The sequence below is a fragment of the Lactuca sativa genome, chromosome 5, assembly GCF_002870075.4.
Source record: "Lactuca sativa cultivar Salinas chromosome 5, Lsat_Salinas_v11, whole genome shotgun sequence".
NCBI classification, from domain to species: Eukaryota; Viridiplantae; Streptophyta; class Magnoliopsida; order Asterales; family Asteraceae; genus Lactuca; species Lactuca sativa.
Window position 1 is genome coordinate 269,887,376 of NC_056627.2, and position 72,089 is coordinate 269,959,464.

Consider the following 72,089-nt stretch of genomic DNA (forward strand, 5'->3'; position numbering starts at 1 on the left):
GCTGGTCTGCGTGGGAACTGATCACCTACTACTGCTGCTGCTGCTCCGGAAACCCTCCGGCTGCAATTCCCACAATATACTCAATCAAACACTGCTCACTGACCTTTGGGTAAAATGACCATTTTACCCCTGACCTTGCCCTAAGTCAAAGTCAGAGTCAACTTTCAGTTGACCTCGACTCGCCGAGTTGGCTTTCCGACTCGCCGAGTCCCTACGTAAACGACTGCCCTGAATCCCGATCCTACCCGTCGAGTTAGGCGACGACTCGACGGGTTCGCCTTCATGACCAATATTCAAGTCCTTCATCCTACTCGCCGAGTTGTATGAACAACTCGTCGAGTCCATCTTCATCCGAAGAACACTCATGCTAAGACTCGCCGAGTTGTATGAACAACTCGTCGAGTCTGTTCTTGATCTAAGGAGATTGCCTTGAACTCGCCGAGTCAGGGCATTGACTCGCCGAGTACCTCCATAGATGGGTTAAGCTTCCGACTCACTGAGTCACACCCTGTGACTCACTGCTCACTCGACACTACGGAAAGGGGACAAACTCGAAGACTCGCGAGCAGACTCGCCGAGTCACATGAACGACTCGCCGAGTCGTTGCCATGCACTCCTAAAATATACCGATTTGCTCGATTCCAGTCCATGCCATTCATAGATCTGGACTTCTAGGACACGAATCACACGTAAAGTTTCCAACTTTACGTGTGGATATTCACCAATATGGATTTTAGGGCTCAAAATGTCTCAAAAGGGTAGATCTAGGGCTAACAAGCAACATGGAGCCAAAAAGCTAACAGATCTGAGCTCCTGGAGCTCAATCTTGCCTAGATCCAAAGGCCAAACGCCTTATTACAACATACAATGCACATACAAGCTTGGGGATTAGATCAAGAAGGACCCAAATGAAGTTTTAAGCATAGAATCAAGGGGAAAACGGGTTATACCTCAAAGGAACTGCTGTAAGAACACAAATAATGCTTGGATGGCTTCCCTTCTTCTGGATCTACTTCCTTCCTCTTTCAAAGCCTTCAAAAACACACCCACTAACCTCAAACTCTCAAAGAATAGCTTAGAACGAGAGATACAGGGCTTTAAGGGTCAATGGGGGCCGGCTTGGGGCTGATAAGTCCTTTAAATAGGGTGCAAACCCCTGAAACTTAGGGTTTCATCCAACAGCTGTGACTCGCCGAGTCCAGGATATGGACTCGCCGAGTCACCAACTTAAACGTGTCCCGGGTCCCGCATCCACTCGGCAAGTCGGACCTCTGACTCGCCGAGTCCAAGGCTAAAAGAAAGGAAATACTCGAATAACATTTACCTACCAGGAATCGGGTGCCTCCTCCAAACCCACCTCCACATACCTTCTTGAAACCGATCACTCAACAAGCAATTTGGTTGTGTTTCAAGTTTGAACAATCAATTAAATCTCTAAGCAAAAGTTTGGTTTCCTACCCACACTTCCGTCCATAAACAAATTGAGTTACCCCTACCCAGACGTTTTTCCAAGGTAGTAAAAGGAATCACGCCATTCTCATGAAGCTTTCGAATAGAGCCAACAATTTTTTCCCAAACACCATTTGTAAAGGAGCCAATATTGACACTACCAACCCCCTTGTCTCCATAAATGGCCTTGATAAGTCTAACCCAATATGTATTTGCTTCTCGCACAAACATCCAACGCCATTTTTGTAGCAAAGCATAATTAAAAGCTAACAGACTACCAATTCCGAGTCCACCCATATCCAGACTAGCGAGAGCAAGATCTCACTTAGTCCAAGCCATCTACCAACTTGCACTATCAGTACCCAAAAAAATGACTTCTCAATTTCTCCAAGATATTCAAAACCCCCTCCGGTACCTTATAAATCGACATATAATATATACTTCTACTGCTAAGAAATGACTTTATCAATGAGTCTACCACCAACAGACAAAAATCTAGCCTTCCAATTTGACAACCGTGATGTAATTTTATCAATAATTGAAGACCAACTACTTTTCCTACCTATATTAGATCTGATGGGAAAACCTAAATATGTGAATGGAAGTTTTCCTAGATTAAACCCACTGAACTTGCAACATCTTGAATATCCGACCAATCGACCCTCACACCATAAATATTTGATTTATGCATGTTCAATTTCAACCCTGACACCAAGTAAAATTCATTTAAAACTCGAGATATGTTAACTACTTCTGAACAATCTCACTCTGTTACAAAAACAACATCATCTGCAAATAGAAGATGAGAAAGATGGAACTCGTGTTGACCAACAATATACCACAGACCATTTGAGAATTGACGACATCTTCCACGGCTATATGAATCCCTTCCATAACTAAGATAAAAAGGAACGGTGATAATGAGTCTCCCTGTCTTAGACCCCGATATAAGGAAAACTCAGTTGTAGGACTTTCGTTTACCAAAACTGACGCTCGAACCGAACATAAACACGAACGAATCCACCCTCTCCACTTCTAGCCGAATCTGAAAGACTCCATGACCTAATCCAGATAGTTTCAACATAGCGAATCATATGCCTTTCCAAAGTCAGTTTTAAAAATCATCAATTTTTTTTCTTTTTTCTTATACCATTTAACAATCTCGCTTAATAAGAGGTTCATCGCGTATTTGTTGACCTTTTATAAATGCAGTCTACTCCTGACTAATTACGTCCCCCACCACTTTAGCTAAACGCAACGCCAAAATTTTTGCAGTTATCTTATATTGTACCCCTATTAACGATATTGGTCAAAAATCTTTAAAAAATAACGGGTTTTGTACTTTTGGAATCAACGTTATAAATGATGTGTTGCATCCCTTAAGCATTATCCTCGTGTTGAAGAACTCTTGCACATATTTTACAATGTCATATGCCAAATACGACCAATAACGTTTGATGAATTCAAATTTGAAGTCTTTGTCTTCTAATTTCTAGTGGGTTGTGTGTTTGAATTTATAGTGTGGTGTTTCTGAATTTCTAGTGATCTTGGGATGTTTTTAATTTCTATGTTTTTTTTTTGAAGTTCTATGATTTTTTAATGGAATTTAAGTTTTTATTAAAAAAAAATATGTTTGCAATATTTATTTTCTCAATTAATTAAAAAATATATATTTAGCATGACAAGTGTGGCAACCCACGTCACGCAAATGACAAGTTTTGATTAAAGTGTGGCAAAAATGACGTGATATCTACGTGGACCATGGGAAGTATGACAGCACATTCACTATCCTTAAGATATGAGTTTAATTTATTTGTTAGCTTGTTGAATTGATGGATAATCGTGCCCCTATTGCTACGAAATTGTCGGGTTCTCGATTTGGTGCTTAGCTCTTCTAGATGTCTCTCTTTCTCATATGTTGTAACTTTTTTGGTTTTGGAATTTTCCCCATATGTGCGGTAATGTTTTCCTCATTTTAGTATGTTTGGCTTTTAAATGTGTCGTCTCTTTAGATCATTGAATTTTGCTATTTTTGATGATTCAGCCCTTGAGTCTAACCCGCACATAGAGGTGTACTTAGATTATATCGTCATTTTGAAGTGATATATAGTATGATTTTTGTCATAAAAACCCTCATTTTTACACAAAATAGTCGGTTATGTCCTAAGTACATTATTCATTTTTACACAAAATAGTCGGTTATGTCCTAAGTGCATTATTTGGTTCGATAAAACCCTAACATACCAGAAAATTTGTTCAATTTTGCCACCTAACCGGTTATAGCAGGTAACCAAGCTTTTGGAAGGTTGACAGGGCGCTGACTAGGCAGCGTCCATGCAGCTTCGAAAAAAATAAATGGCAAAGACAAAATGAAGGCGGAGTTTCAAACCCTAGACTCTAACCATCAAAGGCAGCCACTTTTCCGCTAAACTAGGAATGTTATGTTTGAAAACTCTTCTGAAACATTTGATTTAATATCTAACATGTAGGTTATTAATATTATTAATACTATTAATAATATTATTAATAATAATAATAATATTATTATTATTATTATTATTATTATTATTATTATTAATATTGTTATTATTATTATTATTACTATTATTACAAAGGTACTTATTTATTTGAAATCTTATTTACACCTTTAAAATCGTATATATTTATACATATAAATTTTTTATCTATGTATTTACACACACTCACACACACATATATATATATATATATATATATATATATATATATATATATATATATATATATATATATACTTTTTCGATACATATAAAATATATTTATATGTTTAAAATCATGTTATATCATAAAAATGTATCATTTTATGTAATTATATATTTTTAAAATGTAATTATACATTTTAAAAACGTATTTATATATAAAATAATGTTTTATACATATAAAGATGTTTTTATGTATTTATATATACAATCGATGTATAAAGACGTATTTAGTAGGTATATATTTAAAAGTGCATGTATAAATTCATTAAATAATAATAATAATAATAATAAAACATGTTATATATTAAAAATAATATTATACAACTAATTACATTTTTATATCTATCAAATATACGAATTTATAATAATAATAATAATAATACAAAGTGTTAGATATTAAATATAATATTATACAATTAATTACGTTTTTATATCTACCAAATATAATAATAATAATAATAATAATAATAACAACAACTGGATTTGAGATATTAAGTATATACTTTCAGGATAAATTCAAACATGCGTTGTTGGTTTAGTGGTTGAGTTTTGGCTTTGTGTGGAAGTGACCTAGGATTGAAACTTGCAGGCTTACATTTCACGCTCACTGCTTTAGTTTTTTCACTTTATTAAACCATCGCTAATGCGGCACTTTATTAAACCATTGCTGACGTGGCTAGCCCACATCAGCTTCGACTCAGCAAAATCGCCCCATTAGCAAACGGTTGAACGGCCATCCTTTGTAAAATCCGGCTAGGGGTAAAACGGAACCAATTTTCTGGTAAGTTAGGGTTTTAACGTAAAAAAAAAAACGGACTTGAGACATAACCCAGTGTTTTGCTTACAATTGAAGGTTTTAAACCATATTAAAAAGGGATAACTTCGAGTAAATTACACGAATGGTCCCTATGGTTTAGTATAAATCATACGTTTGGTCTTTAATTTATTTTTTTAAACTTGCAGAGTCTTTAAGGTATGCTTTTGTTTTGTAGTTAGTCCATGTTTGGGTAAAAAAACTATTTTGTCCTTAATGATTTTTTAATTAATTCTATTTATAATATAATAACTTATATAATTAATCTACTCAAAAAATTATTTAACATATTATTTTATTACTCATAACACCACCATCCACCAACGTCACCTCCACAATCACCACCAAACCAGTCTTTCACCGCCTGGGACTCTTGTTGGCGAACATTGTCGGTAACCAATCTCCTCCTTTATCCCTCATAACACCACCATCCACCAACGTCACCTCCACAATCACCACCAGACCAGTCTTTCACCGCCGGGGACTCTTGTTGGTGAACATTGTCGGCAACCAATCTCCTCCTTTATCCCCCCCCCCCCCCCCCCCCAATTTTTTTTTTTTTAAACCGGATAAAATCTAAAAGTCTCATATTTGTTCAAATCCATTTTTAAAACCTAAAACGAAAATTCAATCATGTTTTCTTTCCTGAAAATCAATCTAAAACCTAAATGTATTTGATCAAATCCAATTCTGAAACTTGATTTAGGCACATATCAGAACCTGAACTTGGTGTTATTTCCCCCAACAAACTATACATCACCTCCCCCCCCCCCCCCCCCCCCCCCCCTAAAAAAAAACAAATCTGGCAACCATTACAAAATTGATAAAAAACTAATGTTGTCTTGGTTCTAGATACGATCTACAAGAGGAAACCCAAGATACATCCCCAACTTTTTTGATTTCATGCTTCGGAGACGGTGTCGCAGATCTATCAAATTGATTCAAGAGGAAGACCATAGACATTGAGATGGAGAGGATGAACCTTCATTCGAGATATGTGGGTAAGAAATGATTGTTGACGGTGGTGAGCATGAAGACGGTCGCCGGCGGTAGAGTGTATGATGGCGCCGGCTAGGGTAAAAGGGGTTGGTTCGAGAATCTACTTCATGGTTCGAGATAGAGGAAGATGCCAATTGCTCGAGTTTCTCTTGTCTCGTCTGGTTCGAGAGCCTGCTTCACCTCCGCTTCTCTGGCAATGTTGTCAGTATGCTTCAAGATTTTGTGGGGTGAGCCGATGGGAAAAAATCAAGTAGAATCGAGCCATGGTTAACGGTGGTGAGGGCATCAACGATCTAGTGACGAAGGTCGTCGGTTGGCCAGTAAAAGGGGGCGACGATGGTCCGGTAAAGGAGGTCGATGATGGGCCGATAAAGGAGGTTGATGGCCTGGTGATTTAGGGTTTACTATGTTAGAGAAGAGAGATATACTCCCTCCGTCCCATAATTATTGTCCACTTTTGATTTTTGAAGTCTTTATTTATCAACTTTGACCTTAAATATTTTTATTTGTGTTATGTATTACTTGATGAAACTTATAATAATGAAAAGACATTTAAAACACAATTCATTCATATATTTTGCATCAAGTATTATTCAACAAAAACAAAAATATTTAAGATTAAAGTTAAAGAATAAAGACCTCAAAAGTCAAAAGTAAACAATAAATATTGGACGGAGGTAGTGGTATATATGAGTTACCGTAGTTGGGATATTGGAGGCTTTATTTATTTATTCTATTTAAAAATGATAAATAAATAACAAAGATCAAAAAGAAATTCATAAAGGCAAAATAATCTTTTCAAATTAAAAAATAAAGTTAGGGACCAAACACAATGGTTATCTAACAATTATGCCCTTAGAAGGTTGATTTCTTTAATCGGGTGCTTCTACAATTCTAAAAGTGGTTTGGTGCTGCTACAAAATTTGTGGTTCCCAATTTTGAGATTATATTAGAAATGGTTGAAGGCAGTGACATTTTTGTTTTCTAACTTTAATATTATATTTACATTTAAGATGATGAAATTAGGAATAGTATGTTTTTCACATTTGAATGTATCTAATTTTCTTTTCATGTTTCAGAGTTCATACCACACGTTAGGCAACAATTAGCATATCTAGAACTTGGAAAATAGTTTTTCACATTCATGTTTGCATGTTTTAATTATATGGATATGAATTTGTTTGGAAAAAAAGAACACTGGTTGCATTATTGTTTTATAAAATTATTTTAAATACAAATTTAATACAAGTATTGCGGGCATTATTAAATTTTTTCGTCCATGGCATTAAACCCCAATGGACTGGTCTTGTAGCAATGGTTTGTCAACAACCAAGGGTTGCTCCATTTGTTTGGTAATGATTCTTAAATGGATTATTTCATTCGTGATAGTTGATTCTTGTATTCTATATTTTTCAAGGATTAAGTATAGTGATATATCGTTTTCGGTAGTATTTTTGTTCGAGCTTGACATCTATAGAAATAATTCGCTTATTAGCATGTGAATATTAATCATTTTCCAATAAAAAATTTAACATTTTAATCAACATTTTGGAAAACGTTTTTTTTATTAAACTAAGATTAATATTTCACTTTATGAATACCTCATAATGTGTGTAAAAAACATAAACAATAATGCACTTTTTTTGTCACACACTAACAAACTCACACATAAACATAAACACCCAATCACATGTAAGCACACATAATGTTTTAAAAAGTCGTTTAGAACCGGTCGGTCGAACTGGCTCGACAGGAACCGGTGAAGGAAGTGGTTCAACTATCACTTGTTTTATGTTTATTTCTAAATCGAAACGAATTGACCGGTTTTTACAAAAACTCAGTTGAACCAGTTAAACTGACTACAAACAAATGGAAAAGAACCATTTTTCATAATAAACTTTGGACAAAATTGTAACACCCGAAATCAGAAAGGTCAAAAAAGGAAAGGAAAAACCCTAAGTTAAAGAGGGTTGACTCGTCGAGTCCAGGGAAGAACTTGGCGAGTCGGAGCGGGATCCAAGTGTAAAGTAAGTGACCGACTCGGCGAGTCGACAAGTGGACTCGGCGAGTCTGGTATGGGTTGGGAAACCCTAATTCCGGCACTTGGTACCCTATTTAAGCATCTTATTCTCTTCCCTAAGGCTCATTTGCGGCCCCTATAGTCCATAACTCCAAACCCTAGCCACCAAAATCATTTTTCGAGCAAGATCTACCCTTGGTGAAGTAATTTGGAGCTTGGAAGAGAAGAGATTCATAGTGGTGCAAGAGGAGGCCTTGGATCCAGAGTTGGTGGAACTTTTTAGAGCATTTGGAGGTAATGAATCGTTATCCTTGGCTTTCTCCTTTCTAGATCCATCTTTCATGGAGTTTTAGGGTTTCTTTGAGAGTATGTGATGAGAAATTGGTGCATAAGCTAGATCTGGAATTGAAACTCCAGATCTGAGCTCTTTTTGGATCGAAAATGCAGAAAGCCATGTTAGTTGCTATGCGAAAGCCTTTCCCCATGAGTTGAGTTCCTCTCTAGCTTGGTTTTTGGTATTATGAGGCAAGAAGCACGTAAAGTTAGCAACTTTATGTTGCTAATGGACTCGAGGAACCCAGATCTATTGTTTGGAGCAAAGGAGAAGCTCTGTGACTCGAAATTATGGAAATGCACGTATGGACTCGGCGAGTCTGGGAGATGACTCGGCGAGTCAGGCTAGATATCAGACTTAAATCGCGTAGCAACTCGGCGAGTCACATGGGTAGACTCGGCGAGTTGGATGAAGATAGGCAGGAACTCAACGAGTTGGAAGAACAACTCGGCGAGTCTGTTGAAGATTGCCTTGAACTCAACGAGCTTGTTCTTGGACTCGGCGAGTCAAGTCGCGAAACCCCAAACCCTTCGAGTTAAGACTCGGATCAGTGAGTTGAGTGGGGACCCAGTGAGTTGGACAGGTCAGGACTTGGAAATCAGTAGACTCGGCGAGTCATGGTCTGACTCGGCGAGTCGAGTCGAGAAGGGAGGAGGTTTCTGAGCTCATGAACTCGGCGAGTCAGTAGGCTGACTCGGCGAGTAGGGTCAACCTAGAAGGATGACTGTGACCAGGACTTTGACTTTGACCAGAGTGGACTTAGTTGACTTTCGGAGGACAGTTAGACTAAGTGTCATATTGATATTGGTAGTTCGGAGAGCTAGAGGAGCAACGGCTCAGAGGGTTGTCGGTTGGTAGCTAGAGGGTTATCAGCAGAACTCCAGCAGTGCAGGTGAGTTTCCTTCCAGTAGGAACGGGTCTAAGGCCACAATGTCGGCCCTTTTAGTAGTAGTAGTTTCCGGACTTCGGTCTGATGCAGTATTTAGTATGTTTGATGCCTTTGTGGCCCATACAAGATTTATGTGTTATGTGTTCCGGGCTATGGCCCGATGTAGTATGCAGTATATGTGTTCATGCTAGTTGATGTGTTTATGCCATGATATGTTCAGTCAGTTCCGGACTCCGGCCCGATGCAGTTTTCGGACTTCGGTCCGATGCAATGGGCAAGGCCCAGTATGTGCTTTATATGTTTGTATGGTATGTGGTAGTTTGGGGGATCTCACTAAGCTTCGTGCTTACGGTTTTAGTTTTTGGTTTCAGGTACTCAGTTTTCAAAGGAGGAGCTCGGAGAGGTTGCAGTGCACACACCATAGTCAGTTAGCCTGAGATGTTTTACTCTGATAATAAGTTATGTTTGAAATTAATACTATGCAATTATGTTATGACTTATGATACAGTTTTTATAAATGTGGTTTTAGTAATGTTTTAAAAGAAAATTTTTAGTCATGAAAACTGGGTCGTTACAAAAATTACATAAATGATCCTTGTTATTGACACAATTGATCAACTTTGGTCCTTATGATAAATTTTGTACGTAGATGGTTCCTATGGTTTCAAAATCTTGCAACGATAGTCATTTTGGCTAACGATATTAACTTTTTCAGTTAAGTCTCTTGTGAAATGACCCATTTGTCTTTCATGCCAAAATGACCATTTATGTAATTTGTTCCAACCACATGGGCCATTTATGTAACTTTGTTTATTATTTATTATTTAATTTATTTATATTTCTATGATTTATATTTTCTTTTGACGTTTTGTTCGAATATATTCTTGATGTTTTTTATTTTATTTTTTCACTTGCATTTTTTGATACTTTGTTCGTATAATTTTTTTCTAACTTTTTTGACGTTTTATTCAAATACATTTATTAACATTTCTTTTGACTTTTTGTTTGAATAATTTCTTCTATATATATTTTTTGACGTTTTGTACAAATATATTTTTTTAAGATTTTTTTTTAATATTTTGTTTGTTTATATTTGTTAAAGATTTCATGGTCACTATATAATAATTATATAACTTAAGGTTATATAATTATTTTTTAATTCAAATATATAACTATATAACACATATAAGGTTGTATAATTATTATTTTTGTAAAGCTTTTTATAAACATTTTTTAAATATATAAAAAACTTTGTTAAATATGAATATGATTAATATAGACAGGCTAACCGGAACATATACACTAATCGGAAAAAAATGTGTAACATCTTGACATTGAGGTATTTTCATTTTGCACCCTAAGTATGAGAATTTATTTCATTTAAGACCTTGGAGGTGAATTAATTGCTAGATCGGACCCGAATGACATTTTTTTAATTTATGAGAGTTGGGCACGAATGTTGGGTGTTCCCTGGGAACGTTGAGCGTAGATTGATAGAGTGCAACCCCTAATTTTTTGGGTATGAAACCTATTTAATTATCCTTAAGTCCCAAACATATCTTCTTTCATCAGCCCCCAACCCACCTTCGTCCCCAAGCAAATCTAAATCCACTTTTAGAGTCTTCTTGAGCATTTTATGAGTGTTTTGGTGACTTTGAAGGAGATATGAAGAATAGAAGATCATCTTGGAGGAGTGGGGCTCTTTGGATCCAGAATAGCAACACCATTTGGCATTATTTGGAGGTAAAAAGCTTTTAACTTGATGAAGCTATGCTTAGATCTAGTTTAGGCATGAAGTTTGTGTTCCTTTGGTCCCATTAGTTTGGTATTTTGAGTATAAGCTACTCCAATCCATTTAAGTCGTCTTTTTAGATGTTTTGTGGTGTTTAGAAACATAAAAATGTGGTCTGGATCTTTATTTTCATTCCATGCAATAGTTACAAGGTCTTAATGGGTTACGTAGTTAGGGTTTTTGTGTTTGAGCACTTAATGGCTATACAATACCATAAAGTTGGAAACTTTATGGTTAAGGACTTTATTTAAAGGTTGGATCTGGATTATGGACAAAAGAGCTTAAGGATTAATCTCTTAATGGAAAGGAAATGACTTAGACGTGAACTATAGGCATTCCCTAGGAGTGTTGGGCGTTCATGGTCTACCAGCCCGTTTTTCTGTTCAAGACTGTGTACACTTAGCATACAAGCTGAGTACGTTGGGTGTACTTAACATTGTTGACCAAGTTTGACTTTTGAATTTTTGGGACTTTGACCAATTTTAACCAAAGGGTTTTTTTGGTATTTTGATATTAAGTTAAGTTGGGCCATTATTTGAATAATAGGTGATGGTTAGAGCTGATATTCGGAGTAAAGATTTATTCAGCTATTTGTTTAGACTGAGAGGTGAGTTTTCCTCACTGTACTTGTGGGTCGAAGACACCAATGTCAGCCCACTAGATTGTGTATCCTCATTTAGAGGATGTTAATATGTTATAGTGATTTGTAGATCGATATCCTGGTATATAGGATATAGTATGTTGTAGTGGTATGTGAATCTTCATGTTTCTTCCTATTTGTCTAATAACTGGTTACATGCTTATCTGTTGTTGGATATATGTTATATGTTATGTATATGTTGACATAGTATGGTTGGGTTGAGGTAGTATTACGGTAGCCAACATACCCAGGAGAGAGTTAGGCATAAGTTGTGGGTCGGAGGGCAAGCCAAAATTATACTATAGGATTGGGAGCAATCCATATATGAATTGTGGGCCCATTAGGCAAGTCAGACTCATACTGTGGGCTCAAGGGTAATCCAATCTCTTAGATGTAGACCCAATATATGTTGTTATTTGTTGTGTGTGACTGTGTGTTGGTACTTTAGGGGAACTCACTAAACTTTGGCTTATAGTTTCTGTTTATTGTTTTAGGTACTTTACAGGATCGTGGAAAAGCGAATGCGTGATTGTGCACATCTTCCCATTTTATGACATTGGATCTTGGGATACTCTGATTTTAAATAATATTTTTGAAACAATAGTTTTGTAAACACTTTATTTATGAAATATATTGTTTTTGAAAAGTCAAAATTTATCGTGATTTTTTGTATGTTACAAAATGTCTAAAAGAATTAAATAACTCGAAAATACTAAAGTTAACTCCACTGTGAAATGACATGTGCACTCTCGTCAAGACTACAAGACAGTCTTAGGTTAGCTTATGTGTACCTAATTTATATTAATCTTATTAACGTTTAACTAACTTTTTCACATTTTTTATTAAAAATGCTTATAAAAAGCTTTACAAAAATAATAATTATACAACCTTATATATGTTATATAGTTATATATTTGAATTATTACATAATACTTATAAAACTTTATCTATAGTAAAAGAACAAAAAAAGGAAAATATGATTATAAGTGAATTATGTTAGGAATTATGATTACAGTAACCATGAAATCTTTAATAAATACAAACAAACAAAATGTAGAAAAAAACATTAAAAAATATTATGACATCCATAAAATTCATAAAAATTTAAAACTTTCTCAAGCATCCAAAAACCATTATTAATTTCAAAATGTTTTCAAAATAGTTTGATATCAGAGTATCCCAGAAATCAAAACCATAAAATATGAGGAGGTGCACGATCAAGCCTTCGCCTTCCAGCGATCATCCGAAGTACCTGAAACAAAATCCAAAACTATAAGCCCGAAGCTTAGTGGGTTCCCCTAAAGTACCAACACTCAACAGATAACATAACAACATACATACTGAGCCATCAGCCTGACTAAACCGCCTCGCAGGGCCTACAACCTATCTGGACCGTTCCCGAGCCTTTGGCACGCCTGGACTACCTCGCAAGGCCTACAGCCTATCCGGACCGCTCTCGGATCTTAGCCCTGACTGGACCGCCTCGCAGGGGCTTCAGTCTATCTGGGCCGCCCTGGGTCTGTTGGCCTTCTGCACAAAGCAGGACCGCCTCAACCAAACCACATACACACATATGTTGACATACTCATAACACATAAACAATCAACGGACAAGCACAAATCATACAGACCACTAAGCATAACATCATCATATCTACCAGGATACCAATCTAACAAATCATAATAGCATAACAACATCCTATCTACTAGGATACCGATCTAACAGATCATAACTCCATACAAGCATACTATAACCATGATAACGATCCAAAGGGTCGACCTTGGTGCCTTCGACCCTTTAGTACAACGAGGAAAACTCACCTCACAATGTCGAACTGAACTGAAAAGGTCACCCTCCCGAATCACAGCTACGAACTCAACCCCCTACAACTACTATATGACCAATTCCATCAAGATTCCAAATTACCAAAATACCCTCAGAAGTCAAACTTGGTCAACCATGGTCAAAATGAAAGTCAACAGTCAAGGTCAATAGTCCATGTTGACCCAACTCGTCGAGTTCTCTCAGTGTTCAGAATATCGGGGAAAAACCCTAACTAAATCATCGAGCTGGCTATGCAACTCGTCGAGTTCCTTCAGACTTTTCATATTCGGTCCTTTCCAGTCGAATCCAAAGCCCCAAACTACAGATCCAATCCCCTAGGGTTGAGATACCACGTAAAGTTGCTAACTTTACGTCCATGCATAGAATCAAAGGGGTTAAATCACTCGTATGAAGCTTCATAAGGGGTTTAGGACATGGAGGATGGCCAAAGCGTGATAAAGCTTGAGTCTTTAGGCCTAAGGCGCCTAGAGGTGTCCAGATATGAAGTTACGACTTCAAATCATGCTCATCTTCCAAAAGTGGATCCAAAATGGGCCAAAAAGACACTAAACTTCCATAGGAGATGATCTAAGAAATGAAAATCCGGGGCAAAGACTTTTTACCTCCAAATGGTTGCTAACACAGTGTAAATGTCGGATCTACAACTTCTCCCTTCACTCCAACCTCTTCAAGCTCCAAGTTCGTTCACAGCCATACCAAAATCACTCTCAAAGGCCCTCCCCCCCACACACAAGAAGGTATAAGGCTCAAGCTAGGGTTTCTCTGAACAATAAGGTGGTGAGGGAGGTCGGTGAGGGGACTTAAGGTCCTTTAAATAGGGTGCAAACCCTAAAAATTAGGGTTTTCATGCACAACCTCAACTTGTCGAGTTGGGGTCCTCCAACTCGTCGAGTAGGTTCAATAATCCATGTGGCCTTATAAGTTTCTACACGACGAGTTGGGGCCTCCAACTCGTCGAGTAGGTCTTATGTGATGTACAAAATCCTTAAAATTTCATATCTAGGAGTCGGGATGTTACAAATATATTTGAATAAAAAGTCAAAAAATTAGAATAAATTTTTCAAACAAAAAGTCAAAAGAAATATAAATAAATGTATTCGAAAAAATGTCAAAAAATTAGAAAAATTTATACGAACAAAATATCAAAAAAAATGTAAGCAAAAAATATATAAAAAAACATTAAATAATATATTCGAACAAAATGTTAAAAAAATTCTAAATTTTAGTAATATAAATAAATTAAATAAAAATAATAATAAATAATATATGACATCACATAAATGGTCCTTATGGCTGGAACAAAGTACATAAATAGTTTCTATTGTAGTAAGGGCAAATGTGTCATTTCACAAAAGATTTACCTGAACTGTTAACATCGTTAGCCAAAATGACTGTCTTTGACAGATTTTGAAACCACAAGGACCATCTATGCACAAAATTTGTTACAAGGACCAGAGTTGGTCAATTGTGTCAACCACAAGAATCATTTATGTAATTTTGTCTAAACTTTGGGGATATTTTGGATTTCTTTAAATAAAAACATATTATGAAGTTTTTGATTCATTTGTATTCATCTAAAACTATATTTTTTTTCAATATTATATTTTTTTTTTGATTTATACGGATTGATGTAAAAACTTATTGCGATGTGCTATTTTAATTTATTCTGATTGATCTACAACTTGTTTCTGAGTATTTTTAATGTTTGAACTTGTGAACGTCAAATTCTTGATTTATGTATGTATGTATGTGTTGGAAAATAGAAAAAGAAAATATAAATTAAAGAAATTGGTTGAACCGATTGAACCAAAAATCTGTCATTATTCCGGTTCAACTACAAACTGGTTTTTAAAACATTGAGCACATACAATCAAAACATATAACCACAAATGCATATATAGTTATTGCATTGTCCCTTGAAAACCTCACGAAAAAATATAGTAAATTTGTAACACATAATTTATAGTAGGATTACTATGTTTGTAAAAATAAATATATTTTTATATGTCTTTACAACATATATACATGAACACAAATATATATATATATATATATATATATATATATATATATATATATATATGTGTGTGTGTGTGTGTGTGTGTATGTGTGTGTGTGTGTTCAAATGTTTCTCACATCTATTGTGTGCTAAAATGCAAAAATAGGAATTTAGTATTAATTATATGTATATTAAGTGATATCCATACTTATAATTCATTTTATGGAAACCAATTAAATTCGTCATTAATGTCAACAATAATATTCTATCAGAATAAATTCATATTTAGAAGATTGAGAGTGTATTCCAGCAGAATGAGAGTGTATTTTAGTAGAATACACTCTCGTTCTTCATATTCTATTCAACTTTATTGTATTTTAAGTGAGTGAGTCCTGAAACAAAATATGAACTCATATAAAAAAAACGTAGACGTGAATTCATTCTGAAAGAATGTTATTGCTGACATTAATGATGGATTTAATTGGTTTTCATAAAAAGAGAATTATAATTATGAATATTATTTAATATACATATAATTATGAAAATCATTTAGTATCTATATTTATTTAATTAAATAATTATTTAATTTACTAAATTCCTATTGGTGCATTCTAGCACACAATAAATGTAAGAAACAAAATAACCTCTCTCTCTCTCTCTCTCTCTCTATATATATATATATATATATATATATATATATATATATATATAATCTTACCGATCTCATTTATGTTTATTTTTTGTGTTATTGAACAAAATTACCATGATAAATCAAATTTTAGATTTTTTAAAAAAATAATTTTTGATTTTTTTTAGATAGAGATTTTTTAGTTTTTTTTTTTTTTCAGAAAACATTAATTTTTTAAAAAAATTGAAAAAAAAAGTAATTTTTCAAAAAAACTGTAATTTTTTCAAAAAAAAAAAAAACTGTAATTCCTAAAAAAAATGTTTTTTTTAAACTGCATTTATTTTCAAAAAAACTGCAATTTTTTCAAAAAACTACATTTTTTTTAAACTGCTTGTTTTTTTTCAATAGAACTGTATTTTTTTTATAAAAAAAAAAAAAACTGCATTTTTTTATAAAAAAAAAAAACTACATTTTTTTCAAAAAAAAAAAAAAAACTAAAATATTAAAAAAAAAAATCAAGGAAGCGAAGGCAGACCCTAAGGATGATAATTAGAAAATAGGCAATGGATATCGAGATTTAACTCATGTATGATAACCAAGTGTAGAACTTGGTTGATCATGTACCCAATCAAAAGATGGTGGGTAGTAAATGGATCTTCAAGATGAAGACCAACATGGATCAGAATGTACACATTTTCAAATCTAGGTTTGTTGCAAAAGGCTTTACTCAAATCCAAGGGGTTGACTATGATAAGACATTCTCACCGGTAGGTAAGATCAAATTGATTAGGATAATGCTTACTACTACCTTTTCTGATTACGAGGTATGAAAAATGGATGTTAAAACGGATTTCCTATACGGGAAGCTTACTGAGGACGTCTATTTGAGTCAACTACAAGGTTTTGAACATTCCAAATTTTCTAATAAGGTGTGTATGCTTGAGAAGTACATCTATGGACTAAAAAAAGCTTCTTGTAGTTGGAATCTTTGCCTCCATGAGAATGTCAAAGAGTTTCTATTCTCTAGAAGTGAAGATGAGACTTGCGTGTATGTCAAATCTAGTGAGAGTGTGATAACTTTTCTAGTTTGTATGGTCATGACATACTCCTTACAGGAAACGATATTCCAACTTTGCAAGTAGTAAAGTATTGGCTTGGAAAATGTTTTGTTATGAAAGATCTAGGAGAGGCGACATAGATTATTGGGATAAGGATTTAAATGGATATAAAGAAACGTCTAATTGAACTTAGCTAGAGTACATACTTGGATAAAATATTGAAAAGTTTCAATATGGGAATTCCAAGAAAGGGGATTTGACCATTCATCATACTGTTAAATTGAGTAAGTCTCAATGTCCCAGTAGTGATAAAGAAGTGGTTGATATGAGTCGAGTCCCATATGCTTCGAATATATGATCGATCATGTATTGTATGAAATATACTCAACCTTATGTGTTTTATGCCTTGAGTACGACAAGTGGATTTTAGGATAATCCTGGCAGAGACCATTAGACAGCAGTAAAGAATATTTTAAAGCATTTACAGAGAACAAAGAAATGCTCCTAGTTCTCAGTGGAAAAGATGAGCTAAAAGTGAGTGCTTATAGTGATTCTAGTTTTCAAATGGATAGAGACAACTTTTGCTCACAATCTGGATGAGTATTCCTATTGAATTGTGGATCGGTGACTAGGAAGAGTTCCAAGGAGAAAACAATAGCAAATTCTACTTGTGAGTCAGAGTACATCGCAACAAGTGAGGCGGCAAAGGAAGCAACATGGTTGAAGAATTTTATTAGTGATCTCGGAGTTGTTACATCAATCTAAGAACCCATATAATTTTTTTGCAACAATGAAGGTGCAGTTGATTTAACTAAAGAGCCAAAATATCATGAGAGGTCAAGGCATATTTTGAGAAAATACCATTATGCCCGACATAGAGTTGAAGATGGGAACCTTGTGGTGAATCGAGTATCAATAGAGGATAATCGGGATGATACTTTTACAATGGCATTAAGCAAGAATAAGCACATTGAACATGCTAGGAGCATAGGGTGAAGAGATATGTTAGTTTTAGTAGTTAGTTGGTAGTTTTAAACAATATAACAAAATAAATTGTAATTGTTTTTGGTGTTTAAATAATGGAGATTTATTTATGAGTATGTGTACTATCTTCTTTAATTATTTTCTCTTGTGGTTTGTTTTGCATGTTTACATCCTAAGCATTAACATATTCAAAAAAACACAATCAATCATACTTTTAAAGAGTAAGTAATGATTGAAGACTGTCATGGAGTATTAGTAGATTGTCTATAGTGAGGGGACATGACATGGGGACTGCTACTAAGATCATGAGTGCTTAAATAGGGATTTTATGTATTGGTTAAACCTACACTTAGAGATTAGTTCATGGATTAAATCATGAGTAATTCTAAGATGATGATATCTTATATTCTTCAAGCATAGATACATAAGTTATAGTTTGTGTGTTTGTTGTGCATAGGTATTACATAAACACATCTGCAACTTGATGTTATAAAATATAGTTCCATGTATAGCATGACAAGTAAAGTGTGACATCCCCAAGTTTTCAGAACCGAAAAAAATTCTTTATGCTTTAAAAATCATAATATCTCTTATTATGGAAATGCCCAGTACATTAAAACAATTTTAGTACAAAATATCGTCACAAAATAATAACACTATAGGTATGTTATAATCGATACACAACAAATTGTTGGGTATTCTACGCATCGAATACACTCTAAACTAGGTAGCAAAAAAATCAAAACTACGGTATGTAACGCCCGTAGATCCGGGCTAGTCAATTTAGAGGCAATAGGGTCGAAAATGACTTTTCGACAAAAGACTATTAAGAATAAATAATCTCAACCAAGTTTTAGTATATGTTACAAGGTTTCCGTACATATAAAGAGCGTCGAAATCCGAGTTATAACGAAGAAGTTATGACCCGTCGAAGTTTCGCGACGGAACCGACACGATACCAGGAGGCGTAAATAGTGAATTTATGATAGAGCGAGATTTAGCCTTAGCGATCTAAAAGAAATTCATAGTATATGTTAAGCCGATAGTGTGCATAAAAAGAACATCCAAATCTGATTTCGTATGAGGAAGTTATGATTTTTCTAAGATTTAGCATAGCAGTGCACAGCTCGAAATCTGAATTTTAGATCGGTCGATTTTTAGCGAAAATAATCTAAACGATAAATGAAGATATCGTTAATAGGAGTTAAACGATAAAAAGACAGTCGAAAACGGAGCTCGTATGAGAAAGATATGGACGAAGCTTAGTCCCTACTCTTTGAGCGTTGCGAATTCGATACAGTTTTGTAAATCTGAGATAGAATGCGAATTAGCCGACGGGATCTAAATGAAAGATGTAGTACTCATAAATACCAACGCTTGGATATAAAGAACGTCGATAATAGAGCTCGTATGCGAAAATTATGGACGAAGCTTAGTCCCTACTTTTCGAGCGCGGCGAATTCGATACAGTTTTGTAAATCCGAGATAGAATGAGAACTAGACAACGAGGTCTAAATGAAAGTTGAAGATCTCATTAATAGGAACTCAACGGTAAAAAGACAAACAAAAACGGAGCTCGTATGCAAAAGTTACGGACGAAGCTTGGAGACTACTTTACTATACAATTCCTATTAAATAAGAGATGAACTCTTCATAATTTCCTCACACCTTCAAACCTTTCTTTCTCTCTCTAACTTCTCTCTAACCTCCCTAAACCCCTCCCAAGTCTAGGGAACCTCCCTATCACGAGAAGAAAGCCCTGGAGCGCCTGACGGCTCCGAGAAGAAAAGCTTTCTGCTCGGAAACGCTGCTCCAGCGAAACCCGGTTTTTAATAAAAATCCGTTGTAAGTGAGTTACGCCTATACTATATTTAATATAGCTTTTATTTAATTATAGTAACATTATTAGGACCTTAAAATAATTATTTGGGCTATTATTGTGAGTTATATTGAGTGTTATTTAACGCTTATATAATAGTAATAGTAGCTAGACTATTAATTAGTCGCGATTAACGTTAAAACTAAACTCTAGTGATATTAATACTAGGTTTTGGTCAAGGAAAAAAAATTGTTTTGAGATAACGAAGTGTTGTTCAAGTACCGAGTCACCACCTAATCAAGTGAGTGAGTTACTTTCAGCTTACACATAGATATGGAGTATTTTATATAAATTACGTGCTATGTGTGCATATTATCTGAATACTTGCTATCTATGTTGAATGAACGTTTTATACATGTTTTCAATGATTTAAACTGTATATTATTTTATATCTACAAAATGTGTTGGGTAAAATATGGGTAGATGTAATAGTTGTTGTGTGACAAAATAAATAATGAGAGGCCTCGTTATAGATGTTATTGATGATCGAGTCATCTAGCGGAGTATAGATGACGACCACGGACTATTCTAGACAATCCAGTGGAACACTAGCAGACTCGCAACCTGTAGGTGTTTATTTGAACTGTGTGCTCACCAGATGTACTCTATCCCCCACATGGTTGCCTTAAGGCCATTTATTGCTGAGGAATCCCCTTAGCAGTAGTGTCCACCCCGATGGTAGTCCTTAGACTAGGTTCCTTGTGTTAGATGTTTTAGGGACGTAAAGTGAGGATAACGGGAACGGGTAATCGGGTTTGTTTGGTTTGATAAAGCTAATAACTTATTTATTGTGGGTTAAAAACCTTATGTGCTCACCAGGCTCCCAAGCTTGACCCACTTAGTTTCTTGTATTACAGGTAGTGGCGCATGAGCATAGATGTGATGTCTTGGGATGAGTGATTAATGGATATTAGGCCTGTAAATACGGAATAATGTAGTAAGGCCTATGCTGTATTGTTTATGCTTATGATCTGTATCGAACATGACATCCCGAGTCTTTTTAAATGAAATACATTTCTACGGAAATGCTTTTGATAAATCTTTATCATATTTTGTTTTGGGACAAATTCCGCAACACTTTTATTTAAAATATTACTCTGATTTTTAAACAAAGCATAAACAAAATCGGTCTTTTCTGACCGTGAAAATGAGGATGTCACACGATATACCTAAGTGTACATGCACCCTATGGATCTATGCTTTCATGCTAATAACATCTACCCTAGAAAACAAAACATAAAGAATAAAAATATACATTTTATGTAGCCCTTGATCTCCATGCTTGAAATCTTGATCCTCCATGAAGTTGCTTGGATGAGAGGACCCAAACCAGAATCCCTCTAATGGTATCACACCCAATGACACCAAAGAGTGGAATAAAAATAACTACGAGAAAGGTCAATTTCACAAACCTAAGAGGGTTAGAAATCTTCCCTAAGAGGGGGAGGAAAAAAAGTTGGCGAAACTTCAAGCCAAGGTGCAAGGAAGAATGAAATCCCTAAGTAAACCCATAAGTATTACGACTTGTAATCACTATATAATCTTATTTATAAATATATAACAATGATTATGATTTTAAATAAAAGTTACACTTCAGTTAAGATAAGTGCAACTTAACTTACAGAGATTTTATGGCAAAAAGTTGGAAATTACACTAGCAAAACTCCAACCAGAGAGCTTCTAGTTATCGAGCTCTCTGATATCACGAGGCTTCACTAAAGCTTCTAAAATAAAGATAAATTTCGGATTTTAAGATTGGAAATTCTAGAGAAGAGTTATGGAGGTGTGAAGAAGTGAATAAGGGTTGGGCTTCTATTTATAACATATTTTTGCCCTGGCTCGCCGCACACCTTTTACGCGTTGTGCGCTCCAACTACATCGCTCCTTCAACTTTGTGACACATGTCAAAAAAAATGCTGGTATGCGTCGCCCTTCTAGAAGGTGTGCCCCATGCTCTTTTTACGCGTCGCATGGATTTTCAATTTTTATAAAAACCGTATCTTTCTCATACAAGATCTGTTTTTGACGTTCTTTACATCTACACATAGTTATCGACGAGTACTATAATTTTCATTTAGACTCTGTCGGCTAATTCTCACTTTATTTTTAATTTTATATTTTTAAGGGCTTAGATTGTTAAACTCCATATAAAAATCATAACTTTTTCATACGAGCTTCGTTTATGACTGTCTTTATATCAACGAGATCGTATTTATGAGATCTTCAACCCTCTTTTGCATTGTTTTGGCTAACACTTGGCCTATTTGAATTTCGATTTCAGCGTCGCTTACTGCTGGGCTGAAACTTCGAAAAATCATAACTTCCTCATACGAAGTCAGATTTGGACGTTCTCTATATGCACGCTCTCGCTTTTACGGTCACTACAATTTTTATTTAGATCTCTTAGGCTAATAAGCAACCTATCTCTGATTCGTATTTTACGACATACTTTGTCGTATTGAGATGAACTCGAAACTTCGAAAGATCGTAACTTCTTCATGCAAAGTTAGATTTGGGTGTTCTTTATACCCACAAGATCCTCATCATGTCTACTACACTTCCTTCAATACTATTTATCATAAATAATATTCTTATTAAAACATCTATTTATTGCTAGTGACGCTAGGGGTGTAAGTGAGCCGAGCTACTCGTGAGCTACTCGAGATCGAATTAAATGAGCCTAGGCCGAGCTCGAACTTAAGCATGATGCTCGTTTATTAAACGAGCTCGAGCCGAGCTACAATTAATGGGCTCGTGAGCCTAAACGAGCTTATATATATATATATATATATATATATATATATATATACACACACACACACACACACAAAAACACGTACATATATATATATATATATATATATATATATATATATATATATATGTAGAGACTCGTTTATGCTCGATTAGGCTTCGTGATCCCACTAAATTATTCATGAGCCGAGCTTGAGCTTCATTTTAAGGCTCGAATCGAGCTCGAGCTTCCTCAAAATTAAACGAACCAAGCTTGAGCTTGGTCAGGATCAGGCTCGGATCGGCTCGTTTACATCCCTAGTGACGCGTACGACGAATAATTATCATATTCGAGGATTTTATAATAATCATTACTATTATATTTTAATCATCTAGCCCTAGCTTATGGGCGTTACATAAAGGTTGTAATTATGTTGTTAAAGTTTATTCATTCCTTTTGTTTCAAAGGAAAAACAGTATTTTTAGGGCTGTCGGTAATTTGATGTTGACATTATAGTGTTGGGTCAGCCAAGACTAAACTGATGTGTTCAGTTTGTAGTCTAAAAAAGTCATCATAAATTGGAAATCGAGAAACAAAATCTTGGGCTATGAGATTAATGAATATCCATGTCTCATTTCCATATGATATCTTGTTGAAGGAATGGATAGTTGATCACTTATCTTAGGGTCAATGTCTAATATGGTGGATGGTTTTAGGAGATGTCTAGAAGGGCTTTGGAAGCATTCTTTAGCTGATAAGGAAACTGATTTGAATATGTTTAAAACATTATTATTTTATTATTCAAATTAAGGGTTCCACCGACTATAAATAGGACCCTTATGCAACACATTTTCGTCCATAGCCTTCAAAACAAGAATTTAAATTTCCCCCCTCTCCGCTAAATCGTTCCTTAGGGTTCCAAGGATATTGGGTGTGAGCCATTAGAGACATCATACTTTTGGTGTTTTCTTTCCAAGGAACTTTTGAGAATCAAAGCTTGAGTGTTTACTATGGTACTTAAAGGTATGCATTCTAACCCTTTGTGATTTTAGATTAAAATAGGTTAGTTCATAGTTTTCATAGTATGTTACTATTATAAGAAAAACCATAGATTCATAGCTTGTAGATGCCCATAAGATGGTTTTATGATTCAATTATGTAAATTTTGTTGTTTTAACTTTTAATAAGTATACACCTTCATATTTAACTTTTTTTTAATCAACCTGTGATGTACTTATTTATTATTTTGTTTGTGTTTATTTCGAAAATTCACTTTAAAAAATGATTAATGTTTACACCTTAATATTCAACATAATTATTATTTAAAATATATCAATGATTTTTGTTTTATTAGTATAGATTGAATTATTTATTTATTCATTATTTTGTTTGTGTTTATTTCAAAAGTTGACTTTAAAAAATACTTACTATTTAAATCTTGATATTTAACTTTTTTTAATCACACAGTGTAATACATGAATTTAACAATTAACAATTAGTAATAAATAAATTATATATATAAATGGTAACATCTTCAAAGAATTTATGATAAGGGAGGTGATATTTCCACTTAAACTATTTTATCCATCCACTTAATTTTAAGGTGTGATGACCTTTTTGCCCTTATTTTTATTTTACAAAAATATCAAAAGAGAAATAAAGTTCTTGAACGTCGGTTTCTTGATTTTTCCTTCGACTTCTTCCCAAACGATGAAACGTTGATAGTCGCCATTCAAGAATCGATGTTGCTTCTTCGTTCGCCGGACCCCGCACTGCTTTTTTTCCGTTCGCGGTCACGACTCTTTCTTCCAAGTCGTCAGTTCCTACTCTGAATCGGTCCTCCTTCTAAATCAATCCCCAGATATACCTTAATAGAATCGATACCCACCCCAAATCGATGCTCCAGCTATATGTGTTAGCCTCTATCCTAATTTCTGTTTTGCTTCTTGATGCCGATGGTGTGAATGGACTGAATACTGGATCCTATTGATGAGGGCTTCTCAAAGAAGATGACGGTGGTTCATAATTAAGATAGTGACCTGAAGATCAGAAAAGAAGGGGTCGTTGATTGTGATTTAGTTTGTAGTTCTTTGTTGCAGGTTTGATGGGGTTGGGGTAGGGTGAAGTGAATGAAGAGGGAACATGGGAAAAGAAGATGGTGATAATGGCAAGTGGGTTTGTGGGTTTGTGATGCTTGTTGATTTATGTTGATGAAAGCTGAACAATGTTTGATTATGAAAGATGACGGGGGCTGCCTGAGAGTAGTGTGTGGCGTAAAATAATTGTGGTGGAGATGACGGTGTTCATGGGAAAAAGATGGTGATGCAATTAAATAAGTTTTATTTATAACAAATAATAACAATAAATAAATGCATTTTATCTTATTTATTAAAGAACAAAAGAAACAGCAACTCTAGCTTTCATATATGTTAATTTATGGTATTTTATAATTAAAAAGTTAAGGATATAATTGTCCTTTTATTACTTATTCAGTGGCAATATCAAAACTTTCGGTTGCAATATCAGCTCCCTTATGATAATAACTGCAAGATTCATTGATTCACATATAGACGATTAGTGATAGTAATTTTCCGTAGTTAAATTGTATGTTAAAAACATATATTCAATCAATGCCTATTTTAGATCATATCCTCTCTAAATTGCTTATTTAAAACAAATGTTATGGGACTAGAATCAAAGAAAATACGTGCAGTTATGATAAAAATGATTTTTGATAAATCATATCCTGTATTTACTTACAAATTTAATAGTACACATTTTAAGATATCGAATGTGAACCTTATTGTAATTTTACATCTAGTAGAAGAAAATAAATAAACTAGTTTGATATGAGATGATATTAATTAATTATTGGAATGAAATTAGAATATCCGTACGGTAGGGCCCCTCAAAATTCTGCTTTTTTTTTTTTTTTTTTTTTTTTTTTTTTTTTTTTTGTGTGTGTGTGTGTGTGTGGGGGGGGGGGGGGGGGGGGGGGGGGGGGGGTTAACAATTAAAAATTAAAAATAAAGTCCTTTGCAAAAAGAGTGCGGCGGAAAAGCTTAACACAGCAAAAGTTGATACTCCTTCCCATAAAATAAGATTTGCAATTGTTTACAAAAGGGTTTACGAATCTAAAACGACGATAATTTACTTATGAGCCTTTAAAACATGTATCATTGCATTTAACTCGAAAACCTTAAGAAAACAATTTTTCCATATCAAGTAATGAAAAAGGTGGTACACGAATTTCTCTCTTTCTCTCAACATATATATCAAAACAATCTCTCGTTTGCACATGCATGTATATATGCATATGAAGTAAAAAGTTAACAAAGACTCTCATCTTTGAAGACAACAACAACAAAGAGGGGGATTGTACGGTGGTTGCGGATGATGAGGTGCCTCGATTGTGGTAACAAGGCAAAGAAGGATTGTTTGTACTACAGGTGTAGGAGTTGCTGTAAAGGACATGGATTTAATTGTCAAACCCATGTCAAGAGCACTTGGGTTCCGGTTTCTACCAGACAGATTCTTGTACGAAACTCAACAACAACTTCTTCTATTGAACAACAACAAATAAATCTTTCATTGTCATCTGGTACGTTACCTCGGTGTTGTACTTAATGGTTTGAATAAGCCATAAGTGGTATGTTTCATCATCATCATATGTGCTTTTATTATCATAGGGATTGGAGGACATTTTCCGATGGAGGTGAGTGGTGAATCTACATTTACATGTGTACGAGTGGCAACAACTTCAAGAGAAAATGAAGTTGTGGATCAATATGCATATGAAACATCCATAAACATAGGAGGACGTATATTTAGAGGCATTCTATATGATCAAGGGCCTTATATTCCAACGATGGATTTTCAAGACATGAATGTAAATGCGGGAGATCATCGTCCAACCTAACTCACAAAGGTTAATAAATCTAGGCCTTTATTATATCATTAGAGAACTCACAATTCGTTGAACTCTCTAAAGATTGACATATAGCGATTTTATTTTCTATTTTACATTATTATTTTTTCCTACAATGCATTAAATTTTAAAAATTTTAATAAAACATATTTAAACCATTTATTACAAATCCTAATTTATGAAATTTATTTAAAGATTAAAAAGTTTGAATTTCCCATAATGACAGTTGAACTCTAAAATGACAACTTAATTGAGTTTAATTAACTAAATCTCAACTAAACATTTTATCTTATTAAGCTTCTTTATTAAACTATTCGGTATGGATATATTATTTAAAAAAAAACATATATACTTCTTTCAAGCCTAGCAATCCACTTATAGACAATGTGAGCCTTTTTCCTTTCCTTTCTTCGATAAATATGTATAAATAAAATGTGTTATGTATAACTGATATATATTGCAACGAATTTTTTATTTTATGAAAATTGTTCTTTTTGTGGATTTTTGCACAGCAAGAAATTTATTAAACAGCAAGATGCTAGTGAGCATTAGCAGAAATACAACATCGATCAACCGGGACTGATGTTCCAATTATCCAACGACAAAAATCTATCTTTTCTAACTCTACTTTTTATCCACCAAAAGGATGTGGTTTTAATTTTCCAAAAAATAGAATTACAATTCATGACCATGCCTTTGAAAATCTTGTTGTCCCTATACCCCATAAAACTTATATGAAAGCCAATAAAATCACTCCTACTTTGTTGCTCTTTGTGGAATGAATTATATGAATGTCATTTACTTGTCTCATTGGATTAGTGTTTGATGAAAAAAGATTATCTATTTGATTAGACTAAACTGCACAAATGGTCCATGTGGTTTGTTCAAAATTACCACTTTTGTCCAAAAAAGTTTGGACTAGCACCAGAGGTCCAAAGTTTTCATTTTGTTGCTTGTTTGGTCCAATCTGTTTTGATTTTTTTTAAATGACGGGTTTGCCCCTGTTAATATGATTTTCGCTTTTTTCTTATTTGTATTTATGATTTTCAGATTTAAATAAAATAAAATAAAATAAAAATAATCTCTCTCTCTCTCTCTCTCTCTCTCTCTCTCCCCTCGTATTCATTACCTTCACCAACCTTCAACCTCAGTTGAACCTTTCATCTTCTATCACCACCCAAAGCCACCCTTCTCCGTCTCTAATCCCACTAGGGATGAAAGTGGGTCCAAACCCGGACCCGGACCCGGAAAACCCGGAACCGGTTAACGGGATTTATAGAACCGGAAACCGGACCGGTATATAGGAACCGGTTCCGGTTCGGTTCCGGGTATGGTTCCGGGTAAAGTGGGTCTAGAACCGGAAAACCCGGAAACATCAAAGTGGGTAGGTTGGAACAGGATAAAGTGGGTTTAGACCCGGAAAACCCGAAAAAAACCGGAATTTTTTGGTAATTACTTACAACTTAGTGGGTTGAATTTTGAAAATTTTCATATTGATATCCCCACTTGGGGGGGGGGGGGGGGGGGGCTGTAACTTATTGAATACGAAACCACAATTAACAAAATTAGAGTCTAAAATCATGTACAAACTCTAAAATACACACTGGAAAAACACGCATGTCAATCTGAATTTAAACGAATGATATATACTTGTGTTAATATTTTCACATAATACAAAGTACAAAAACAAATAGCTGAAAAGTTGAAAATTTTCAATTCTGATATCCCGACTTCGGAAGACTGTAAATCATTGAATGTTAAACCAAAAATGACAAAATTATAGTCTAAACTCATGTACAAACTGTAAACTAGAATTTGGAAAAAACCACATGTCAATCCGACTTCAAACGAATTAGATATGCATTCTTTAAAACTTTTACCGAATACAAAAATACTAAAAAACTAAAAACTTTCAGCTTTGGTATCTCAACTTTTGAGGACTGTAAGTCAATTAATATAAAACTAAAAATGAAAAATTTATAGTCTAGAATCATGTACAAACTCTAAACTACATGTTGGAAAAAACCGTATGTCAATTGGAGTTGAAACGAATAAGATATGCATCTTGTAAACGTTTCACAAAAAGTGGTTCCGGTTCCAAAAACCAATTCCGGATTTTAGACCCGGTTTACCCGGACCCAATGGACCCAAACCCGGATTACCCGGAACCCGGATAAAGCCAATTTTTAAACTCGGAACCGGACCCGGTTCTATATATTCCGGTTCTAACAGGTCCGGTTCCGGTTCGATTTCGGTTCCGGTCCGGTTTTCCGGTTCTAAATCTCATCCCTAAATCCCACCACCGTGACCACCATCAAGCCACCATTCCACATTATACTACCACCAGACACAACCCAAAAACACAACCCCACAACCCATCATTTTCTCCATCAGATCATCACACCACCATTGAAACACCATCGATTGTCATCAACACATAATGACCGCCAAACCACCAACATCACCAAATCTGCCAAAAAATAAGAATAAGAAATTAACAAGCAGATCTATTTGTCACCTGATCTGTTCGTCACCCACTTCTCTTTTTTCTCGTAGGATCTGGAGAGACGAAGGTAAGGGCGTCGTTCAACACATACCAGCACTAGGGTTTGCTGATGAAGATGACGAAGCTAGGTTTTTTGGTAGATGATAGCGACATTGAAACAAGAATAACCAATTAGGGTTTTCTGAAAACCCTAACTTGTCGCCGCCCTTCGTCTTCTTTGGAACGTCATCACCAAATCGCTAGGGTTTGCTAGCAGAGAAAGATGGAGATAGAAGAGGCTCGCCAGAAGAACGGTGGTTTACAGATCTAGAGCTTTGTCGAGTTGCAGCGGAATTTTTCAGACCGCCGAAAAAATTAAGGTTTACAGTTTTGGACAACGGCGACAATATTAGAGCAAGGGTTTACAGATGGATGGTGGTAGCGGGGATGATATGGGCTGAAGGTGGAGCTAAAGGTCGTGGTGGCTAACGGCGACTACGGTGGTGGAGTCGACGATAAGGGGTTCTTGAGAACCTTGAAGAACAAATGAAGAAGGAAGGAGAGAGAGAGAGAGAGAGAGAGAGAGAGAGAGAGAGAGAGTGAGTGAGTGAGAGATTTATTATTATTTTTTTTTTAAATCTGAAAATCAGAAAAAACAAATAAGAAAATAGAGAAAATCATATAACAGGGGCAAATCCGTCATTTTAAAAAAAATCAAGATAGACTGGACCAAATAAGCAACAAAATGAAAAATTTAGACCTCTGGTGCTAGTCCAAACTTTTTTGGACCAAAGTGACAATTTTGAGTAAACTACAGGGACCATTTGTGCAGTTTAGTCATTTGATTATCGTTCTTAGTTTAGAACGATATATATATATATATATATATATATATATATATATATATATATATATATATATATATATATATATATATATATATCGAGTGAGCACAAAAAATTTGATATGACTTCGAGTACAAATCTTGGATGTACAATTGAAAAAAAAAATGGCGAAATTTTATTTAGACAAAACTGCACAAATGGTCCTTGTGGTATCTCGAAAAATGCCACTTTGGTCCAAAAAGGTTTGAACTAGCGCCAGTGGTCCAAAACTTTCATTTTGTTGCGTCATTGGTCCAATATGTTTTGATTATTTTCAAAATGACGGATCTACCTACGTCAATATGATTTTCTCTTTTTTTATTTGCTTTTCTGATTTTCTAATTTAAAAAAAAAACAAAAAACAAAAATAAAAATAATTCTATCTCTAAAACAAGAAAATAAATCTCTCTCTCTCTCTCTCTCTCTCTCTCTCTCTCTCTCTCCATTGTTGGAAAAAAAAACTTCACCATCTTGCCTCCTTTTCCCTCCATCTCACTGAATTATTGTTAAGGATCGAAGAGGGAATCAAGGGCAGTCAAGGGCTACCACCCTCGACTACCCACTGCCACCGTGACCCACCACCATCCAACATCCCCTAACCTCTAATCTATTTCCCCCCTTCTTCGTTTTTTTTTTCCTGAATTGAGAAAACCACCAATGAAGGTGGAGACTTTCCAGCAAGGAAGACAACCTGCAGCCACAGATTTCGGCCACCACTGGGCCCCTCTCCACACCCATTCACTTTCTCCGCCGATTCCGACCCGATACATAGTAATCGGAGCCGCTGGAACGGACTCCGACCACCACAGTAGACTGCCACCGCCGCCTTGCTACTCATAAGAAGGGCGTAGGGCACGTCAAATTAACCCCTTCATTTTGCAAGGCAAAGAACAACAACACACCTATAAACGTCTTCCCTGCATCCACCGTCGCCGATTAGAAAAAGTCATATCAAACTTCTATACAAACCTCCGGAACCAAAGATTCGCTCAGGTCCGATGACTCCCCTAATCACAAAAGTATCAAATGTAACTTTGAATTTGGGGGATGTCCATGGAATTTCGGGATGAAGCCCCGCGAGATTCATCATCCTTACAACTAGGGTTCCGACGAGCTGAGTTGTGAACCTGCATCGAGGTGAGATCTTCATGTGGTGTCAAAAGGTTGGTGGTGTCCGATGGGATTCCACAGCAACGGTGACGGAGGGTGGCAATGGCAGCCCTGCTGCTTTTGCTTTCCTATTCTGACGGGTTTGAAGAGAGAGAGAGAGAGAGAGAGAGGTGGGGTGGGGTTTGGTGGGTTATTAGCTATATATTTATTTTTATTTTTTTAATCTGTAAATCAGAAAAGCAAATAAGAAAAAAAAGAGAAAAACATATTAATAGGGGCAAATCCGTTATTTTGAAAAAAGACATAATAGATTGGACAAAAAACGCAACAAAGTGAAAGTTTTGGACCTCTGGTGCTAGTCCAAATTTTTTTGGACCAAAGTGACAATTTTGAGCAAACCACAGGGACTATTTGTGCACTTTAGTCTTTTATTTATGGTCTAAATATCGCAAGATGACATGACGTTTTGATAATTATTTGTAAGATTTTTTTGATAATTTTCATAAAATGTTAAGTATTTGAATATTAAAAAAAAAAAAAAGAAGAAGAAGAAGAATTGTCATAAAATCCTCCGTATTTACAAAAAAAAAATGTTTGGTTTTATACTAAGTTCGTTTTTATGCTCAATTGTTCACTAATAACATGATATCTATAAAAAAAATGTTCTCTTTTAACATTTTACCTATGAAACCAGATTTTTTTATTTATTATTTTTTTTAGGTTACCATAATATTACAATGAAACTCTAAAGTTATAATTTTTTTTTTATCGTTTTAAGGATTTCTTTTTATATTATTCGTATTCATACAAAGGTGATACACATTAACTTTTGTTTGAAGATAAATTATATTGTTGGATCACGATGCTTATTCGGAATAATACAAAGCGATTATAGCAACAATAGCAACAAAAGCAACGTAAAAAAAAAAGGGTAAATAACATAAAAAAAAAAAAAACACTCTGTTTATATAAAAATTCTAATTTGACACTGTTTTTTTTTACTCAAATTTGACACCGTGTTTTTCAATTTGTTATAATTCTGACCACTTAACCGATCAATCAGGTTACATGTTGACGTGGCATGATGATGAATTAGTTTTGATGACGTGGCATGCAGACATGATATACTGATGTGTCAAAATTGAATTTTTTCCACAAAAAACACTAAGTTTTCACTTTTTTTTTTTTTTTTTTTTCGATTTTGACACTAAGTTTAATTTTTTCTTTCAATTTTGACATTATATTTTTTTGTTCCAAATCGAACATCATTTATCAAATTTTGTTTAATTTTGACAATTTTCCATTTGAAACCGTATAAATATATTTTTTATTACATTTTAAACTGTATAAATATATTTTTTTCGTTTAAAAACCACATTTTTATTTAAATACAAGGGTTTTTTTTTTTTTTTTTTCATTCAAAGCATAATGTATAAATATGTATTAGTTGTATCATGAGAATCAAACTAACTATAAAAATTTCATGGGTTGCAAACTTGACATCCGGGTTTTGATCGGTTACACGCATTCAAACCTCCAAACTCATTTTAAAGTTACGTATTTAATATAAAATACGGTTTTTATATAACTAATACATATTTATATATAAAATTATGGTTAGAATGTAAAAAAAAAAAAAAAAAAAAAAAAAAAAAAAAAAAAAAAAAAACTTGTGTTTATACAAAACTATGGTTTTTTATTGAAAAAAAAACATTTATACGGTTTAAATTTATTAAAAAAATATTTATATGGTTTTAAATAGAAAATTGTCAACATTGAACAAAATTAGAGAAAATGATATTCGATTTGGAACAAAAAAACATAGTGTCAAAATTGAAAGAAAAATTAAACTTAGTGTCAAAATAGAAAAAAAATGAAAACTTATTTTTGTGGAAAAAAAAATCAATTTTGACACGTCAGCATATCATGTTTGAATGTCACGTCATCAAAACTGACACGTAATCATGTCACGTCAGTAATTCAACATGTAACCTGGCTGACCGGTCAAGTTATCAGAATTATAACAAATTGAAAAACACAATGTCAAATTTGAGACAAAAAAAAAAACACAATGTCAAATTAGAATTTTGGTATAAACTGAATGTGTTTTTTTTTTTTTTTTTGCTATTTACCTTAAAAAAAAAAATCATGATCTGGTTATTGGATCTAGGTTTGTGTAACTCGAGCAACGAAAACAAAACTACAATAGATTCTGTAGGTTTTACCTTTTGCAGTGATAAAAATGTCAATGATGATCCAAAATAGAATCCATATATCACAACTGTACCCGAAAACAATGATCCACACAAACAAATATTCAAGCCTTCAAAACCCTATTTAGTGTATAGTCGTCCTAAGTATAATTGGGTTTATAGTTGACAAGAAAATGAGAAGGCAAGAGAGACGGTTTCAAGAGTCACTTGGTTTTTTCAAAGGATTGATTTAAATTAGACAAGCTATTTAATTAACGTATTTAACTTAATACAATGATCTCTCTAATTTAAACATTTTGAGTTATCACAAAATAAGTTTTTTTTTTTTTTTTTTTTTACAAATTTTAATTAAATTATCCTGATGAATAATAAACTATTCTATGTGTTTATTTATTTTCTGCATTATATATATATATATATATATATATATATATATATATATATATATATACCTATTCTAATAAAAGAATAGTTTTATTCTCCTTTTGACATGTGTCATTCTATTAGGCCTTATAATTAATGCATATGTTATTCTCTTTTTGTCATGTGTCACCCTATTATGTCTTCTAATTAATGAATGCCACTTGTCAACCTATTGATTCTTCATTTCAAAATTCAAAATTTAAATTTCTCACTTTAATTACATTAAAATAGTAACATTAGAATAAAAATTAAAATAAAATTAATACAAATTATAAAGTGATATAATTTCACACATTTATTTAAATCAATATAATTATATATAATTAAAAAATCTCATAATTAATAATTTATTTAAAATAATTGATTAATAGTTTTGAGTTTTTATTATAAAAATTCAATTAATTTTGTAACCATGGTTTCCATAGGTTATAAACTAGTATATATATATATATATATATATATATATATATATATATATATATATATATATATATATATATATATATATATATATATCCTCCTTAATAAATGAAGGTTTTTTTGCCACATGTCAGTCTCTCATGAATTTTGACACTTGTCATTTTTTAGTATTTTTGAAATAAATATTATTCACTTCTCAATTTTTGGTTTGTTTTAATATTTAAAATTAAAGTCATATACTTATATATGTAAAATATTAAATATCATATATATGATATTAAATTGCAATAAATACGTTTTTTTCTTTTTTTATTTTAAAGTTGTACATTAAAAAATATTTTTTTTTACACTTTAATGTTTAAACTTTTTTTAAATCAATCCGTGTAATACACGGGTCTCACACCTTGTGTGTGTGTGTGTATATATATATATATATATATATATATATATATATATATATATATATATATATATATATATATATATATAGTGGTTCAAATGAGAACAAAAAATATTAAGAACCCTATGAACCATTTTTAAAATATTTTCATTAAAGGTATTTTGGACAAATCAAACATTAATATTATTTTAAGCAAACTTTTCTATTCCCTAGTTTACAAAAGTTACCACTTGTCGTCGGACCGCCGTCGGACCACCGCCAGACCAACGTCGGACGACCACCGGAGTAACACCAAATTTCGAGGCAGTTTTCTGGCCGTATTCACAGCTTAATAGAACAAACATTTTGGCTCCTATTTCTTTGGTAATACTTTTTAAAACATACAATTTCATTTTTGCAGCCAAATATATAAAATTTAATAAAAATAAAATAAAATTATGTCTTGACAATTTTAATTTTCTCTCTTCAAAATATCATATTTACAGTTAATAAACATATTATTTCACTAATTCACAGTCTATTATTTTCTTGCATATATTCATTCATACTTTAAAACAAAATTTATATAAAATACACACTTTAATACAGTCCATTCTCAGTTTAATACATAAAATTCATAAATTAATACAATTTATATTTATATACACGAATATACATATTCAGATAAGTCAAATGAAAACTTTGACACCACCAACTACCACATGCCACCAGCAACCAGCCGTGCCACCGTCGTATCCATTATTCCTTCTAAATCAGATTTGTATATAAAATCATATATATTAAATCATAGATTCATAGCTTAAATATTATATTCACAGTTTAAAAAACCTTATAATTCACTAATTTTGAGTTTAATGCAAAATAATAATAAAAACTAATACATTTTTACATATTTATACAACACAAAAAATAAATATATTCATAAGAACATCAATATAAACATACTTACATAAAACATTCATATTTTAACACAAAATTCATTTAAAATGCATAGCTTAATACAGTCAATTAACAGTTTAAACAGAAAATTCACAGCTTAATGCAATTAATTCACATTTTTAAATACAAAACAACAATTTAATAAAAAAAATTCACAACTTAATATAGTTAATACAATTTAAACAAAAAATTCACAGATAATGCAGTTAATTTACAGTTTAAAACATAAAAATCATAGTTTAATACATAAAATCACAACTTATTACAATAAATTAATATCTTAATACATAAAGTATAAATTCACAGCCGTATTATCAACTTAAAACTCCTCATATAGTTAATTCACAGTTTAATATACAAAATTTACAGCTTAATACAGTAAATTCACAATTTAATACACAAATTCACAACTTAGTATAATAAATTTGTTTTTTAATACACAAAATTATACATTCATTACTATATTCTCAAATTAAAAACACACATTTCAAGAATTTAATTCACGGTTTAATAAAGCAGTTTATGACACTCATTATAGTGTTCACGACTTAAAGGCAATTTTCAAAATTTCAAATTTTCATTCACAAATCATTAAATACCTTGTATGCATAAAAAAACCATTCACAATACTTATACAACTCATGCTATTCATAAATACAAAAAAATCACGACTTAATGGAAATTGTGACTTTAACTAAGGAAATAGTTATGAGCTTCTCTAACCATTTTAACAACTAAGAAAAGTCTAGGTAATCTCAATTTTCTTGGATTACTATAGTCAAATTGAGGATTTAAATCAAGTATTGCACCATTGGATTCTAATGATATGTTCATAAAAGGTCAAAGTGAGGAAACCTTAAGTCAACCATCATTCCCTTATTGATTTTACATCAAACTCTTATTTTTGTTGAAATTGTCTATTTAAATCTTAGTTTAATTCTAGTTTATTTCAAGTATTTCAAAAGACCAACCCCCCCCACCCCCCCCCCCCCCCCGGTTTTAATTTATTGTCATTTTACAAGTATTTTTACAAAGAGATTTTCTATAGAGTTATAAAATTGAACCAATCTCCATGGATTCGATCCCTTTTACCACTATACACTATTTTAGTGTGTAATATTTAGGGTTATTAAGTTTTTGGGCCTCGACAATCACCATCCACCATAGAAGCACTATGATCTTAAAATATCCACTACCACTTCTCCTTTCTCTAACATCGATCTCATTAAATCACTTTTATTCTAAATTCTATTGTTGCTCACTGTTACTTCATTTGCTAAGGTTTCAAAAAATGGATGCAACCACCAACTATTTCTTGTTCCCCCACACACCAACATAAAACTTCTACAACCGATTGGTCTAAAAATGAGATTGTTGTTGGGTTTTGGTATACTACAACATCCTATGGTGCACATAAAACCCTAAATACCTTGGATCTATGTTTTCACTAATTATACATGCAAATGGTTTCCAAGGTATTAATCTTACAACTAGCATGCATTTAACATAAAAATATAATATACTAGTTAGCATGACATACCTTTTGATGGAGCTTGAATTCTCGGTGGATTTGGCCTTAAAGAGCTTAGCCCCAATAGTGTGGAAGCCTCAAATGGAATCACAACACACCATGGACAAAGGATGAACCTGAGAGAGAATTCCATGCACACAAAAGACACCATGAACTCTAAAAAGATACAAGTGGCGATTTTGGGCAATGAAGTATCTATTTATATGTGGGATTTCTAGGGTCATGGATATAATTCAAATCCATACCCATGGGTTTTATGATCCATGGTTCATGTGGCCCAACTCTTTATGTATCCATACATAAACTTGGTCCAACATGGATCATAAGCCCAACACATATAAATATAACTAATTATCATAATTAGTCCCCATAGACTTAATTAGTCTCTTCCGACCACTAAATTAATTTCAAATTAATTCTTGATCAATACTAATTAAAACATATGATTTCATATTAATATATTATTACTTATAATATATTAATAAACCATAAATAACCTTCTCTCAAAAGTTCATCCTAACAACTTGTCCTGATGATATGCAACCCAAATGGACCATGCTACTCTCGGGTCGAATACATACCAATAATAGTTATGGGCTTAGAAACCTAATCCAACAATCTCCCACTTGGATAAATCTAAAACTATTATTCAAGTATGACTCCAAGATCCCGACTAGCAACCGTAGCTCTTAAAGCCGCTGTCAAACTCTGAACAAATCAAATGACATGTCCATTAAATAAGTGATCATATATTCCTCGATTCTAGATATCATATGGACCGAGACATGGATTATAATCATTCTCTCTGTCCATTTGTTGTTTCCCGATTTATGATTTATGACGACAGACTAATTGAACAAATCAAATCAGTCTACGCCCAGCCAAGCACTTACGTTTGTCATCACCAAATCATCGAAGGGCCCACAGATATCGCTTTTATCTCGAAGGTAAAAGGAATGGATAAACTTCGACTCATATGGCTTGTTCTACTACTTGTTGAATCATACACAAAGGCATGTTTTATAACATCAAGTTACCAATGCGTTTTCGTGCAATCAATGTATAACCAACTCATAGTAACAACTCATATCTCTAGGTTTGAAGAATATAAGATATTATCGTCTCATGATCACTCGTGATAAAATCCATGAAGTGATTCCAATGAGCGCGAGTTGAATCCAATACTCAGAACTTATGAGCACTCATGAGTGTTGTAGCCCTTTGTCCAACATCTTATACCTCTACAAGCCAATCCATGACAGTCTTAATTCATATCTACTTCCAACATATGACAGACTGTGGATGGTTTGAATAACTAAGTCATCCGGAACAATGACCTAGTTTATTTTGGAAGTCAAAACATGCAAAATGAAACACAAGAATAATTGAATCGAATATGGTATCAAAACCTATGAACATAAATAAAACACCTTTTATTTATCACCATATGATTACACATTATTCATTGTATACTGTTTCAGCTATCAACTTTATTCTTGAATTTAAGACAATAGTTGTCCCATGCTCCAAACATGTACACTATGTTTTCTAAACACTAGTCATGCCATACACCAAGTATGCATACTATGTTTGTCTATGATCTTTAATTTGTAAAATAGATCAATTGAACATAACTCCAATGATCCTCTTTTCATAGTCCCAAATCCTTACTGCAAATGCAAGAATTCCAAATTTATGCCATTTATTGAAATCTGTTAGATTTTAAACTTATATGCATTGATCCTCTTGTAATGATTATGCACAAAGTCAGAAAGACTTGTCAACAAACATTACAGAGCATTCCAAAGGAGATTAACTCCTTGGAAACATCCTTCTTGCATTAAGTTTCCTAATCTTACACAGATTGAATAATTTCTAACTTTGAAACATTTCTATATTCCATTTTGACTATCACTTCTGAACAATAGTTTCCTCCTTACATATTATATCAATATGGTCCTTCCAGAATTATCACTATACTTCCAACTGTTCTCAAGCAACCAATCTTTGGTAACCTTAGATTGTCTTTGACAATTGTTTGATCCTTTTAGTCATATCCAATTCTAGACCATTTCCCTTCTTAATGCCCCAGGCATTTGGAAAATTTTAGAAAGGATGAATATAGCACATGTAATCGATCCTATATCCGAAGCATATGGGACATGATTCATGATGTCTCACATAAAGAGTAAACCAGTATTTTGCAATAACATTTCCATTTTATTTACCAAGTTCTCATAATTCAGATTATGAAAAGGGATGTCGTAATCATAATCGAATTTAAGAACGCAAATAATGGACCCATACACAGAATTTCCTTATGTTGAGCCATTCCAACATGAAATTCATATATATATATATATATATATATATATATATCCTTGACTAAATATGATTAAAACCTCAATCTAAGCTTTTAGATTTAAGATGAAGTATAATTTACTCTCCCTTAATTATAGCAAAACAACTTTTTCCCAATTGGAACCTTTTGTTTTCTATAATTAACATTGCTAACTTGCAACCTCTATCATAATTATCATGCTCCCACTAACATGATGATTATTAGCATAACACTTATGCTCCCACTAGCTTTAACATGTACTCAGAAAACAGTTGAACTTCTAGAAAAAATTATACTTTATTGACTTTCTTACCAAAGTTTAGATTTCTGATACTAGATTGCTTTGATAAAACTTTATCAATATCATACACCTTATCTTAGATAGCTCACATGTGTGTCTGAACAATTTCAGAACTATGAAAAGGGATGCCGTAATCATAGTCTCAATTGTTTAAACCTTTTCCACTTCTCACAAGTCCATGTTAGTGTGCCGGTTAACCACACAGCTCCACTAACGACTTTGAGAATGCAAATATCACAATTGCTATCTACTTCAAATCTACTTGGTGGAAGTGTTTCCTCACCATCATTTTCATGAATCGGAGAGAAACCTTATGACCCTTAGATTTAATGGTGTATGTGTTCTTATCCATGTAAATTATCAAAACCATAGTCACAAGACAAGGATAATGACAAATCCAAACTTATATGGACTGAACTCAATCTTAATTTCTTGCCACTTGGCAGCTCAAGGGCCTGTCATTGCTTCCAAGTTGTTGTGCAACCAATTGAGAACTCTAAGAACTCATATTCAATGCCAACTTTAACTGGAATGGGCACAAAATATGTCAACACGATAGGTTATAAACCTCAAGTCGTGTGCTAGTGAAGAACTTCAGGTTTTATTCTTGATTAGTTCTTGAGACTTTCAAGACCTTTAAGACTCCCACTGTCCTCTTGACATATAATACTTTCTTGTCAGATATTCAAGAGATAGTATGGATTCTAATCAAGACAAACACTTCACACAATTGGCCTTAGTTGGTCTTTGTTTTATCCAAAACATCACAACTTACCAATTTCAAATGTACAAGAGTAGAAAACTTTTACTCTTACATTTGATAAGTGTTTTAAACCTTCTTTAATACATGTCACTCAAGTTACAATCTTAGAGTATAACTCTAAGAATTGTTTTTGGAACGAAGTATGAATCATCTTCTTGATTTAACCACTTCAACAATTCATAACTCCTCTTCTTAACTATCATAATGCACTTAGAGGATGAACTCTGATAAGGTCTCAAAATCATTAATATGGTCTTAAAACATGATACTAAAGTACTCTCCTATCTTTTCAGATTTGAGAAACTTTTATCTTTCTGCCTAAATTGATTCTTCTTATTCGCTCTGCCATACATTGGAACCTTTTCCAATGTCTCAGAATTACACTTAAGCTTGTAAGTATAACCATATTTACTGAGCTATAGTAAATTATGACGAATAGTCTTATCGATATTTTGTGGTGGACTCTGACCAGTGCACAAGAATGTGTACCCAATCCCTTAGTCCTTCACTTGACTCACACATCCATGTGAACAAGTAGTTAGTCTTAATTTTTCCAATGCTTGAAAGTTCTCATTCATCATGCTATACAACTTGCATGATTCCAAGTTTCTATCCAACTGAAACTTGGGTGATGAGAATCTTTCCTTATTTGGTAAATTTAGACACTACCACAAATGAAAGAATCAAATTCATATTTCCACTCTTGCTCTTAATGGAATCTTATAAGTAACACAGATTTTCACAAATGCCATTCTAAGGATATTTTAAAATAAATAAAATCAAAATATTTACCTTTTATTTTAAAACTTTGCGGAAAAACTTATCCTTACAATCCATATGAAAGCTTGTTGTTATCTATTCCTAAGCAAAATATCATAACTCCTAAGAAGTAGCTCAAGAATTCGATCTTCAAACTATGCGATAGAAATCCATCTACGCGATCAAATTTAGCATATTTTTTCTTTAAGTTTCTTCACTTTTCTTTGATTCTTAAAACATCAACATGTGACCCAGTCACATCATGTATCAAGAATCTCAGAATAGAAACTTAGCAGAGTTAGATAGTGGACTTTACCTTAAGTAGAGTCAAACTTATTGACTTTAACAACCTTAGGTAAATTTGGCAGCTTTGCAACCAATGCCCCTTTCTTTGGAAATATAAACATATGGACCCTTTGGTAATGGGACTATCTCAGACTTAGCTTTAATCTTTACCATTTGGTCAACCGAGTTAACTACGGCCGATCCCTTTCCATTGGGAAGAGAATGTTTTTTCTGGATTTCCAGTGTCATCATTGTCAATGTCCATAAAGTTTTTAGGAAGTTGATCTTAGCAAATAGATAAGATCATTAAGGGTCTTGTCATAGTCTGTTTCATAGGTGTTCCAAAAGAACTCACTATGTGACTTAGAAAGTAGTTGAGTCACCAACTTTCTCAAGACTTTGACACCCAACTCTCCCGGCTTGTCAATATGTGACTACATCTCCAAGATGTGATCACACATAGACCTTTGGTTGCCAATAGGGATTGAGTGACCTTAAACTTTTCAGGAACTTGTGGGTTAGGGAGAATAATTGGAGGAGGTGAAAGTAGTATGATTTCCATGGGACATCATCTTCATTTAGGAAAGCTTGTTTCAAGAGATTTGGGAAGATCATAAATGTGTAAACCATACATCTTTTGGGAGATATTCAAGATAGTTGATTTAAAGTCCTTAATATAACACCCAATATGAAATATTAAGGCTAGGACCCAACACAATATTTTTATAACTTGGAAGAGGGATGCCGAAATCCAAGCTATTAAATATTTGAAGGTAGGCGAATGACGATTCACCAATTTCCACCATGAAAATGAAATATATATTATTAGGTTTTAATTGGTTTTTGAAACTCCTAGATCTTTGAGATTCATTGAACTATTCAATGGCATGTTTCAATCTCGAGTGTGCCCTTCAGGTTTTGTGACTGGGATGCCGAGGATCACAAAACAAGGTGTGAAGTAACCATGCAAATTACTTGGTACCCTTAAGTGTTTACCCCTCAATCGATGTGCCGGTTAACCACACACGTTCCATCGATACTATGATAAACATTAAGTTACCCTTTGCCTACCTTGTTAAATACGAGTTAGTGTGCCGGTCAACCACACACGCTCCACTAACCGACTTAAACAAAGCGCAAAGTGTAATTTCATGGATTAGCACCTTATTCACTTTTTCCTAAGTAACTAAGATCGGGTATTTATAAAAGGTTTAGTTACTTAGTATTTATCATTAATACTTTTAATGAAGGGAGAATTATAGTCCTTGTCCTACCCGTTCGGCTAACGACCCTCCACTGGTCAAAGAAGCGGTAGGTGAGAGTGGACACCCATTAAACTGCCATTTTATAGGCAGTAACCTTATACCCCCCCCCCCCCCCCTTATAGACCGGCTTCGTGAATGAGGCCTACTAATGGTAAGACTGACTTTATTCTTATATATATATATATATATATATATATATATATATATATATATATATATATATATATAAGTATTAACTATTAATATTATAATAGCATAAGGGTGTATTTTAAACATTTAAAATACTTGGTGGTTTAATCTATTAATTAAATTATACTCTTAATTTAATTAAACTTAAACCATGTCTTTATGGAATTATTAACTCTTTTAATTAGACACTTTAATTAATTTAATGAAGTCCATAAAGTTTGAACTTTAACTTTTAAAATTCTTGGGTTTGGAATTAAAGTGTATATGGGGTTTGACTTTACAAATTCCAAAACTTGAGGAAAAGTTTTGAACAATTCAAAAAACTTATGGTTTCCATAACTTATGAATTTTAAAGTGGTTTAATGGAAAAAACCCTTCAAGTTCCATAACTTGTAGACAAGTTATGGAAGACTTTAAAAGCATTAAAAATGTGACTCTTCATTTTTTTCATAACTTATGGAAATTTTATGAGTTTTAAAATTCATAAATGTGACTTTTTATGTAACTTGAGGACAAGTTACAAAAACACATATTATGAATAACTTCAAGATTAATTTGGATTGAAAACAACTATCTCATAATTTTTCCTATTAAGCTAAACAAACTCATAATCATGAACATTCATAATCAACATTTTTCAAGTATCATATAAACATGTATAAAACTTGCAACTTTTATTATTATCCTTTATTTGGATGAGAATAAACATTACCATAGTATCAAAAAACAAATTTTATGAACAAAAACACTTTGCGGTAATGATTCTAATCCAAAACAGGCCAAAAAACTCGAAGATAAGCTGTTAGGGGGTCCAAATCGCCGAGTGCATGAACCAACTCAACGAGTTGGATGAATTTGTTCATGGATTCGTCGAGTCCATCACTGGACTCGTCGAGTCTACTGTCCCGACAGCAAAAAATTCGAGTTTTTTTAGTTTTTTTTTTTTTTTTCAGCAACTTGCATCAAGTATAATTGAAAACAACCCATGGCTCTGATACCACTGTTGGGTTTTCAGCAACTTGCATCAAGTATAAATACCTTGGATCTATGTTTTCACTAATTATACATGCAAATGGTTTCCAAGGTATTAATCTTACAACTAGCATGCATTTAACATAAAAATATAATATACTAGTTAGCATGACATACCTTTTGATGGAGCTTGAATTCTTGGTGTATTTGGCCTTAAAGAGCTTAGCCCCAATAGTGTGGAAGCCTCAAATGGAATCACAACACACCATGGACAAAGGATGAACATGAGAGAGAATTCCATGCACACAAAAGACACCATGAACTCTAAAAAGATACAAGTCGCGATTTTGGGCAATGAAGTATCTATTTATATGTGGGATTTCTAGGGTCATGGATATAATCCAAATCCATACCCATGGGTTTTATGATCCATGGTTCATGTGGCCCAACTCTTTATGTATCCATACATAAACTTGGTCCAACATGGATCATAAGCCCAACACATATAAATATAACTAATTATCATAATTAGTCCCCATAGATTTAATTAGTCTCTTCCGACCACTAAATTAATTCCAAATTAATTCTTGATCAATACTAATTAAAACATATGATTTCATATTAATATATTATTACTTATAATATATTAATAAACCATAAATAACCTTCTCTCAAAAGTCCATCCTAACAACTTGTCCTGATGATATGCAACCGAAATGGATCATGCTACTCTCATGTCGAATACATACCAATAATAGTTATGGGCTTAGACACCTAATCCAACAATTGTGGCTTATAACCTTGCTTCTATATAGGTGTGTCAAAAAAAGATTCCAGTAAATATACGTGTTTAAGTCTTTCAGGTATCACTTATTTCTCCACCCTCCCCTCTCACTATTCCTCTCTTTATCCATGTGTTGTATGATTTTGTAACTGTAATATTGGACTTTTCATCCTAAAATGATATGGCTGACTCTTGAATTTTGATTGTATTGGATTGTTGCATGATTGAACCTTCTAAAATAAGGTTTCTAGAATTCAACAACATTGATTTTTTTCACATTCTCTCCATCTAAGCCTTCTCCCCTAATGAAAAATTAGGGCTCAAACAAGCTTAAATTATTCTTTATTTGTTATTTTTGCTTCCTTAAAGCTTGAATTATGGGAACGTTGGTCAAATTGAGGCTATGGACGAGAGTGGCCGCCTTCATGGACTTTCGTCACTACAAATCCATCTATGAAGCACCTTTATGGAATTTCTATGGTTCATCCTATCAGAATCGTATGAATTATGGTTTCGAATCCATTCTCAGATATGAATCACTATAATTAATATATACTTTCTTCACATCTAATCATACTTTTATTTATTTATTTTGCCATAAATCCTAATGGAAACAGGCCAGCCATCCCATATTTCTCCATAAATATGAACAGATTGATCCATGTGCAATTAAAAGCACAGTTACAACCAGATGTAATCTTTATCGTATCCTTGGGTTTTGCTGTGAACATTAACCAACTATAATGCATGGTAAGTCATAGTCGTATACTGACTATCAACTCAAAATGTGTATGTAAGAATTTATATAGGAAATACTGCATTTTTATTTGATTATTCAACATTATATTTGCATATGATCATGTCAATATCCATCATATTATTCAACATTATATTTTCTTGATCATTTCCATGTCCAGTCTGAAATTGTGCAAATATTTATTTGTTGGTGTAGATCTTTCAAATCTTAGAATATAATGATGGTGTTGTTGGAGCAAAATGTGGTGATCATCCAACTTCAATAGGGCTCCAACTAAACCTCAGCTTAGTGTTGTGCTTGTATGTGGTGATATAGGCGTTTGTGGGATCCTGAACAAATGACTTTGTTGAGATATAGGTTTGTTCATTCAATATCTTCAACAGATCTTTTGGTTGTTTCCATAACAATTTGTACATTATCAACACACCAGTGAAAATATAATTATTTTTGGACCATCTGTGTTCAATTAAAAATAATAGAGTTCCAAACTACTTTACCAAGATTCATGACTAAATAAATATTTTAGTCCATTCATTGTTAAAATGGGCACATAGAGACTTTTGATTAAATTGTTGAGTAGAATACAATCATTTAGTATGTGTGGTTGTTCAATTTGCAGTTTAGTTTTCTGAATTGTTTTGAGGCTTTATATCTAACTAATTGGAAGATGGAGTGAATTTTATATGAGGTGCAAACCTGGGAGACATAGGCAACCAAAGGATCCTTAGAGATGCTTTTGCTACTACTGCAACAACATGAGTGTGGATGATAGATAATTTCTTTGTACTCTTACTTTCGTGTTCTATGGATATGGATATTTTCCGACGTACATGGAGTTATATGGTAAATCTGAGCCGTTGGCGTTGGGTTATTACCATACATGGAATTATATGGTAAACCGAAGCCGTTGGCGTTGGGGGTTACCATTGACTGATTGATATCCTTTGTATGTGGTTGCAGGTTTGTACAGATTCAGTGGCGAGTTTACATACATATTTGGTGGGTTACTTGACCCACCTTTTGTTTTATATTACAAGTTATATTTAATAAATTAGTATGACCTACCTTAAAAAATATGAGTGAACCATCTTAATATTTTTGGCAAAAATATATATAATAATAAATCAGATTTTTAGAGCCCTTGTTTTATGTTTTAATAGCCCAATGTTTTTAGGGTATAATCGAATATCAAAACAAATTAAATTAAAAAAAAATAATGTGCCTCATGAACGGTTTTCACAGCGACGCATGAAGCTTCTACTTCATTCAAATCAACAATCATATTATAACCATTTGCCCACCACATATATTTTACTCAATTAGTCAATTTTATTAATTTTGTAAACAATAAGTAAAATGTATGGTAATTCTCTATCTTAATTTTGTTAGTTTTGGAATTGTAATGCCATTGTGCTATCATGGTTAATAGGTGATTCACAATTCACAAATCACAATTCATTAATTGTTCCGCTTCTAGGATTGTTAATTACTTAATTGCGGATTACAACTATGTTAAAAATATCAAATACTTACTGTGGATTTTTTTTCTATTGTTACTTTTGATTGCTTTATTCCATTTTATTCCATGATTCTAATTTCTAAATATGTTTTTTTTATTGTTTCTAATTTTCAATATGAACTGATTTCTGGATTTTTGTTCATTTGTTTAAATATTTGATTGTTGTTTGTTTCGGAAATTAAAATCAAGAATGTCTTCATTCAAGTTTTTTAAAAAGAGTGAAAAAAAAACAGTAGAAGAAGATAACGAGCAACATAATCATATGAGAGTTGATTTAAGTTCACTACATGTTGACCCGATAGAATAACCAGGTATAAAATATTATCATACGAATAAAAGAGATGAAATTAGAAGAATAGACTTGCAAAAAAAAGACTTTTCTAACCTCAAAACTACAAGTTTCCAAAACGGGCTTTTGGAGGTAAATAATGAAGATTCAATATATCTTGTTTTGATGATAATAAATATTTTTTAGAATATAGTATAAAAGAGAATGCCGCATTTCGTTTATGTTGTTATCTATTTAAATCCGATATACCAAACCAAGGTGGATCGGATCATTTGGTGAAATCTGGTTTCAAAGCTTAGAATTGGAAATCAGGACTAGATGATCATAAAGTTGGAACTCCACACATTATTGTTGTCCAAAAGTGTCAAAATTTGATGAACCAAAGGCAATCCATAACTACTTCTTTTGAGAAACAAACCACTTTGCAAGAAAAAGAATATCATATTCGTTTGAATGCTTTAATTGATTGCATTATATTCTTATTGCGTCAAGGATTGACATTTGGTAGTCATGACGAGAGATGAATCAGATAATAAATGTAATTTTCTTGAACTTTTACAATGGTTAGCCGATCGATGTGATGTGGTAGATCGTGTTGTGTTAAAGAATGCTCCAAAAAATACACAATTAAAATGTAGTGATATCCAGAAAGATATCGTGCATACATTTTTAGACATTTCGGAAGATCTTGGAAATATATATATATATATATATATATATATATATATATATATATATATATATATATTTGCAATTTTAGTAGAAGAATCATGTGATGTTTCTTGTAAAGAACAATTGGCATCAGTATTGAGGTTTTATAAATAAAAAGTGGGAAGTTGTACAAAGGTTTGTTAGCCTTAGACATGCCAATGAAACTTTAACTTTGACACTATAGGCAACCATTTATGATATGCTCTCAAAGTGGAATTTGAGTAATACTAACATTAGAGGGCAAGGCAATGATGGTGTTAGTAACATAAGTGGTGAATTTAATGGATTGGAGACTTTGATTATGTATGAAACAAAATCTGCATGATTTATTCATTGTTTTGTTCACCAATTACAATTAGCCTTAGTGTTTGTTGCAAAAAATCACACGAAGGTGAATGATTTCTTTGATGCGGTTTCTCAGCTATTAAACATTATTGGATCTTCTTGCACGTGATGAGATAATTTAAGAATAAAACAAGCAAGTAAAGTTATGGAAGCATTGGTTGAATGTTTGCTTTATAATTATACTAGATTTATTATTAAAATGTTTTGTAGTTATGTGATGCTAATTAAACTTTTATATGGTAAATTTTATGTGAGCTTGAGAATGTTACCGGTTTGAACCAAGAAGTGGGTATCGAACAACCATCTGATACTCGATGGGATTCTCATTTTTCATATCTATTGAATATCAAGAACATATGTTCTTCCATTTGTAAAGTACTTGAAGACCTTGGTAGAGATACTAGTGATCTTGAACATAAAGCTGAAGCAATTCGAATCTTAAGGTTATTAATGTCCTTTGATTTTGTGTTTTGTCTACACTTGATGGTTGATATATTGGGAGTCACAAATCATTTGAATACAACATTACAAAGAAAAGACCAAGATATCGTAAATGCCATGAATCAAATAAGTAACTCTAAAAAAGCAATTCAAGAAATTAGAGATGTAGGATGGGAACCACTTTTAGGAAATGTTACATTGTTTTGTGATAAACATGATGTTAAAATTGTGGATATGGAAGATGAATATTATGATGGATTCAGTCGTCGAAGAGGTTCACAGGTTGGTAACATTTGATATTACCAACTTGATTTATTTATTGTGTTTTGTCATTAGTATATGAATTTTTTTTTCAGGTTAACAACTTGTACCACTATCATGTTGATGTATTTAAGGTGGTGATTGATATGCAACTTCAAGAGCTTAACCATCACTTTAATAAAGCTAACACACAATTACTTATTTGCATAACTTGTTTGTGCCCGCGAGAGTATTTTAAAGCTTTTGATGTGGATAAACTAATGGAAATGGCTACACTTTATTAGGAAGAGTTTTGAACAGAATATGATCTACAAGTTCTTGAAGTTGATCTTAAAAATTACATTATGGATGTGCGAGAAGATGAATGATTTAATCAATTGAAGAGCATTGGAGAACTTTCCAAAAAGATGTTTGAAGAGCAAAAAGAATATAATATATCCTAAGGGTTACCTTCTCTTGAAACTTGCATTGATCTTACCCGTTGCAACACCGAGTGTGGAACACACATTTTCAGCAATGAAGTTGGTAAAGACTGATGTACACAACAAAATGGGTGATCAACTTTTAAGTGATAGTTTGGTGTCATATATTGAAAAAATGTTTTAGATAGTATTAGTAATGATACAATTATGAAATTATATCAAGCTATAAAACCTCGTTAGGTACAATTATAAGAACTTATTATTATTTTTTTGCTTTTACGACTCAATCCGATCTGAACCGACAATATTATTTTTTTAAAACATTTTTCTTCTTTTATCGGTTTTATTTAAATACCGAAGCATGTGGTGAGTACTGCGATGACAATTCTCTACCACTCATTTCGTCAAAAGCACAAACATCAAACCCAGATACTTGGTCGTACTACGTTCGCATGCGATCCACGCCTGGGGTAACTAATATAGACTTGATGATTTAATCACATGTGGTGAACGTCCATGGAATGTCATTTAAATGAGTTTTATTATTATTTTAGTTTATTTTGGTTTTTTTAGTTTTTTTTGTTTTATATTTTATTATTTTTTGATAAAAAAATTCAAAAAAAATTATATAGATGTATGCTTGGTTTTAATGTTTTTAATTTTTAATTTTTCGTTTTTTTAAGTTTTTAAATTTTTTTTTTTTGGTTTTTATGTGGATTATTTTTTTTTCGCCTTTTTTTAAATATATTTAGTACATACTTGAAGATACTAGTGTTTATTTTTAGTTTTTGATTTTTTAAACTAAATACCGGTTTGAGTTTTTAATATTTAACAATAATAAAATTTTAAATAAGAAGAATGTTAAGGATTATAATATTTCGGTTCATACTTTTTTTAATCATATTATTTTTTGATCATAAAATTTTGAATCTAATTATTTTGAATCGTAGTATTTTGAATATACTCATTTTTAAATCATATGATTTTGGATTGATAATATATTCAATTAAATATAGTTTTTGCTCAAAAAAATTATGAATCATTATATATTTTGAATAATTTAATTTTGAATCGTAAAAGATATAGTTAAGGATTATAAAGTAATTGAGTCTAATTTTTTTTAGATCATAACTAATTAAGGATAGTAAACAATTTGAATCAATTTTCTTTTTTTTGAATTATAAATATTTTGAATCATCACATTTTGGATCATAATATGTTCAACATTATTTTTTTTTTAAAATTAATACTTCTTAAAATTAAAAATAAATACTGCAAAAACTTATTTTGAATTTTTTTTTAAAGTCACTAATATATTGATTAGAAATATCTCTTAAATTTTTATGATTTTTAGAGAATTTTTTTCTCGATTCTTTTATAAGAAAAATAAAAAATAATTTTTTTTTTCAAAATTTCATGATTGTGCTCATTTTGTAGAAAATTAAAATTAAAGAACTTTGGCTTTTAAAAAAAGTTATGGCCAAAAAACGAAGTTGATAGAAAAAAACCCACCGAATGGAACATGACATGTGACAGAGAGAGAAAAGAGATGGGGAGGGGGGGGGGGGGGGGGTATGGATTGACATATGTTTTTTTCCCCTATTTCCTTTTACTCTTGTAACCTTCAAACAATTAACATTTGCTGGAAAATGTCAAAATCTCGCATATAATTACAAAAACGCCATATCATCACATGAGATATTGATGATAAATAAAATCAAATCTCCACATTTTATTTTTTTTTCATTCCTGCAACGAAGATTTGTTCTTGTACTCCTCACTTATTTTTGAGTCATCACTTGATCCACTATATATATATATATATATATATATATATATATATATATATATATATATATATATATATATATATATATATATATATATATATATATAAAGAGAGAGAGAGAGAGAGCTAGGTTATAGTGTAGATGACATCTATTGTGTGGTCGTAGAGACAATCTTAGACTAAAGGATCAAAAGATTGAATGACTCTAATTTGAGGGTCTATATTATTAAAATGGAATGACATGTAGTTTATAATCGCATAAATCTCATTATAAGGACATTTTAGTCAATTAGACTTGATTTAAAAAAAAAATCCTAGATTTTTGGGGATAATTAATTTTCTTAATTTAAAAATCTGATTATTAAAAATTAATTTAATTTTAATTTTAACATAATTTTTAACCAGTTTCGACTTTATTAATTTATTCTTTAAGAATGACACATTCATATATTCTTTAAGAATTTGATTCGGTTATTTTTTAAGCAAATCAGGAAAGGTAGGAAATCGATAAAAAACGGCAACGAAATATATGTTCTTGCAAACCACCATTCACGTTCTTGAATGAATTACAACAAAGACTAAGCATATTAGTGATGGGTTATGAGCACTATATCAATCCTATGGTGTACATGCAAACCCTAAAACTTTGGATCTAGTTTGTCTAATTCTAGCATACAATAATCGAAATTGACAATAATCATCAAAAACTGATAAACCCTAATTCTAGCATACAATAATTGAAATTGACAAGAGAGTAGAGTTTAGATCTTACCTTGATTGTTATGTAGCAACAACAATCTTAATTCCTTTTTGATCTTGACCTTTGAAAGCTTAGTGCCTCAAATGTTGCACCTCTAATGGAATCATAAACACCATGAGCAACAAGATGACTTAGGAGAAGGAGGAGTAGCACCAAAAACGTCCAAGAACCCTTAGGGATTACTTCACCATGTTAATGGGGCCTTAGGGGTTCCTTATATAGGTAGGCTATTAGGGTTTTCAACTAGGAAACCCTAATCTGACTGCTTAGGCCCTAAGCAGCCCATTGACTCCCTCCTTAGAGGCCTTGGACAAATTCTTATGGGTTTCTCCATAGATTATGTCCACTCCAACTTCTATGGAGTCCATTAGCCCATTTATGCAAGTATCTTATAATTACACAATCAGTCTCCTTTATTTAATTAATCTCTTTTAGCCACAAAATTAATTCTTATTAATTCTTGACTAATATTGATTAAACAATATGATTTCTCTTTTAATATATTAATAAATCATAATTAATTCTCTTTCTCCTTAATACATCCTATCAGTTGCTATGGTGAAGGCTACCCAAAAGGACCATGCTCACAATCGGGTCAAGTACATACCAAAATAGTTATGGGCTTAGACACCTAATCCAACAGTCGCCCACTTAGATAAGTCTAATAACTATATTGTGTATGACTTCGGAACCTGATCAGCAATCGTAGCTTTCAAAAGCCGATGTTGAACTCTGATCTTATCAGAAACGTGTCCTTTAGATAAAGGATCATATATTCCTCCATTCTAGATATCGTATGAACTAAGACATGGATTTTAATCATACTCTTTGTTCATGTGTTGTTTCCCGATTTCTAATTTATGATGACTGACAACAGACTACAATTGAACACATCAACTTAGTCCCGACTTGGCCAAGCGCTTAGGGTGTCATCACTAAATCATCGAGGGGCCCACAGATATCGCTTTTATCCCAGTTTGGGTAAAAGGAACGGATAAACTTTGACTCAATGCTCGCTTGTACCTACTCATCAAATCACACAAAACAATATGCTTTATAACACCAAGTTACTGGTGTGTTTACATGTTATCAATGTGCAACCAACTTGCAGAATACAACTCACACGTCTCAGTTTCAAAAATATAAGATATTATCGTCTCACCAATCACTAGTGATAAAATCCATGAAGCAATCCAAGTGAGCGTGGGTTTAATCCAATGCTCAAATCTTATTCATAAGCACTCATGAACGTTGCAAAAAACTTTTGCTATGTCTAATACACTTTAGACAATCTACAAGCCAATTCATGACAATCTTCTTTCATATCTACTCCCAAAGTATGAGCGACTGTGGAACGTTCGAATAATCTTATTATTCAGGAAGTCAAAACATGCAAAGTGAAACACAAGAATAATTGAATCCAATATTGCCCCAAAATTTTGAGTATAAAAAACTCCTTTTATTTAGTCACCATGTTGATTACACATTATTCATTGTATAATGTTTGAGGTAATCAACTTATTACTTGAATTATAACAGTAGTTGTCCCATGCACCAAACATGCACACTATGTTTACTTATGGTCTTTACTTTGTGAAATAGATCAATTGAACACATTTCCAATGATACTCATTTCACAACTCCTAATCCTTATTGTTAGTGTAAGAATACAAAATTCTCGCCACTACTAGAATATGTTAAATTCGAACATTTTATGCAACGATCCTTCTGCACAAAAGTCACCAAGACTTCGCCAATGAAATTACAAAGTTCTCTATTGGCGATTGTTACAAGACAATTCCATAGATGTGAAGTCTCACATTCAAAGTACATTCCTTTGAACATCCTTCTTGCATAAAAGTCTCTAATCTAGACATAGATTCTCGATATCCAACTCCCAATATGGAAACATTTCCATATTTTCCATACGACAAATCATTATTAATAGAATCATATCTAATCATAATAATGCCATTATGGTCCATTCATTACTATACTTCCAACTGCCCACAAGCGACCAATCCTTAGCGAACCTTAGATTGTCGTTGACAGTTGTTTAATTATTTTAGTCAAATCGGTTCTAGTCCCTCTTCCCTCTTAATGCCCTAGGCATTTGGAAAATTTTAGAACGGTCAAATGTTACAACATATGCAATCGATCCTATACCCGAAGCGTATAGGACACGATTCATAATGAAAAACGTGATACTTTACCAGTTCCTTGCTATAATATTGCCATATATAAAATCCTTTTCAGTTGAATCTTTTCAACATAACGTCCATATATGTCTTTTGATCAAATTTCTCGATCCAAGCTTTTAGATTTCGAAACGAAGCATAATATTCTCTCCCTTAGTTATAGCAAAACAACTATTTAACCTCTGCAACTTTGCAAATTGAAACTTTGTTTTCTATAATTAATATTGTTAACATGCAACACTTAAAATAATAATCATGCTCCCACTAACATGATAATTATATCCATACCAGCATAACATTTATGCTTCCACTTGCTTTGAAACGTATTCAAAAAACATTTAGACTTTGAGAAAGCAATACTTGTTGACTTCCAAAGTTCGTATTTCTAATACGATATGCTCCGATAAGCCTTTATCTAAGCTTCTCAAACTTATACACCTTTCCTTAGAAAGCTTATATGTATGTCTCAACAATTTCAACACTTATAGCAATAAGTCTTAAATGTTAAAACTAATTACCAAATCTCACAATTCGAACTATGAAGAGGGATGTCGTAATCATAGTCGAATTTGAGAATGCAACTTACAAAATAGCTAACTCCTTAAAATCTTCCTAGTGATAGCGTTTCCTCACAATCATTTTCATGAAGGAGAGAAACCTTATGACACTTAGATTTTATGGTGTATGTGCTCTTATCCATGTGAATTTATAATAACCATAATCATAAGATAATGTTTGTATCAAATCCAAACTCTTATGGATAGAACTTGTTCATTCTTAATTTCTTGCCATCAAGGGTCCCACCATTGCTTTCAAGTTATTTAGCAGCTCACCTATACTAGTCAAAGTACTTTCATTGACAAGATTCTTGCCTTTATGCAGTTCATTGAGAACTCGTAGAACTCACGTGCATAAAGTAACTTTACTGGAATAGCATAGAAACAAGAATATGTCAACACGATAGGTTACAAACCTCAAGTCGTGTGTAGTGTTTAATAGGTTTACTCTTGATTAGTTCTTGAACCTTTTCAAGATCATTTAGACTCCCACTGACCTCCTGACATATAAGATTCTCTTGTCAAGAAACATTTCATGACAAACAAATATTCAGGAGTTAGTGAGGATTCTTATCAGGACAAAAACGACACACAATTGATATTAGTTGGTCTTTGTCTTATCCAAGACATCACAATTTTCCAATTTCAAACGTGCAAGAGTAAGAAAAACAATTTTCTGCTTCACATTTGATGAGTGTGTTAGAACTTCTTAAGATGTGTCACTTAAGTCACAATCTTGGAGTATGTCTCTAAGACTTGATTTTGGAACAAAGTATAACTCACCTATTGACTTTAACCATTTCAACAATTTCCGATTCCTCTTTTTAGCCATACCAGTGCACTAAGGTTTACCTAGAGGATCAATTGTGATGTGGTTTCATAATCAATAAGACGATCATAAAACATGATACAAAAGTAGTCTCCTATCTTTTCAGATTGGAAAAACTTTTATCTTTCTGCCTATTTGATTCTTCTTATTCGTTCTGTCATTCATTGGAACTTTTAAATGATTCAGAATTATACTTAATCTTGTAAGCATAACCATATTTACTAGAATTTTAGTAAATCATGACGAATAATCTTATTGTTCTTTGTGGTGGACTTCACTAGTGCACAACATTGTGTACCAGTTCTCCTAGTCCTTCACTTGAATTTTTGTCAAGGAATAAGTCTTAATTTTCCGAATATGAAGGTTCTCATTCATCATACAATACAAGTGGCATGATTCCAAGTTTCTGTCCAATTGAAACTCGGGCGACAAGAATCTTTCCTTATTTGGTAAATTCTCGATATTACCACAAATAACATAACTAAGAATGACATCCATTTCAACATTGCTAAAATAGAAATAAACATCAATTTTCATACATGCCATTGTAAGGAAATATAAATAAGACAAAAACCAAAATTTATTTTATTTATAAAAAGTGCGGAAAACTTGTCCTTACAATGCAATTCAAATGAAAACTATGATATTACATATTCCTAAACAATCTATCATAACTCTTAAAGTAGCAGCTCCAAAAATCCGATCATCAAATCTTGTAATCGAAATCCATTTCTCCGCGATCAGACTCAGCTCACTTCTTCCTTTAAGCTTCCTTTCTTTTCTTTAATCCTACAAAACATCAAATGTAATCTTATCACATCATGTATTTAGAATCTAAAATAGAAAACTTAATAGAGTTAGATAGTGGATTTTTACCTGAAGCAGAGTCATATGTGTTGATTCTCCCATCTCTTAGATCTATCAGGTAGTTAGGGCAGCTTCATAACCAATGCCCCTTCTTTTGGCAGTAGAAATATATGGATTCTTTTGGAATACGGGACTATCTCAGACTTAGCCTTTCTCTTGCATAGAGAAAACTTTTCTGGACTTCCAATGTTGCCATTTTCCATAGAAAGATGGGACATTGATTTACCAGACAAATTTGCTTGACCAGTGTGCCAAATCATCGCTGATTTGGGAACAAAAAGCAAATAACTCAAATCAATGAGGGTTACGTCCATCACATAGTACTCTCTAATGAACTCACTATATGATTAGGGAAGTGGCTAAAGAACCATGTCAACAGCCAACTACCTTGAGACATTGACACACAACATCCCCAATATATCAATATGTAACTTCATATCAAAGACATGAGAGCATACCGAATTTCCATCTTCGTGTTTCATTGCTAATAGGGCTTGAGTGACCTTGAACTTTTCAAGTCTTCGAACACATGGTTCATGGAGAATTATTGGAGGAGGTGGAGGAAGTGAAGAGCGATTTCCATTTCAACAATCCAATCGTGAAACATCATCTTCAAGCGGAAAACTTTTTCCAACGGATTCAAGAAGACCATAGTTGTCAGACCTTGACATCTACAAAACGGGAGAAAATTCAAGTAAGTTGACCGAGTCCTTAATAAAACACCCAAATGAGATATTAAGGCTAGGACCCAACATAATATCCTACAATATGGAAGAGGGATTCCATAATCCAAATTGCAGAATATTTGAAGGTAGGTAAATAATGATTTACCAATTTCCACCATTAAAAAACAAAAATTGAAAATTAAGTTTTAAATGAATTGAAACTCCTAGGTCTTATGAGATTCATTGAGACATGTTTAAATCTCAAGTGTGCCCTTCGTTTGTGAATGGGACGCTGAGGATCACAAACAAGTTGTGGATAACCATGCAAATATACATGATGCCCATAATGTTACGATCACCTTATCGACATGCCGGTTAACCACACATGCTCCATCGATCTACGACAAACATCGAGTCACCCTTTGCCACCTTTGCTTAGAGCCCAATAAGTGTGCTGGTTAACCACACACGCTCCCCTAATGTCTTAGCAAGGGTATAAAGTGTAATTTCATGGAATAGCGCCAACTCCACATTTTTCCTAAAGTAACCAAGATTCGAGAATTTATTAGAGTGTTTAGTTACTTCGTACTACATTATACTTATAATGGAAGGTTGCGTCCTATCCTACCCATTCGGCTAACGACCCTCCACTAGTCAAGAATGCGGTGGGTAAGAGTGGATACCCATTCAATTGCCATTTTATAGGCAATTTCCTTAAACACCCCTTATATACCAGCTTCATGAAATGAGGCCTACTAACGGACTCTTTACTCATACATATATAATATTAGACTTTTAATTTTATATATAGTAGAAGGGTGTATTTTACACTTTTAAAATACTAAGTGGTCTAATTTAATTAATTATACATTTTAATTTAATTAAATATAAACCATATCAGTATGGATTTATTAACTCTCCTTTAATTATACACTTACTTAATTTAATAAAACCATGAGGTTGTAATTTGAACTTTTCAAAATACTAGGGTTTAGAATTTAATATTTTCAAAATTAATACCTTTTAATTATATGTTAAATTCCAAAACTTGAGGACAAGTTTTGAAACTTTTCAAAACATTAGGGTTTGGAATTTAAACATTTCAAAATTAAACTTTTTAATCAAAAAAATTTAATTCCAAAACTTGAGGGCAAGTTTTGAAACTTTTCAAAACTATCTAGATCAAATTACAAATAATTTAATTAATCAAATAATTGATAATTATCTAAATTTGACCTAATTCAATTTTATGGCAAGATAATCCAATCAAATCATTCAAATAATTCAAGTTTATCATATAAGGCACTGATTATCTAATTAGTTGATAATTAACTTCTATTTTGGCAATGATAATCATTCCAGATTAATAAAAATCAGATTTTATCAATAAAAAACGTTTATGGTAATTATCTTAAGCCAAAATAACTCAAAATCCTGAAAAATCTGGCATCTGACACTCGACTCGTCGAGTTTTCAGTGAACTCGGCGAGTCCAGGCTCCAGATCCAAGATTTTTTGATTTCCAGCTTTGAATAATCATGTAAAGCATCAAATACATCAAACAAACATCCTAGGCTCTGATACCACTGATGGGTTATGAGCACTACATCAATCATATGGTGTACATGCATACCCAAAGCTTTGGATCTAGTTTGTCTAATGAGCATGCAATAATCATCCAAAACTCATAAACCCTAATTCTAGCATACAATAATCAAAATTGACAAGAGAATAGAGTTTAGATCTTCCCTTGATTGTTATGTAGCAACAACAATCTTAATTCGTTTTTGATCTTGACCTTTGAAAGCTTAGTGCCTCAAATGTTGCACCTCTAATGGAATCACAAACACCATGAGCAACAAGATGACTTAGGAGAAGGAGGAGGAGCACCAAAAACGTCCAAGAACCCTTAGGGATTACTTCACCACGTTTTTGGTGCCTTAGGGGTTCCTTATATAGGTAGGCTATTAGGGTTTTCAACCAGGAAACCCTAATCTGACTACTTAGGCCCTAAGCTGCCCATGGACTCCCTCCTTAGAGGCCTTGGATGAATTCTTATGGGTTTCCGCATAGATTTCATCCACTCCAACTTCTATGGAGTCCGTTAGCCCATTTATGCAACTATCTTATAATTACACAATCAGTCCCCTTTATTAATTAATCCCTTTTAGACACAAAATTAATTCTTATTAATCTTGACTAATATTAATTAAAAAAATATGATTTCTCTTTTAATATGTTATTCATATAATATATTAATAAATCATAATTAATTTTCTTTCTCCTTAATTCATCCTATCAGTTGCTATGGTGAAGGCTACCCAAAAGGACCATGCTCACAATCGGGTCAATTATATACCAAAATAGTTATGGACTTAGACACATAATCCAACAATGAGTTCTTTATTAAAAGAATTTCAATAATAGACATTCTTGAAATAAATACATTCTTAAAGAATAAAACTAAAGTTCATTCATTCTCTAACAAAACTGATATAAAATTTGAGAATACATTCTGCCACATTTCTTCTTAAAGAAGAATGTTGTTTTTGTAAGGTGAAAATTGATATTCTACAAGAATGCTCATGTTTTTGTATGATGAACCCTTATATTCTGAAAAAAGTTGTTGTTATTGTAAAATAAACCCTAAAATTCTGTGAAAATAACATTCGGTTATAATTACATTCTGTCAAAATACACCTTGTTATTAAAAAAACTGCAATAATACACATTTTTTCGTTATATCACAACAAGAAGAATCATCCATCTTTTCTTTAAGAATACATGCTAAAATAATACATTCTTGAAGAATGTCAATTTGTTGTTGTCAACGGCAGTAGAAAGGAGACCATTGCTACAAAATAAAGAAAGAACAACAAATAGAAATGTCAATTATAATCTATTAGAATAAGAAAAAAACAAGAATTACATTCTGATTTGAGTTTTCAAAATTCTTGGAGATGAAAAACAATGAGCTGACAAGCAAATGATCTATCCCAGGCAACTTCACCCAGTTCAAATTCACCTATTTTGTTGTGCATAGTGATGTCTGAAAATTGTTAGACGTTAACCAGTTGTCAAGGTACAAGAATTTTGAATAGAGCTATGTAGCCTATCAAATAAGCTTCATTGCAATTATGAAAGTCTTCATTAATCTACAAATTCTTACCTACCGAACCACAACTAAAATACAAGTCAAGTAGCCAATTCATCGGTGATTTCTCTCGTTATTTATCGGTGATTTCTAACAAAAAAAATTCACAAACTGGTAAGTAAGGATTCTTTCCTTATTCATTTAAAACACAACATACATCATATCTATATATACACATTTCTTCTAAGAATATATCTTTTCATATCAAATTCAAATGAAAAAAAAGATAATTGATTTGGAAATTCAAAGCAACAGATAAAACATTAATCGACTCTATAAGAAAAATCTCATAACAAACGAATCTTGACACAATTCAGAAAAGTACCTGAAATTGGGATTGTAGCTCAAAATCAATGTAGTGGGTTCTTCAGCAACATTTATATCCATGCTAACAGACCAAAAATTCATGGTGGTTTGGACTTGTAACGATGGATAATGAAGGCTCAACTTTGAATATGGCCCAAAGTCTTGATTCTTGACAGTTAGGGAATTAAAATCATATGAGAAGGAGAGGAAGGTACTAACATATCAATTTCTATGCTAATCCAAATCCACCAGATCTATTACAGATGATATGGAAATACCGAACTCATGGTTTACCGCCACCGACCACCTAAAGAAAAATCCGCCGCCACACAAAGTGGCGGAGTCCCTGACATCAGTTAAGCTTGAGAGGGTATTTTTGAAGGTTGGTTTAAGAGAGGTAGAGGCGACAAGGGAAATCGTAGATCTGGTATGGATAGATAGAAGCGGTGTTCTAAGAGATATGAGGGAGGCCATGGTCGGAGATGTTAAGGGACTTCATGGATGCGCGACCGGGAGTGGGGAAGGAATGAAGTCGTTGAATGGTGATAAAGTGGGTGGTTTTGTAGGGTTTATAAACTTACATCCTTGATATAGAGGTTATCAAATAAAATTTTTAATTATTTACCATAATTAACTATATAAGATTACTAATATACCCTTTTTGATTTAATTAATAATTTCCTTTTTATTTAATTCGGATTGGTTACTACGTCCACACAATAGATGTGTATCCACATTTGAACCTACATCTCTCTCTATCTCTCTCTCTCTCTCTCTCTCTCTCTCTATATATATATATATATATATATATATATATATATATATATATATATATATATATATATATATATATATATATATATATATATATATATATATATATATATATGGAAAATACACCATAGCCCTATAATATTTCCAGAGTTGGTCTAATCAGTTGCTAAACTATTTTCTTAGCTTTATGGGGGAATAAGGTGAAAATTGACTCCTTTTAGTCCCTGTAACCTAAATCAACCAATGGAAGTGTCACATGTATACTTTTTTTGACATCATTATTGCAAACCGTACATCCTTTATTCTATATATACTTTTATGTCAGAAAACACACGTATACTTTTCTCAGCATAAAAATTCACAGAAAAAAACTTCATGAAATTCTAAAATCTATCCCAAAATCATAATTCTATCAGCAACATCGGTATTAAAAATCATCAAAAAATAACAAATATATATTCCCATCATTAACCATCGTTGTTTCCCTCTCTACAAATTAAGAAACCAAAACCCTATAATTACTATCATTAGAAATCAAATATCTCAAAAAAGAAAATCGAAACCAAATAAAGAGAAGCTGGAAATCAAAAACCCATCATTAAATCTAGAAATCAAGAAATATACTTCTGTCTTTAGAAATCAATGTTCGTAGTAGCTTTCTCTATGGAGGAAATCAAGCATCCAGATGCATAGGGTTTACCCACGACTATGATACGTGTAGGATCTTGGATTGTATGCTCCGCAACAGCAACAAAATCCCATCTTGGTATGTGTTTCTTTTTTTTTCTTGTGTGGTTGTTTCTAAATTTGAGCCTTTGACTTTTTGACGAAGTAACAAATCATAGGCCAACCCCACACTAATGATTAGTATGTGTGGGTGCTTAAACCTCTACATTTCTTTATCTTTTCTCCTCGTCGCACACCCTACACATACGATTATGTTGCTTGAAACAAAGACAAAAATCCCATCTTGTGTTGGATGTGTTCATATTGTGTTGGATGTGTTCATCATGTGTGTGAACAAGTGTGGAGAAGATGATTAATATGTATGGAGTTAGCTCGGCTCTAAGCTTTGGTTCAACCCTTAAAATCACTACGTATTTCGATCAATAAGAGAACATAGAGAGAATCAATCACAGATACAAGGAACCCTCTTTTATAACTGATCTCATGTAAGGATCAAGATAAATCGACACTTACTCCTATATGAATCGATCTCTCTGGTTAGATTTTGTCACGAATGGTATTGTTGGCTTTCACGGAGATTTAATGAATATGAGGTGGTATGGATTTAATTTAATAATTTTTAGTTAAATAAGGCCATATTGTACCTGAAACTGGTTATGGTAGGTTAGAGGAACCAAATAAACAGGTCAAAACCCATCTTATGCCTGTATAAGGCCAAGAAAATTAATGACTGATTAGACCAATTTCAAAAATATTATATGGCTACAACATCATTTTCATATATATATATATATATATATATATATATATATATATTTATTTATTTGTTTCAGTCATATATCTCTAATGCATCCAACTTTATATTTTATAGTGACAAATTATCTATATATCTTTCAAAATTTTAAAAGGGGTTATATTTGTCATCATCAAAATTTTTATGACAATTATTTACTAGCTCATATATGAACAGATAATCAGAATTTTAGGCTTTTAGATATTTCTATTATATAATAATTATTAACATACTCTTAAATTTTTTAATCATAACTACGAAACAACTTAAACTTGTTTTAACTATTTTGAAGTTATAATTTCGCCTCTAGTTCTAATCATGATACTTTGATCGAAGTACTATTGTGACGGTGTTGTTGTGTCTCACATCATACTAGAATAATTAACCTTGACTTGCAGAAAGTCTCGGATGATTATGAAACACGTAGATGTCTCATCAAGTAAAACATATATTCATTATGAATAGTAGAATGTGCTTCAAACCTGTTCAAACATTGAACAAAAGGGAGATCTAATAGATTGTGTACTCTAATAGACCAACAGTTCAGTTAAGGGAAATACAACATAAACCTAGAAATTAAGAAATGACCAAAATGATTAGTGTTGTTTCTCTTGTGAAGAAACTGTACACTAAAAGAGGAACTGCTCTTCTTATCTCACCAAATTGAGGAAGTTTGACACGACTGTGACTTTAGATATCTATATGATAGAACTATTTATTTTTCCATCATTCACATGAGTATGTTATACTTCTTGTGACACTCTTACGGACAAATGGTATTTTGTGCCGAGGACATAACAAGTTATGGTTTTAAACAATTGATGTTTTGTACCTATTCTTATAGGAACATGTAACAGTTGAAAGTTATGAATAAATCTAGATTTACTTATCATTTAATGGATGTTCACATTCATGATCGAAAACGATGTATTCTAGAATATTTTTCATAATGTCATTTATGAAGTAAATCTATAAGTTTTTGTAACATCCAAACTTTCAAACCAAAATTTTCATTTTTAATTTAGATAAAACATTGTTCATAAAACTCACTTAAGGAAAAAATAAGTGTCAAATACAGTCATTCAAAAATATTTGAGTGTCAAAATATACAGAAACACAAAACTGAAGGTGAGTGTATACAATCAAGCTTTTGCTTTCCCGCGATCATCATATGTACCTGAAGCACATTTAATCAACAAATGTAAGCATGAGACTTAGTGAGATACCAAATATATCACATACAACACAACATGAAATAAAAAAACTATATGTTATCAGCAATCCTGAGAATTATCATTAATCTTAATGGGCTAACAACATGCCTACTGGGTTATCAACAACCCTGGAGACTATTGACAGTCTGAGTGAGCTAACAACACACAACCCCCCTGGAGACTATAAGCAGTCTCAGTGGGCTAACAACTCCGAATAGCACATAACAACAAATACGTGACAACCCGAAATTTATTCCGTCACTGTAACCCATTTCCGTTAATAAAATTTATTTTTATTAAAATTTTTCGTTAACATTTTGGGTTAGACAAATTAATTGAGACTTTTATTATGACTTCATAAGCGTTGAAACGAAATAAAAACACGTGAAACACCCTTGATATCCCTTGAAAATTTTTTAGTTTACGACCAAGTCGGGTTACGACTATTTAATCGGGTACGACTATAAACTCCGTTTAACGTCGGTATTGGGTGGATCCCCACCTGGCCACAAACTCAAACCCTATATAAGGGATGAGTGGTCACCATTTGAAACTTTTTCCCACCCTCATAGCTTTCTCTCTCTACTCTCTCTCTACAACTCGGGTTTTGATCGAAAAACACCCCATTCAAGCTCCACAATCGTAAGTAATCCTTCCTAGCTTGTTATTTAGCTTAGTATCCATGCAAATTCGTGATTAAATCATCCAAAAGCCTCAAAATCATGTGTTTACGGTTGAGGAACACACTCAAAACCGTAAACACCCATAAGTGGGTTTTGAAGCCCCAAAACCCCTCCAAAACCCTTCTAGTGCTTAACTATGACTTAGGGACTTGCATGAATGAGCTTAGAACACCAAAAAAATTTATTTAAGGGATTAAACATGATTTTATGGCCCATGAACATTCATGGACCATAAACACTTTTTTCATGGTGTTAAATTGCCCTTAAACACCTCCTATAGCTTGGATTAATGTCTAGAACCTTGTACCCCTTCATTTGAAGCACCAAATCATGAAAGAATGGGTCAAGCATGAGTTTATGGCCATAAAATCATGTGTTTACGGCAGTAAACTCACCAAGTGTCCTTCAAGAACCGCAAACTCCATTTTCAAGGTCATTTCAAGTCCCGATCACTCCATAGCCCTTGAATCAACCCTAGAACCCTTCCTTGTGAAGTGTAAGACCATTAAACATAAAAAAACACCCCATCCATGAGTTTACTGCCGTAAACTCATGGGGGATATGGTCTTTGGGCCGTAAACACCCCTAAGGGTTTACTCTTGAAGAGTAAACTCCTTAACGAAGCCATATACTCCTTAGATGCAACCCGTATCACTTCCAACACTTGAGATAAAGTGTTTCCATGCATTAGAGTGTATATTTACTTAATTAGTGATTTAATGTCTAATTAGATACAATTATGTATCACTTCATGTTACATAGGACCCTCACGTGTGTTCAAGTCCTAAATTGAAACCTAGCGTCCTAACCGACACATCCTCGTCTTGTGAGTTCATACCCCTACACCTTTTTCCGTGTTTTTTATGTTTTCAGGGGGAGAATACAAGCAAAAGTACAAGGGAATTTGTACTCAAAACTTATTATTTCGTATGAAATGTTTACATGTTCATCGTGCTTTTAACACAGAAGACCGTTTTACCAACCAGCTATGAAATTAACTGTCTAGTTAAGTTTTCAAGACTAAAACAAAGGAACTTATGAAACTTATCAAAAAATGTTATATTTTATATTCATAAAACGAGAATTTTTTATATTATTACTTGTAAATTCGTTATTCTTAAGATTGGAGACACGTCCTTGGTAACACTCCACAGAGATACGCCAGTGTAGGACTAACCCTGTAACCAGAATCTCTCGGAGGGAGAACGTGACTTGTGTGTATAGATATATACGGGACTGAATATCCCGCACCATGCTGCTAGCTACAGTGGGACCGGCAGGTCTACGAGTGACAAAGTCATAAAGCGATATTGGCCCCGTTACGTGCCATATCTAGTTTATTGTATGGTTATAGAACTCGCAACTTAGATAATGGAGATTTACTTTTAAGTAATAATGAACCTAGTGAACAAACCTCAAAGTAATAACTGTTTTGATTACGAGAGGGTATCAGTAATACCCTTAGGTATTAGTTCAAAGCCTACTAATTAGTTTTATATACGTGTTAAAACTAACGTACTTATCAAGGATAACCAAACTTTCAAGGAAACTTCACTTAACGATACAAGTATGGTAGATACTTGTACAGTTTATTCTGGATCGATAACCAACCACCAACTTTTAAGAAAATAAAGGTTTTTCCTGGGATAACATAACTTTTCATAAACATGCTGTTTAACATATGGATAACCAAACTTCTTTTATAAGAAAATATAGGATTTTCTTGAGAAACAACTTTTCGTAAACTTAAAGGAACATTATCTTTCACCAGAAACAAACCGCTTATGAACTCACCAGCTTTATGCTGATATTTCTAAAACTGCTTGTATTCTCAGGTTCACGTTAGACAGGTATCCCGCTTACTTTTGGAGAAGACGGTGCATATAGAAGTCTCATCTATACTTTTGTTATACTGATGTATATATATATATATATATGTATATAACATGTATTTCCTTACTTTCAAACAAATGTAAATGTTCTTATGTGTGACAATAGTCAATTTCGGGTCAAGTCAAAGTCAAACAAAGTCAACGAGTCAAACCGGTCAACTCGATTAAACCTTGTATATTAAGGGTTACGTTATGTAATTACTGTATAACTCACTATTTTAATGAGAAAATATCACTTGGAAAATTCGTGTGTTTAATTTTCCTTAGCCTTAGTGCTAAAACAATGAACCAAACCGATAAAACAATGTTGCATGCTCATCTGGAGTGTGTAAGATCTTAAAACACGGCTTAATGAGGTTTACGGAACTTGCATTGCGAAGCCGGACACTCAAAGATGTCACAAACGAAACCTCTCTCAATCGTATTCACTCAATCTCTCTCCGTATGTGAAATCTCTCTAGGTATGTCAAATCTCTCTCAAATCTCTCCAAGAATGTGGAATCTCTCCCAAATCTATCTCCGTATGTGAAATCTCTCTAGGTATGTGAAATCTCTCCAAGAATGTGGAATCTCTCCCAAATCTCTCTCCGTATGTGAAATCTCTCTAGGTATGTCAAATCTCTCCCAAATCTCTCTAAGAATGTGGAATCTCTCCCAAATCTCTCTCTGTATGTGAAATCTCTCTAAGTATGTCAAATCTCTCCCAAATCTCTCCAAAAATGTGGAATCTCTCCCAAATCTCTCTCCGTATGTGAAATCTCTCTAAGTATGTCAAATCTCTCCTAAATCTCTCCAAGAATGTGGAATCTCTCCCAACTCTCTCCCCGTATGTGAAATCTCTCCCAAATCTCTCTAAAATCACTCGGGGCATCCGGGTCCTTAATTTAGTCAAAAACCGCGCGAACACGGAAGTCTAGGCGAAAAACAGCCTTAAGGAGCCGAAACCCCTCTTAGGGCCGAAAGTCCTCTTAGGGACCGAACCCTCTTGGACCGAACCCGAAGGCTGCTGAACCGAACCCGAAGGGTGCTCTCGGGCCCGAACCTCGCACAAGGAACCGAAGCCACCTTCGGTCCATTTCGCTTCTTACCCACTTTCGCTCCATTTCGCCTTCGGCCCATGATCAGAAGGGACCGAACCTTGGCCAGGACCGAGAGGTCTCGCAGGGAAGCCCATTTCTTTCCAGTTTTCGATTCCAACTTTGTTTTGGCTTCGTTTTTAATCGTTTTAACGCGGGATTTTCACCCAAAACTTTATTTTATCAATTAAAGTCTCATAATGCAATGGTGTAACTCTTTCAATTATATATATGTTGGTTGTGTTTACTTTCATCACTATTGCCATTGTTGTTATGATACTATACATGAAGTCCTCCACCCCCAGACGTTTCCACCATCCTTGGTTTGGGGGTGTGACAGATTGGTATCAGAGCACAATTTATAGTGAATTAAGTATATCAAACAACATAGGATATACAAACTATAAACACATTTGGGACTAAAAGTCTCTGATTTTAAAACATTTTAACGGGTTATACTTTTAGAAAATAAATAGTTTCTTGTTTAAGAGTATACCTACATGCATTACATACTCGCGTAGTGTCATAACTAGGAGAACATAAAATAAAAGAAGAGGAGTTGAACGCTACGAGTATGCCTTGGTGTGAGTAATCAGTTCTAGGAAGGTATAGCCTGATCAACTCTATTTGTCCGAGAAGTGACTTACTCATACTGGGGGATAGTCATAGGGGGAAACAAATCTAATAACCTAACTTCACCCTACAAAGAATGCTCTAAGAACCAAATCTAAACATTTAAAATACTATAGGAGTATTTGTATGTTGCTATAGCGCAATGTTATTATTATTAACCATTCCCTGCTTCTTATACCCCTATTCTCGCGCAGACGACATGGCAGGATTCCACTTACCAGGAGACCCATACTTTCCCAATAAGGGAAATGCCGGCTGGATTGAAGAAGAGCCCAAAGAGCTGATTGAAGATGATGATGAAGAGGATCCCGAAGAGGAACCCGAAGAAGAAGAAGAGGAGGTGGACGAAGAAGAAGAAGAGGAAGACGATGAGGTAGACATGGATGAGGACGAAAGTGGGGAAGAACCAGAGGAGGAAGTATTTAACCCTCCTTACATCGCCAGGGTGCCGGCGAACCGCTTTGGCCACAACGGGCCTGAGCCCCGTTGAGCAACCATGATCGAAAGGTGGAGCCGACAACAACGCCAACGGTCACCATATGGTGACCAACGAGGTTACTATGACCTCAGCCATGGGGGACCGGCTGACAGAGCCCTCCCTGTCATGGTCCAACACATCACGGATTTGGGGAACCATAGTAGGGAAATGGCAGATCAGGTTCAAAATCTCAGTGCTGTTACGACAGCCACCGACGCTCGCACCAGGGATTTGGAGATGGACTTCTATCCATTGGATCAACTCATCGAGGACCTTACCACTGCTTGAGCGGAGGTAAGGGAGTACCAGGAGAGGCACGCAACTCTTGAGGAGAGAGTGATCGCGGCCGAACGCCGGATTGCGGAGCTTCAGGGAGCCTCGACCTTATCTCAGGGCCACCATGGACCAGATGCCACCCGCCGCGAGTAGTGTTCGCACTGCTCATGTTTTGTTATAAATCTAGGATTTCGAGTATGCGTTGGTGCTACTCTTTATTGCGAATAGGTCGACCCCACGACTAAGTGATCACACTAGTCAAAGGGGCTTTTGTACTGCCTAAACTTTATCTTTTATTATGATGTAATGTAGACCCTTATGAGGTCAAATTTTCCTAAAACAATATGTACTAACAAGTTTTCAATGAATTTAGCATGTATTTTACTTCCTTGGATGTTGGCATGAACCAAGCACATGACTCTGCTTGGGTCAACACTATTTAATTCATAAGTTTAATTGCATAAACTTTTCGATGAATTACCTGCTAAATTAATAAACTCGGGATATAATACAAATGAGATGAAACCACTAACACTCGACTCATTATTACTATTGAAACCTTACCGACTTTCCATTATGACAGAACTATGCCACCAAGGAAAAGACCAAGACCTTCCAGTAGTGCAGCACCACCTCCTCCGCCGCCGCCGCCACAATTTGACCCAACAATGTTCCAGGCTGTAGTAACAGCAGTTGTGGCGGCAGCTATGTCACAAATCAGCACTAATGACAATGGTGGTTCTGGATCTGGTGCTACACCCTCTAATCAGGGTGACAGTTCGGGGCGCACAAAGGAATGCACTTACAAGGACTTGACAGATGGCAAACCCGATTCTTTCAATGGAAGCGGGGGCGTCATCACACTAATGCAATGGTTCAAGAGAACCGAAGCAGTCTTTGAAATTTGTGCTTGCCCTGAAGCGAGCAAAGTCAAGTACGCGACATTCACTTTCATCGGAAGAGCTCTCACTTGGTGGAACGGCAGAGTTAAGTCGCTTACTCCTGCAGTGGCTAACTCTATAAGCTGGGAGGAGTTAAAAGCTTTGATGCTGAAGGAATATTGTCCAAGAGGCGAAGTGCAAAAACTAGAAGAAGAACTATGGAACCTCAAGATGTCGGGGACGAATCTCGAAGCCTACACCGCCCGATTCAATGACCTAGCACTCCTCTGTCCCGCAATGGTCACTCCAGAGGAGAAAAAGGTAGAGCGATACCTTTAGGGGCTATCATCCCAGATTCATGATAGTGTATTGGCCTCGAAACCCACTACCTTTGAGAGTGCCAAGGAATTGGCGCAACAACTTATCGACCATAGGACCAGCCATAGTACCGTGATCACCAACCCCGGTCAAACAAAAGGAGGTAACAATAAAAGAAAATTCTGGAGTAACAAAAAGAAACAGTCGGCACCAGAATCCGCCAAGAAACAACAAACTGTCACCATTTATGCTGCTACTACTCCACCCACTCCGGTCCCACGGAAGCAATACGCGAGAACTCTTCCCAAGTGCAACAAGTGCAACTTCCACCACACCGGTGCTTGTCAGGAAATGCACTGCAGTAATTGCAACAGGAAGGGGCACACTGCTCGATTCTGTAAAAATACCAGCCGAATCCGCCCCTCAAGTCACCCCGGCCACCAACACCGGAGCAAGTCAAACCTGTTACGGCTGTGGAGAGATAGGGCACTTCAAAAGAAACTGCCTAAAAGCACGAAACACTAATGCTGAGGGTACAGGAAGAGTCCTAACTTTAGGGCATGGAGAAGCAGTCAAGGACCCCACGGTGGTTACTGGTACGTTCCTCCTCAATAACTCTTATGATGGGTTTTAGCCATAAGAACTTTCCTATGTGCGCATGCAAAACCCTATTGCTTGGATCTAGGCTTTCTAATAAACATGCTTTGAATCCAAGACTTCTAATGACTAATTAGGTTAAATAACAACATTGAAACAGATCTAGAATCATACTTTTGAGTTCCTTGTTGATCTTGAGGTCTTGGAGCTTCTAGAGTCACAAATGTCACTCCTCTAATGGCTTACAAACACCAATAGCAAGGAAGATGATTTAGGAGAGAGGAGAGGGAGGAATTCGGCCAGGGTTCTCTTACTTTAGGAGAGGTGTCGAATTCCCTATGCCATGGGGTCTATTCATACTTGTAGACTCCTTAAGGGTTACAACCTAAACCCTAATTGGATAATCTTCTCTTAAGGCTATCCAAATCCATTCCTTAGATATCTATATGGACGATTTTAGCTATCCTAAAACTCTTAGAATTCGTCCATACCATATCCTAATGGATTTACAGTCTAAAGCTTAACTATCAAACAATTGACAGTTTATACCCCTTTATTTAATTAATCTCTTTAAGTCACCAAATTAATTCTAATTAATTCTATGACTTATATTAATCAAATAACAAATATATTATTCATTATATTATTCTCATAATATATTAATAATATTTAATCTCTCGTAATAAATTATCCTATCAAGTTGCTATGGTGAAGGCAACCCAAAAGGACCATGCACAACCGGGTCAAATACTTGCCTAATATAGTTGCAGCCTTAGACACTATTCCAACAGTCTCCCACTTGGATAAGTCTAGTAACTATATTCACAAGTACAATTTGGTTTGCAATCGTAGCTCTCAAAGACGCTGTCAACTCTGATCTAATCAATCTTGTCCTTTAGATAAGGGAACGTACAGTCCTCTGTTAGATATCATGCTAACAATCCTATGGAATGGTTAGTCAAGCATTTAGGTTTCTCGATCTCTGATTTATTTGACATAGAACTTAATCGAACACATCAATTCAGTTCTGACCGGGCCCGGCACATAAGTCAAATCAAATCATCGAGCGGCCGAGATATCGCTTTTACCTTCTTAGATAAAAGTTACAGATAAACTTCGAC

General features: G+C 33.7%; 1 protein-coding gene across 1 annotated transcript; it reads left to right on the forward strand.

Annotated features, from left to right (window-relative positions):
- Positions 1-26,100: 26,100 nt before the first annotated feature.
- On the forward strand, positions 26,101-26,843 carry LOC111912435 (protein SHI RELATED SEQUENCE 3). Its single transcript, XM_023908169.3, has 2 exons — positions 26,101-26,406; positions 26,495-26,843. Exons 1-2 carry the CDS (start codon positions 26,199-26,201, stop codon positions 26,722-26,724), a joined length of 438 nt encoding a protein of 145 aa, XP_023763937.1. The 5' UTR covers positions 26,101-26,198; the 3' UTR covers positions 26,725-26,843.
- Positions 26,844-72,089: the final 45,246 nt, after the last annotated feature.

Bases quoted from the DNA above. Each gene is read 5' to 3' on its own strand.
- LOC111912435 (XM_023908169.3), top strand. From the start codon at position 26,199: ATGATGAGGTGCCTCGATTGTGGTAACAAGGCAAAGAAGGATTGTTTG. The intron at 26,407-26,494 runs GTACGTTACCTC...TTATTATCATAG, and splicing joins AAATCTTTCATTGTCATCTG to GGATTGGAGGACATTTTCCG.